Below are 69,828 nucleotides of genomic sequence, written 5' to 3'. Positions count from 1 at the left end.
GTTTTTGACCTAAAAATGGAAGGGACATGCATTGGACATGCATATCCATAAAGCTATGATTTTTAGGGCTTGTTAAGAGTAAGAAACCCTTCTGGAAACTTTGGGTGAGCAACTATAGAGATTGGGTTCTTAATGAGTGTCTTGATTATTTTAGTCATCTTTAAGGAATTAAGGTTTGGGATATTGACTTGTTAGGGTGTCTTGATGGATAATGTTGGAAACTTTATCCATCAAGATCATGGGAATTGCCAGATCTGAGCTTTGGAGCTCTTGAAAGCGTAGGAAAATGGCTTAATGGATTAAGCTGTTCAAACCAGTCCTCACGGCATAGCCTTAGGTTGCCACGACGTGACAACTGGGTAGGAACCTATCTGCTTTGTCATTTAGCAACCATGGTGTGGCATTGGAAGTAGACTTTTGACTTTTGACCGTTGATCCTTAACTTTGACCAAGTTTGACTTTAGGTCATTTAGGGTATTTTGAGTAGTAGATTGAGTCTTGCTCTTTGTATGTTGTACAGGTGACCGTAGAGCCGGTATTTGGAGCAACATTCAATTCAACTATCTTTCAGACATTGAGGTGAGTTTTCATCATTGAACTCGTGGGTCGAATGCACCAATGTCGGCCACTTGGTTATGCAGCATGTTATATGGGATGATGATATGTTGATTATATATTAGTCTGGTAGATATGTATGATTAGTGTATTCTCTGTTAGTTATATGTTAGAGTGATAGATTTGTATGATTACCTATACTTGTTGGCTTTTGGTTATCATTACATATGTCGACATGTTACTGTTTTGTTGCGGTGAGGTGGTCTTACTTGGTACTGAAGCCCAAGATACTCGGGCGGTCCAGTTAACATTGTAGGCCCAAAGCAGCGGTCCATCCTTATGTTGTAGGCTCTGGAGCGGTCCAAACTATTGTAGGCCTTACGAGGTGGGCTGGTCGAATGTAGGCTTGGTAGAGCAGTCCAGGCACACTGTAGTCCTTGCGAGGCAGTCCAGACAAACTGTAGGCTTTTATATATGCATGCATTGTATATGGTTGAGTGTGGTCTATTTTGGGGGAAACTCACTTAGTTTTGGCTTACAGTTTGATTATAAGGTTTCAGGTCCTTTAGAGGACAATGGCAAGGCGAAGGTGTGATTGTACACATATTCCAGGATTTTATATGAGTTATGATTTTCAGATACTATGATTCATGTTTATACTTTTGAGAAACTATGTTTTGATGTAACTTATGGATTTTAGAATCGTTTAAAAATGAAATTTTACTTATGATTTTTGGGACATTACAAGATGTTATATCTCTTTAAAACATTTGACAATGTTTTGGTCATACCTTGCATTATTACATCCTTTCCCTCAACCTCGACCTCTCGTGTAATGTTGGCAACTTGAGTTAATGAATTTCTAAAATTGTATTTTTTAATAAAAGATTTAGGTAAACTTGAATTAATCTTAGGAGTTCAAGTAATTCATATTCCATAAAATGTTTGTTTGATAAAGAGAAATCATTGCTTAAAACTTCTACATGAATACATACATACACACACACACACACACACACACACACATATATATATATATATATATATATATATATATATATATATATATATAGAGAGAGAGAGAGAGAGAGAGAGTCAAGATCAAATAAGAAGGAAATTTTTTATAGGAAGTTAAGAAATTTTTTATATACATACTTTTTTAGGAAAAAAATGAAATGAATCATTAGATGATTCAAAAGTAAGATGATTCACAAGAAAAAAATCCGGAAAAAACACTTTTATGATTCATTTTTAGGTAAATCAAGAAAAAAATTCACTTTTATGACAATTTTAGTGAATATCAACAAAATCATCGTAAAAGTGAATCATCGAAATGTTTTTTCGGGATTTTTTTTTGTGAATCATGTTATTATTGATTCATCTAATGATTCATTTATTTTGTTCGCTAAAAAAATAAACCGAAAAAATTTTTTATTACCTTCCTATACTGTAGGACACTAGGATTGTATGTGCTTGTAGTCTTTGTGATTTGTGTTGTATGTATGTATGTGTACCTGTGTGTCTGTTTGCTATATGTATGTGGGTTGAAATTTACCTGGGTGAAATAGAGGGTTCCTTTTATGCTTTAGTCAATAACACCTTAGAAGGTCCAATGAAGATGATTTGGCAAGACTACTACATCCAAGGGAAGGGAAGAACGTGGTGGATTTCTACGTATGACAGTGACAACAACAAATCCACTCACCTGGAAAGGGAACAAAACTACAAAACAATGTTCTCTCTGGCTCACTTATGCAAAAAGAAGGATCTTCTGCTCATTTAGCCATACACAAGATTTGCATTACTAAAATGTAGTTTTGGTCGAGTGAAGCCGAGTCATGCCGTATGAATTTAACCGGATCCTGTTAAACTTTGGAATTATGTAACTATGAGATCTGTTTTTCAATAAAAAAAAATAGCTAACAAGCTAAGTTCAGAAAAGAAGTCAAAACTATACATATATTTGATACAAATATTGATCTATAGAAGATGTTACGTATAGTTGAATCCTATTTAACTTTATAAGAATAAGTCAAATTGTTAATTCTGCATCTCTATCTTGTGCATGTAATTCGGAAGATCTTGTTAAGATGCACCTCCATATCTGCATCTTTTTTTTGACATGTAAGTTTTCACGAATAATAAGAACCATCGACACCAGAAGAGCAAAAGCCATTGTCACACCACTGATAAGAAAGAGGCCCCGAAACCCATAAAGATTCAAGATTTTTGGTGAAGGGGAAGAAAAATCCTTTGAAATCACTGTAGACTGACGTTTTAACCATTTATCCTCTAATGCTTTCAATGTCCCATGTTCCCGCATCTTTGCTATCTCAGTCGACATCTCTCTGACCAAGGGTGAACCTTTCTGGAATGCCTGCAAACTTAGCTACATCAGCCACGTAAAGAGGATCCAAATAGAGTTATGGAAGAAGACAAAAATATTAAGACTCTTATATATATAGAGTACACTTACAAAGCCAAAACCATTGGTGGTGGATGCTGTTGAGATCAAGGAGAAGTCAGAATCCGGATACATTGAAAGGACTGTTTTGATGTAAAGGATCTCATCAACGATTGCATCAACACTTCCACTTGTTAATGCTTTCGCGTAGGCCTCAGGTGTGTATAGTTTCTCTATTTTGGTTCCCCCAAAGTTCAAGTTGTTAAAGACAACTCCTCCTACTGAAGAAAGACCCAAGAATCCAACAGAGGTCTCCTTCATTGCAATCTGTTGTACAGTTAAAAGTGAACTCAGTGTTGCAGTGTAACTTGATGTGAGCACAAGCACCACGAAAACCCAAACCGTGACCACAAATCTTGAAAGATTACTTTGCAACTTCTCCCCTGCAGTATAAAATCACCAAGTTTTTGTGGGTGTTTGCTAGAAATCCGAAGATTGATATTAATGCTCAAAAGATCAAATTTTTTAGTAAATTGAGATAAGAGAAAAGAGTTATGAAGCTTACTGTGAGCATAAACAAGGGTCGAAAAGGCAAACCAGAGGGTTATACCAATTTGCTGTTTTGCTGAACCTTGAAATTCTTTGTTTGTACGATGTTCGATAAACCAAATGACAAATCCCAAAAAGAGAAAGAAACAAGCACTTGTGATCCAAAGATCTGCACTAAGAGGATCTAAAAAGATCCATATGCTTTTCTTGGGGTTGTGGGCTATTGTGCCAATTCCCAGATCAGTGAAGGGCAATGTGAAGTCCACATAGACAGATCTATTTGCTGTGATTGTTATATCCCCAATAACAGCATCATATTCCTGATACAATCCGACATCACATTAGCAAAAAAACAATCTAACTTAATTTTCTACAAATAATGTGACAAAGTGTCCTTATTACTACAGTTTTTGCTCAAGAAAGACACAAACCTTGAAAGAGATTTTGTCGATTAGATCATTGTAACTACGGCCATCCTTATAAGGGTAAGGAACAATATCAATCCCTACTCCATAGTCTAAGGCATTAAACGCAGCATTGAAAACATCCCAACAAAATCCACTCACACCCGATTCATTTGTTCTTGGGTCAACAGTAAGTTGTACTAAATTCGGGAATGTGCTGAAATCTGGAACCAGAATTCTCAGTTTCTTGCTATTCGTTTGTAGAACCCTACGTTTTGAAAAGGTTGCAGTCCCACCTGGCCACATGATACTTTCCAAGTTGTGATTTGAAGAAGAATTTCGTTTTCCAATTTCTTTCACAAACTCACCATTCGTAGACATCATCATCCAGAACCCTACCCTCCTACCACCTTTACCAATCACATTTACAACTTCCATGGCTTTGGAGGTGCTCCTCCCATTCATAAGACTGAATTCACCACCTAAACCATGGAACTTGACTCTTAACATCTCATCCAAAAGTGATGCACGGATTGATGAAGACATGCCAATTAGGGTTGTATGTTCCTTCTCAATAGCCATGGCGAGTGCATAAACTGCATCATATGCCCATATACCATTAGGATCTACCTCCTTCAACTCCATAAAAGGGTTCAAAGAATAATGTTCCTTTCTCCATTTCGAAACAAATTCGTGAAGCTCCCTTGATGCAGGAAAATATGATCTGAAACCCACAGCCCCCTGCATCGATTCGATTGCTTCAGCATCCATGGAATCCAGGTGGTTGGTAGTCTTGCTTGTTACAATCCACATGTATCCTTCACCCATCATGCCCAGCTTTTTTGCCCTGGAGAAAAGATTGGATGCTAAAGAAGGGGTTGTATGCATGACATACACCATGGGTTGCATAGTTTGAAGCTTAAGAAGCTCTTCCATGATTTCTTCATGGCTGGCAGAGGTTGAAATTAGGCTTGTAAATGTCACGTGTATGTTTTTCTCTTGGAATGCACTAACCATATAATTAGCCATTTCTCTCCCGTTTGCAGTGTCCTCGCAGATAACTACCAAATTCTTTGCTTTAAATGATTCTACCATGGAAGCAATGCCTTTGAACTGAGTGGTTTCATCTTGTGCAATTCGAAGAAGATTAGGATTCTGATTCAAAAAGGGAGTTGTTGAAAATGAAAGAATCGGTACGTTAGCTTTGTCTCCCAGTTCCAAAACCTCCAAGGATCTTGCTTCGGCCTTTGATTCTGGACCTATTATCGCTTTCACTTCAGTGTTTTCTAAAAGATCCAGAGCTGAATGTCCATGATCGATATATTAACATTCAAAATTAAAAGTATTCTAAAAAAGAGTATTTTTTTTAAAAAAAAAGATAAAAAGATAGTACCAACAGACAAGGCACGCAGTGGTTCTCCTTTGGTATCCCTGGTTGTAAAAGCTATTCTTGTTGTGTAGTGAGGATTGGATGTGTAAAAGTCAGAAATAGCCATGGTGATGCAACGAGAAATGACCTTCCCTTCCCATGATTCCATGTCAAGAATCACTCCCACTTGTACTTCCTTGTAAGTTGGATCTTCATGTGCTGTTGAAAGGCTTTGAAAGCTAAGCAACATCAATATCAGAAATGGAAAGAACCTGCTACCCGCCATTTGCAACACAAAGTTTAAGTTTCCTGCAGCTAACTCTTGGTTTATCAGGAAGACATATTAAGTAACACTATTACAAGTGAAGAAAGATAATGGAGTATTGTCAAAACAAGAACCTAAACAAATATAAGGAATACATAATCATGCATGAGTGCATGACAGGTCATTAATTAGTTGACATTTAATTATGCCGCCATGAAAATACTGACATTGTCTACAGGAACAAGTTCCTGGTCAGAGTTGTTTAGTCTAAACCATTGACTGGTCAGAGCTATCAGCATCAAAGCAAACCTATACAAAAAGGATGGATCAGATACGGATAGACTGGGCAACGGGTCAAATGGCTAATTCAAAGCATGGATGAAAAAAAGGATTATAGATCTTTCTAACGTTTTTTTTTTTTTTTAATTGTATATTAATTTCTAACATTTTTTTTTTAATTGTATATTAATTTCTAACATTGTATATTAAATAATGTATAGATGCAAAACTGACCAAACATTACGGTTGATAATATGGGTTTATGACTTCTTAAGAATCAAGAATACAGAGTTCAAGTAAGGTCATCACTTTCGTTCTGTCGAATATTCATATAAATCTTCTTTCATTTGATATGCATGCCGACGTGGGACAAGATCATTTGCTGGGACCAAAAAGGGAGTCGCACAATCTAAAAGCGCAAAACAATATTATATACAGATAAATTATTGAATGAAAAAAGAATATCATCGATTTTTAAGGTCTTATATGTATTGTGGCTTTCCCATGAACCCACAAATCCGTAGGTATACAAAAATGATTTTTACGAACAGGGCCTTCGATCTGCTTAAACCGGACTGGACCTATCATAACTTTTGTCGGGCTTTTTTCTAAGCTAAAATTTATTTTTATCCTTTTCTTTCTGTTAGTTGGATTGAATATTAAAAATGTCGAATAATTAAGAATTTTAATTTCAAATCTTAATGAATAACATTAATATCGTGTTGACAAGTGACATTATATTAGAACTCCTTATTAAACTTATATGTCATTTATTATGTTATTTGTTAACATATTAATTATCCATTTCAAATTTAAAATTTAAAATTTACCACTCTAATTACATAAATTTTTAAATTTCAATTTTCAATTTTTTCACTTTAATTATATTGAATTAATAACATTAGATTAAAAAATAAAATAAAATAAATACAGATTATAATATGATATAACTTCATGTATTTATTTAAATCAACGATTATAACTTTATATAACTAAAAAATATATGCTAAGTAATAATTTATTTAAAATAATTTATTAATAATTTTGATTTTTAATAGAAAAATTTAATTAATTTTATAACCGTGGTTCGCACGGACTATAGACTAGTTAGATATTAATAAGCTTTGGATTAGATTAAAAAACTTGGCACAATTTATGAAAGATTATAGAAACCTTTTGAGCCGAGTGATTGGTATCTTCATTATCATTACTCATTAGTATCTAATATTTTGCTCATAGTAGGCATTTTTCTCATTGTCGTTTTTACGCATTTGTTTGCATAATGAACATGTTATGACTTGTAAGAACATTTGGCACTGTTTTTTTTTGTCAATTGCTACATCCTTGTCTTCAACCTCTCCCTCTCATTGAATGTTGGAAAATTGAGTATGATTTCCTGCAATATCATCTTTGTCGGTTGCACCTTGAGAACTACTGTACCCAATACCCATCATGAGTGCGTTTGAGCTATGAAAAACTACCCATATAAAGGTTTTGGGAAGAATTTGGAGAGATAATCAACTTTACTATGATTCTTCATGGCTACATACAAATGAAATCAAGCCAACTTAGAGCAGTTACTACAACCACTGATCCACAATTTCTAACCCTAACTATTTACACCAAAAAATAGGAAACATGATCAATAAAATACCAATCGATAGATAATTTGAATTATTATAGTAACAAGTATAATATATTAGAACTTAATGGGTATTAAATGCGTGATAGGTTACAATCGACTATTTAATATTATCACTGAATGTCATAAATTACAATCGACTATTTAATATTATCATTGAATGTCATAAATTAGAGCTCAATGGGGGCGCTAAGCCTTTGTGCACATATAGTCGATGGTCCCCAACATACAAAAATACACAAACATTTTCTATGCAATCTTGATCCCATCATCTAAAATTGGTTGCAGATCATCACACACCGGTTCTAGTTAGTTGTCGAAATTCCGCATCATAAAGACGTCACAATCAAGGAATGATTTCTTTTATGTCATGATGATTCAATAATATGGTATGGATCTATGCTTTATAGTATTTTGCTAACAACCGACTCTTAAAAATAAATAATAAATAGAACTATCATAGAATCTGGATTAAACCCAACATTAACAAGCCATTAGGAAAAGCAAAGGAAAAAAACAGGTTTATCAAATGTCGATAAATTAATACTCCAAATACCAAAAAAACTACACCAGAAAGTAGTTTGGTGAAATATCTAACAATGATCATATGAGTGTGATCCTAGAAAGGAAGGGGGTAACAAAGTGTAGTAGTCCAACAAATAAATAGTGACATAATGAATGGCATGGTTGTATTTGTTATTGGTATCATCTTCTTTCAACCACCAGTTTTAGGGTTGAGAATCCTCATTATGAATGCAAGCGTTCCTCCAGCCAGCATTGTGTAGGTGAAATGCAGTTTCTCATGAATAAAATAAAGCAAGAATATGAGAAGGGCCACAGCCATTGAAACCCCGCTTATAAGAAAAAGACCACGACACGCTTTTAGGTTTAGGATCTTCAGTACAGGCTCAAAATCCTTTGACTGTGGATCTGATTTCAACCACTTACTCTCCAACTTTGCTAAGGTCCCATCTTCTCGTAGTCTGGAAATCTGTCTTGATAACTCAGGGACCAAAGGTGAACCTCGCGGGAATGCCTGCGAATGAATTACAACTTAAATTAAGCTAGGAACAACAACATGAAGAGTTCATCTATAAATTCAAAAAAAATGGTAGATTAAATAAATTGTAGAGTGAAGACACTCACAAAGCCAAAACCATTAGTAGTCATTTTAGACACGACCATGGAGTAGCCAGATGGATACAGTGCAAGGAATTCCTTTAGGTAAGGAATTTCATCAACAATTGCATCAACACCATTGTTCTTGCTCCCACGAGACAAAGCTTTAGCATATTCTGATGTTGTAGAATATGGCCTCAAACTGGTATCTTTAAAATTCAAGTTACTAACAATGTATCCCTCCGCAAAGGGACCATCATGGTAACCAATTGAGTCTCCCTTTGATGCTAACCGAATTTGTTCAATGGTCAATAGTGAACTCAATGATGCAGTGTAGCTTGAAGCAAGTACCAGCACTACAAACAACCACACACTTACCACAAATCTTGACAAATTACTCTTCAACTTCTGCCCTGCAATTTCCACGACCAACTTAAAAATAGTTTAGCAAGATTAAGGAAAAATAAACATCAAATACAATAGACCAGAAATTCGTCAGTCTTAACTCACGACATCATAGCTTTAAAATCTCTCACTCTTGCTCTCAAAATCCTCATTTTCTCTACACTAACTTGACCGCCATAGCTTAGGGAGGGTTGCCATGGTTTATTCTGTTTGCCGAAGATATTGTGTGGATGGAAAACACAAAGGCTTAATTGGTTGAATTCTAGATTTGACATTTGAAGGAAAAATGTTGGAAGAAAAATGCTTAAATATTAGTATAGCTAAGACAAAATATATTTTGTGGAATTTAAGCAGGGTGTATAATAAAGGAAGAGGTTGAAGTCTGCATTGGCAAAAACTACTACACTCAAAGGAGAGTTTCAAGTAGTTGTAAATTGTGATATAAGGAAGGGGATGAAAATGACAATGTTGCCCACCATATAAGGGAGGGATGGTTAAATCGAAGGGCGGTGATTAGACTATTAAGTAATAAGGTCTGACTGAAACGAGTGGAAAATTCTAGAAAGTGGGAATTCGGCCAAATATGTTGTATGGATTAGATTGGAATGTTGGCCGATAAATAAGGTGTAGAATAGGAAGATGGAATTTGTAGAAATAGGGATGCTAAGGTGGACATATGGTAAAACAATGTAGGAGAATATACAAAATTCTCTAATTAGAAATATGTAGGATGTTGTCGGTCACCGAAATGGTGAAGCCTTAATGTTGGGAATATTACACGGATTTGGATATGTCAAAATGAAGCAACCGACAACTACGATATAGAGGCTAGAGACTTCCTCGGCCGACGGCGTGAGGAGGGAGAACGATCGATGAGGAAGTGGGAAGATAGTTTGAGTTTGACATGAAGGAGTTAACACATATTACGGGCATAACATTAGATAAAGGAGTTGGAACAATGACGTTGAGACATAATTAGGATAATGGAGTTGTATGGGAATTTAGTTACTTATTTTAATTTCATGTGCACTTTGCAAGGTATAAAACTAAAGTGACCAATATTTTGCCTTGGAAATATATAATATTAATCTAAACTTGATACATCTAAGTACTATATTCGAAGTTTCAAAAGAGAATATTCACCAACTAAATAATAAAATGATTATATTATGTGAATCATTAGAAAGTGAAACTTTGTTGGGAAGGGGGTCTGATTCCCCGCACCTGCTAGAGCTAGTGACAGGAATGGCCAACCCCATCCCATCCCTTGTTGGAAATAATCGAGGGATAATCAAGTGTGTTATTTTCCTTGCTCCCACATAGCGGGGAAAAAACATAAAGCGAGCTTACAAGGTTTTTCTCTTTGTAAGTCTTCAAAGGCTTTAATGAAGACAAGAGATCTGCCAAACCCCCACATACGCATGTATCGACTGTGGATGTGAGTTCACTCAATGGCATGATTTAGGCGTACTATTCACTTTGCATGCCACATCGAGAGATAAGGAGCTTTTATTTTATTGGCAAGTTTGGTTCGAGTCAGTTGGATCGATCCAATCAACGTGTAAATAAGTCAACAGAACATTATGAAAGCCTCAAAACACTTGATAAAAACTCAAAGTTTTAATTGGATGAGACATCGAATAATGATGTCATCGAATTCGAATTCGAGTTACCACATGGTATGTTGACACCACTATGATTGCTTTTGTATTTTAGCACAATAATGTTGATTGATGTATTTATTCAAAATGTACACCCCAAATACATTATCATTATCTGTCTTTATGTTAACAATATGTTGATAATCCAGGAAGGTATTATTGACATGAAGAAATACTTATCCTCAAACTTTAAGATGAAAGATCTAGGAGAAGTAGATACTATTCTTGGTATCAAGGTGAAAATGATATGTTAGGGGTAAGCATTTGCACCTGTGGTGTGGACCAGACCGTACCTGTTTTGGACCCTCGGGTTGGTTCTCGGTTCTAGGATTTGAGCAAAATCGGTCCTATTTTTTTACCGATCCGGTCCGGTCGGTTCCCGGTAAAAACCGGTCCAAGACTAGCTTATTTTAAAAAAAATGGTATTCCGTGAAAATTATTTAAACAAACATATCTCATTTGTTCTAAGTCAGATTGATATGAGGTTTTTTCTAACGTATAATTCAGAGCTTGTAGATGATTTTATACTATAATTTTGTTGTTTTTGGTGTTTTGTTCAATGAGTTACAATCCTTCAAGGATGAGATATCAAAGTTGCATGTAACACCCATCTTGGCAGGTTAATCTCTTTGCTAGTTATTTCAGGTATTATCTTTGGTCTAAACATGAGTATGTTGGGCGTACACTTGGTATGCACGGCATACTCCTTTGCATACGCGAATCAGGGGTGACCCGGGTACACCCATGTATACGCAGGACGTACTCAAGCTAGAGGCAAACCCTAAGTTTTAGTGTTTGCACCCTATTTAAGCTCATTAAGTCCTTCAATTTCATCACCTTATCGGTCTCCTTTGCCTCTTGAGTAATATCTCGAAACCCAAATTCATTTTCCCTAAAGTTTGAGCTTGTGTGTGTGTTTTGGGTGTGTGAGATACTTAGAGAAGAAGAATAAGATTTGTGAAGAAGCATTGGATCAAAAAGAGCTTGTAGATCGAGAGGTTTCTCATCATTTCTAGCTTATTACAAATAAAAAGCTTCTACCTTGATGACTCCATGTGTTAGTTTTTAGTTTAGGACTTATTTCATCATAAAATGGTCCTTAAGGTATTTCTTGAGAGTATTAGCTACTCTAAAAGGTTATAATGTTAGATCCTAGTGTTTCTAATATCCCTAGAGCATAAAAACGAAGTCTTGATGGCTTAAGTTCAATCATGCAAGGATTAAAGGTGGTTTCATGAAGATAATGTGGTTAAAACCAAGATTTGCCCCATTAAGGCATGCAAAAGCATAAAGTTGGCAACTTTATGGCTTAATACACTTTAATAAGCCTAGATCTGAAATTGGACGTTGGGTCTTAACTGATTAAGACCTTAGAATTAGGTTTTGACCAGTTGCAGCGTACGTTGGGTGTACCTTAGGGTACGCTGCACATACGCATTTGAGGCCCCGACTAGGCGAAGGTCGTGAGTACGTCGGGCGTACCGATTGGTATGCTGAGCGCACTCTCCAGAGTGGACTTTGGGTTTTATTTCGGGCCATTTTTAGGACTTAGGAATTTTGGGCCCTTGTTGGGCCCTAAGTTTTTTTGTGGTGGGCCTTTAGGCTTGGGCCCATTTCGGACATAGATTATCTTTTGGGCTTCGTGGCTATTAACATTTGGGCCTTGATGGGTTAGGCCCAATAAGGCAATGAATAAGCAACTTTTTCCCTTAAGGTCAGGATTTAGGGTTTGGACTCACAGGTTGGATTATTGACCTAATTTATAATTAGTGTTTCTTTACTTGTGATTAAGTGGGGAATTCTGGTTCAGTAGCCCAATCATGTGTTTGATTGTCAGCACACTGAGGTGAGTTTGCTCGCGATACTGTAGGATACTAGGATATTTTATATGTTTGTAGTCTTTATGACTCTTGTTGTATGTGTTAAATGCATGTGTGCTTGTTTTCTATATGTATGTGGGGTGAAATAGACTCGGTACTAGCTTATGTTGACATATGATGTAACATCCCAAAAGAAATGACCCAAATTTTTTTTTTATAATTACTAAAAACACAATAATAAAATCATAAGGTAAAATCGTACGTCAATATCTCACATCAATAATAAAGTGTTATAAGTAAACTGAATCAAGAATGTATTAGTCACATCTATGAAAAACAAAACAACTCTCAGGACAAATGATGTTGTGGTGTGTGTGTACGATGCCATCAACTCGAGCTCTTCCCTTTGCTTAGTGAGCTCCCCCAAACTACCACATACCATATAATACATATAATCACATACTGGGCCTTGCCCACTGCATCGGACCGAAGTCCGGAAACTGCATCGGACCAAAGTTCGAAACTAACCAGGGCCTTACCCTCTGCATCGGATCGGGATCCGGAACTACTGAGGCCTTGCCTCCTGCATCGGACCAAAGTCCGGAACTACTGCATCGGACCGAAGTCCGGAACTAACTGCATCGGACAGAAGTCCGGAACATACTGAACATACCATCACATAAGCATATCAACTAACATGAGTACATGCATAGCATACTACATCGGGATGTGACCCGGAACACATAACACCAAATACTGTTCGAGCCACGAAGGCATCAAACATACTAAAATCTGCATCGAACCGAAGTCCGGATACTACTGCTAGCTAAACGGGCCGGTATTGTGGCCTTAGACCCGTTCCTACTGAAGGGAAACTCACCTCGTGATCTGGCTGCTGAGTGTGTGGCTCCGGGAACTATCTGCTACTGCTCCAGTATCTCCCCGGCTACAAATCCACAATTACACTCAATCAAATTATTAATAACTGTATTGGGGTAAATGACTCCTTTACCCCTGGCTAAAGTCAACTCTCCTGGTCAAAGTCAACTTTACAGTTGACCTGACTCGCCGAGTTGGGCCGCCAACTCGCCGAGTCCCTACTCTCATTACTCACCCTACTCGGGACATAGACTCGTCGAGTATGGCATCAACTCGACGAGTTCCCTTTCGAATCTAAAACCTCAGGCAATCTGCATCAGACTCGCCGAGCCGTATGAACAACTCGACGAGTTGTTCTTCGAGCTAAGAAGATTGCCTTGGACTCGCCGAGTAGTATGAAAAACTCGCCGAGTCCCTCCATTACCGAGTCTAACCACAACTCACTGAGTCCACTCCATCACTCACTGGTCTCACTCGGCAACACTCAAAAAGGGAAAAATCCGGGCTCGCGGCTCGACTCGCCGAGTTGTTCTTCCGACTCGCTGAGTCGCTTGCATGCAGCAACTCGAAACTTGATTCTGCTTGAATCCAGTGCATAAAACTTATAGATCTGGACTCCCTTAACTCGATTAGCACGTAAAGATTCTATCTTTACGTGCCCATATGCATTCATGAAGATAAAATAGCTCAAAAAGCATAATAAAGGCTAGATCTAGGGTTTCCATGCAAAGTATCTTCATGAAGGCAATAGATCTGGGCTCTGAAACTTCTCAATGAATAGATCTAAGGATATCTCGACTTATTAGGGCATTCATACAATCATAAGGCTTGGGAAAAGCATCAACTAGATCTAGAAGAGTTCTAATGGAGGTTTAAAGCATAAAACAAGAGGGAAATCCGAAGAATACCTCAAATAACTCTGATTTGCCCTTGGATCTTTGCACTACTCCTCTTCTCCTTGCTCCTTTCTTCTTCTCCTTCTTCAAGCCTTCACAAATCAACACAAGAACACTTAGATCACTCAAGGATGGATTAGGGTTTTCTCACAGCGTTCTGAGGGTGAAGGAGGCGAGAATGGGGGCTATAAGGTGGATTAAATAGTAAGCAACCCGAAGATTTAGGGTTTCAACCTGGCAGGCCGACTCGTCGAGTCTCGAATATGGACTCGCCGAGTCGCCGATCTATACGCTGATCAACAACGCGACCCTACTCGACGAGTCAGGACATAGACTCGCCGAGTTCCTCCATGAACTTCAAAAATAAATACTAAAAACCACATACTAGGGACGGGTCGTTACATATGAGTTGAAATAGACTCGAGGTGAAATAGACCCGAGGGTGAAATAAACCCAATACTGTTTGGGCCGACGCATGAGTTCAAATAGATTCGGGGTGAAATAGACCCGACACAACCTTGAGCTGGTAGATTATTATGGTATGCGGTATTTTAGGGAACTCACTAACTTCCTGCTTACAACTTTTAGTTTATGTTTAGGTACTTCCGGATCAAGGGGAAGGGCTCGGGATGATCGCATCGCACACACCATGTTGTTCCACGTTTTGTTGACTTGATGTATTTGGATGATTTCTGAAATACTCTGATTTTCTTTTATGGTTTTATGAAACGTTTTGGATGATGATTTTACTATTATAAAAATGAAATTTTTGGTCTTAGATTTTGGGACATTACAAGTTGGTATCAGAGCCTTGGTTTGAGGGATGCAGACATACTCTCGAGTGTGTCTGAACTCAAACTGAGGATTTGATAGATTTTTCAAAAAGGAAATGTATTCGTTTACGAGTTGTACCGTATTAAAGCCAAAAAAGTATTCATTTTAATGTATTGTAACGTATCAAATCCAACAACATATTTGTTTTAACGAGTTGTATCAAACCCAAAAACACGTTTAACAAGTTGTACAGTATTCATGTAAAGTTGTACCAGTCCAAACGGGTCCGAGAACCGAAAAACCAGACCTGGACCTGGACCCGATAAGTCTCATCCTGTCCGCTGCATCTACTGCACCATCCACGGGTACTCTCCGAAACCAGTTCGATCCAAGAGCAAGAAATAAATATTTATAGCTCACGTAATGATGAAAGAAAAATAGATCATACCTATGATTCTAACTCCACAAGTGGTTGAATTTATATTGTGGCTGGTGATGCTATTTCTTAAGAGAGCAAGAAATAGATATGTATAGCTCATGTAACGATGAAAGATAACCTTATTTCCTTAGCAACGACATGCAAAGAGACAGTAGATTAGAGATATACTCTTGGATACCTGACTGTGGGATATTCCACTGCCATCTATACATATATATTAAGACGGTGATGGCATACTATCTAAAGTATAGAATACGTTGTATAATGAGAAGTCAAGAAGCGTTGGTCTACGACACAATTTTGTGAAACAACTCTATGTCAAGACAAGTAAGAACATGGTAGATCCACTTACCAAACCTCTTATAAGAGATTTTGTTACAACTACCATGAGAGTCATGGGTCTGAAGCCACAATAGAATTATGTGATGGAAAACTAACTTGACAGTAGTGCTCATAATTCTCAAGTTTAAAGGGTAACAATTAAGTCACTAACAATACAAGGTACCCTCAATAATGACAAATCCATGTGAGGTAGGATAGTACATCATTGTCGAGAATGAGGTTTAGTTAGAACTATTAAAGAAGTATTAGAGACATCTAAGCAATGAAGATTATGTAAAAAAAAATTCCTATATGATCTAGATGTGGTGTCGCCTTAAATGAAGATTAGTGTTTATCTTCTAAATGGTCATGGAAAGGGTTTATAGTGTATGGCCATATTAGCGCTCAATGAGAATGCAAAGTCGGCACGTGATATGTAGGGGTAAATTGGAGATGTCACAAGGTTCTTGATTTAAATCATTAAGGATATCATTGAATTGGTCTCTTATTATTTATCACATTATGTTTGGGTTTAATCTTTATGACATCTAGGTGATGTCATTTATTTGAGTGAAAGGAAACCTTTGAACTTGGTGGGGGATTGTTGGAAACAATTGAGGAATAATCAAGTTGGCTATTTTCATTTTCCCGTATTGGTGGAGGAAGAACCATGAAGTGTGTTTATAAGACTTTTCTCTTGTTAAGCCTTTAAAGGATTTAGTGAAGACAAAAGATGGGCCAAGCCCACACAAGCATGCCTAACCGGGCCGTGGACATGAGTTCGTGAAATGGTTCGATTTAGACGCACTTTGCACTTTGACAAGTTAGGGTTGAGTCGGTTGGAACGACCCGCAGTCAACGTTTTGACCATCGTTGACTTCTTGATAAGCAGGCGAAACATTCCATAAGTATCCAGAAACACCGGATAACGACGGATTCGAATTCGAATCGCTGCCACACGAAAGCATTTAAGAGACCGGGTGTAGTCATCATATCCAATTTTTTTTTTTTTGGAGGGGGGGGGGGGGGGGGGGGGGATTTGATTTTTTCGTATTCAATATAAATAGGACTTCTCAGGTGGCATTTACTCCACACCAAAAATCACACAGCCTCCTCTGTTCTCTTCTATGGTCTGTTATTTGTTCTCTGTTCTCTCCCTTTGCAGTTTGCAACTTTCTTCCTGTTTCCGAGTAACTTTGCGTTTCTCGCTTCTTCCATAGTTCTTGGAATGAAGGATATTTTGCATCAAATCCTGGATTTTATGCCGCTTACAGCCTTAGATCGTTGTAAAAGCCTTTAAGGTTGTGTTTAGTTTTACTGTTTCGTCTTTTAATTCGTCTGACAACGGACGGTCTTCCTTCTACCTTTCTTATAATCAAATTTGAACGCAAACGATCAATTTGGCTTCTAGACGAAACTTGGTAATTAATAATAAATAATTTGAGTTATTATTCGCACCTAATCAACATATGATTCTCAATATTATTTGACTATTTGACTGCTTGTCTATCTACTCTATATCCAACATCACATCACTGACATGTTAATTTCCATAACTATATAGGATGATATTATGGGACTCATTAGAAAGTGGAACTTGGCTGTGTAAAAATTAAAGTAAAATGAGACGTGGGAGCTTACTATGAGCATAAACAAGGGTTGAAAAGGCAAACCATAAGGTTGTTCCAATCTGTTCTGATGGCGAGCCTTGAAACTCTTCATTCGTCCGATGTTCAAGGATCCAAATGACAAAACCGAGTAATATAAAGAAACAAGCAGACACAAGCCACAGATCTGAACTCAGCGGTTTCATAAAGATCCACATGCTTACATCATCATTTCGAGACAGCAGTCCAATGCCAAGATCCGTGAATGGTAATGTAAAGTCAACGTATCGAGACCTGTTAGCTGTGATTGTTATATCTCCAACTGCAGCATCAAATTCCTGATGCAAACAAACATAATGCAATAAAACAGATTAATTATCATGCTTTTCCTGAGCATCAAATCAAACAAAGAATATATATATATATATATATATATATATATATATATATATATATATATATATATATATATATATATATATATATATATATATATATATATATATATATATATATATATATATATATATATATATATATAGATATAGATATATACCAGGTTTAAAAAGATGCATACCCCAGTATAGACTTGATGTATAAGATTGTTGTAGTTTTGATATGCATCCTTAAATGGAATAAATTGAAGGGATACGTTGAGACCTAATGCACTGAAGGCAGTTTGGAACACGTCTGCACAAAACCCTGAAATGACTACTGAATTAGTTTCAGCATCATGCTTCACTTGAAAAACTCGATTTGATTCAAATTCCGGTGGAACGCCAATTCTGAGGTTTTTCTTATTCACTAATTGTAGTGGCATCCTCCTCCTATTATGCATTGGATTGGCTGTGACACTGACACCTCCTGGGATCTCCTTGTAGAGTGGATCCTCTTGTGCTTTTGTATCATGTACCTCAAAGCAAACCAACATCAACATTAAAAATGATAGGTGTCTTCTCTCCTTGCTATTTATCTTCATTATTGAATGGTAAAAAATGCTCATGTTGATGCAATAACAAAGATTATGTTACAGTCTGTTCTGTGTTCTCTATATTTCATTCGCCTTTGATGTCTCTCCTTTTATTGATTAGTCTCACGAGAAGACTTATGCCAATCAGTTGACCAAATATATACATATATATACTCCCGTATACATCATTCAAGTCTTGAAACAAAAGATTTCGCTGTCTGAATATTATATATCCTAAATTTAAAATAACAAACAGCAAACGTGCAATATTTTAGTGGATAAAGAAGGCTAATCAGTAGCTTGTCAAGAAGAATTCAAATGTCTCAACTACCTGGAAATTTCTTTGTTCCATTTAATTGTATCCTATCAACGTCAACATATGGTCAAGACAAAGAGATCATCAAGAATGTAATCAAATATATAAAAATAAATCAAAATGTCAACCACACATGGACCCCTTTTCAATTGCATCTTCAAATTAGTTAACATCAGCATAAGGTTTTTAAATACGCTTAGAATTTCTAGCAGTGTTCTTTCCGAAGACTGAGAAGCAATCTTTTGACAAGAAACCACTCATTTTCTCTGGTCTAGTACTATACTTTACATGTTCAGTGGAGCAACTTCATTTGAAGTCCATATTTTATATTTTATGAATTGCAGAACACATGAAGTGATAGGTGATAATTGATAAAGGTGAAAACCATGGCTTGTTTATACACTCTAAAATACGAAACATATTAAAACAATATTTGTTTTTCTAAGACAACTTTAACGGCAAAACTGAAAGATCTATATACCCAAGAGTCATTATAGAATGATATTGCTAGATAATAAATGAACCTAAAGGGTCACACTAACAACAACTTGAAGCAAATATATTATTTATAAGAATTTGATTCTTGATAAATAAATATATATCTTGTAATTAATTGGAAATTATTCATTTTGTTGAAATATTGATTTACAACGCTATGTATCAAAATATATCATAATATATCCTAAGGTATGATTTATTATGTCATGTACAACTTTTTAGACCAAAAGGGTTTTTTGTCTTATATGGATTTATATGTTTTATAAGTTATAAAATTAGAAAAGTTTTTATAGAAAAACTAGCTTCTTCCTTTTATAAAATATTCAAAGAGACCATCAAGGGAAAAGAAGATATGATTGCATTTATTTAATCATAAATCCATGTTCTTACACTTGTATCCTTTTGTTGCTAGATGCATGGTGTATTAAAGCATCAAGACTCAATGGGTAAGGACTTAGATTAAGATTATTAAAAGGCTTGCGTGTATCTCTTCTTTTACTAGCCCAAACCCATGAAATTTTGGCCTTACCATATCCATGTTCTTTCTATTTTATGCCTCTTAAAAGTGTTAAGATTAAAGTAGGAAGAAGCTGATACTTTACTTAAACTTTCCTTTAGAACAAAAGCTTTGTTTTGTTCTTAAAAGCTTAAGAGATTCTTTGATTACAAGATGAAGACTAACATCTTATCAAGTTGGCTAAATGTTGGTGGATACTTCTAAAGAGCTTCTTTCTTGGAGCTTAAAGTCATCTTCATCAACTTCTTGATTGTCAAAAGGAACCAAAGTCTTCGAAGGTTGTAACACTTTCTTTCTATGGTTGTTTTATATTTCTAAGTCTTGCAAAATGATCTTTTGGTAGGAATAAAAGTTGTTTTATTTTGTTCAAAATTAAAGTCTTTCGTTTCCATCTTTATGTTTTTGAAACAATTTTTGAATAAAAAAAACCCAACAAAAATATGCATGTAAACTTTTATCACAAAAAATAACAATTATAAAGTTGTCATAGAAAATATGTATGAACTCATTTTTAACAAAAAAACAAATTATCCATATTTTCCAAAACCTAAGATTATCCAAATAATCTAACCAAACTTGCAACATGGCTCCGATACCAATTGTTATGTTTATATTCAAAAATAGGTTCAAAAGCTATTATTTTGGCAAAAGAATAATTTTAAAATGAATATCATAAACTAATTATTTCCCATTAAGGATCAGCTAGCAACCAAAGGAAAGATAAAAACAACCATAGAAGGAAAAAGAACTACAAGATTTGAAGACCTAGAATCCTTTTGGGAATTCGGAAGTCGATAAATATGGCAAAAGACTCAAGGTAAAGCTTCTCTAGAAGTATCCATCAAGCAAATGATGGCTACCAAATATGCTAGTCTTTTCTTGTATTAAGCATTTCTTAAACCTCTAAAAACCAATAACAAATTAGTCTTAAAGGAAAAGAAAATAAAACACTCAAATCTACACAACACTTTGCTATAAATAAGAGAAGGAAAGAGATATTGAAGCTCACAGTTTTGAGAGTAAAAGAGATGAAAAAAAACTATCTTTTTCAAGTCAATGATCTCTTTTATACTTACAAGCATGAAGTAAAGACCATACCTTAATTAAATGCACAAGTATGGATATATAAGAAAGCATGGGGTGAAAGACTATGTCAAACAGGCAACCTTCCCATCCCTTAAGGGATCCACGGGATTATGAGAGAGGTTGAGAGAGTTGGCATGTCTTTTAATCAATCTTATAACTAATATATCCTAGTGACACTCAAATGAACTACAAAGTGTCCAAAATAAATATACACAACTTATATATTCATATCATATGAATATATCAAGTTATGCTCTCATTTATTATTATTTCCACGAAACAATAATTTCTCATTTTGTTGTTATTCTCTCTGCAAAATATTATTTTCATAAAATAATAATTTTTCAATTAGATACAAGATTTGATAATATTTATTAATAATCAAATTACTTAATAAATAATCAATAAGTTTCTACTTGCTATAAGATGTGACCTTATATTTTCATGTGTTATTAGCAATTATCATTCTTTAATGATTATTGAGTATATAGATATTTCCATACTTTAGTTCATCCACATTTAAATGAAAGAGAAGGTTTTTAGCCTCTCATGTTTTACAGAAAAACATAAAGAACAAATAAAAAGTATAGTAAACATTGCAAACCTAATACGTTCTTCAAGAATTCTTCAAGATATCACCTCTGCAACTCCTTTTGCCTTTAGGACGAAATAATGGGTTATTTCCGTACATACGAAGATTTCTTTTATGTACACTTTTCTGACATATGAAAATCTCGTATTTATAGGAAAAATAACTTAGCAACACATAATATTTTAATGTAATAATTACAATAATCCTCTCTAATAAATGAAGTTTTTTTTTTTTTGCCATTTGTCACATTCTTATTCAATTTGTTAAATGTCATTTTGTGGTTATTTTAAATTAATTTTTTTCCACATATCATTTTTTGAGTTTTTTTTTTATTTAATTCCACATAATATTTTAATGTCATAATTGCAATAATCCTCCCTAATAAACCCACTAGTAGAGTGTGCTTGACAGATGTAGTTCATTATGATTAGTGATTGAGATATTTATGTAGAACTAGATCTATTTTTGTAGTCATTACTATGATCGAATACATCTTTTAGCATCCAAATCACCATGTTCATTGTGTTCTTACAATTCTTCATGTCAAATCAAATGCTCATAATTCACTACATTTTGTATCATAGTGGGTCTTCGAAGATTGAAGTAAATTTTGAAGAAATGATTCTCGATTTGGCAAAAATCAACATAATACGAACAATTTTTGGTGAGTCTCTCGATGATCTCTCGAAATTGTGCTCTTATGATCAATTACTTGTTCATTTTAACTCTGATTGGATCCATTTCATTTTCTAACCCATTGTTGGTCCAATCATTTTTGTTAGTTCAATCAAAAGATTAGCCTAAACTGTTTTTTATCCAACCTAATCAACTTTGATCCATTACTGTTCATTGTTCTTCTAATCTTGAGCCCAAATTATATGATCTTTTACTGTTCATAGATCTGTTTGCTGGAATCCAAGTTTCATTCCATTTGATTAATCGGATACTTTGATTCGTTTTTGTATCTCAATTCATTCTTGTATCTCGATTTGTTCTTGTATTTCGATTCACTTCATCTAATTGAATTTATGTTCAAGTCTTATCTCGATTGATGCTCTATTTAGAAAGGTAAGAAAGAATTAAAACCACATCATCTATTTACAGCCATGTCATTTATATTACAGTTTGCTTAGGGCTAACCGGTTACAAAGAATGATAACAAGAAAAGTAAGAAAGATTAATGGTTAAAGTTAGGGCTGACAAATATGTACCACGGAAAACAAACCAACATGTTACTGGCCGAACCAAGAATATCGGTAACCAATATGTTTGTTAACCAACATGTTTGGTTGGTAGTACTATACCAATTGTGAAATCATGGTACGGTAGTGGTACAAAGTTTTCAATACCACGGTAATATCATACCAACCAATTTAGTGTGTGTGTGTGTATGTGTGTGTGTGTGTGTATATATATATATATATATTATATATATATATATATATATATATATATATATATATATATATATATATATAATTTTAGTATGTTTGGGGTTTATGATTTTCGATCTTTGATATTAGCATTTACTGAATTAGTAAAGATTAAAGTTTTAAACTTAAGTTAGCGTGTCCAATATTCCTCCACCGCTTTAACTTATAAACACATGATATAAATTAATAAAGTCATTTTGGATTGATTTTTCAAAACCTTTACAAAACTTTTATTCACAAAACTCTCCATTGAAGTTTCACCATGCTCAAGAACATGAACATCGTCATTCACAAAACCCCCATACATGTTGGTATATACAATTACCAATATGTACCGAACTTATTGGTAGCTAAACAAGTTGGTACCAACTATACTTGGTACAATAGTGGTATACATTTTTTTCTACCAAGTATAATTGGTACGGTACACGGTTAAGTGAAAAAAATGAATTGGTACCTATCAATTCCACCCCTAGTTAAAGTGTATTAAAAAATAATATAAAGGTTTTTTAAGGACCGGTATGTAATAGGTAGTTTATTTATTTATTTATTTATTTATTTTGAGGTTTTCTCATCTAAAAATGAGTAAAAAGTAACAAATTAGAACACTATTTATTAATGTTTAAGTACTTTTTTAGACTAGGTTGTTTATATTATTAAGTGTTAGCATGATGACTTGAATTTATCATAAGTTACTTCAACAAGTGAGTTTTTTTTTTTTTTGAGTTGCGCACAAATTGTCATCTTTTGATGCATTGTGTTGAAGGGTATAAAAATCATTATAATCAAGTAATGACTTTTGAATATAAATTACTTTTGCTTACTATTTTTATTTCCAAATGTTAATTTAAAAAATCTACTCTAATAAATGAAGGTTTTTTGTCACATGTCCTTTTCTCCTTCATTTGGACATATGGCATTTTCTAAAAATTTTAAATTTTCTATTTTCCACTTATCATTTTATTGTATTTTCATTTTATTAAATTAAAATTCCACATTTAATATATAAGGTAATATATATGTAAGGTATTTATTAGAAAATAGTTTATATATGTAATGTATCAAATACATTAAAGTCTCATTAATTTTAATAATTCAAAAAATTTCTCATTTTTCTTATAAATTCAAACTTTTCATTTAAAATTTTATATTTAATTTTTTTTAAATAAACTCATGTAATACATGGGTCTCACACCTAGTGTTTAAGAGTTACGCCTTTATATTTAACTTTTGTTTTAATCAACATGTGTACCCTTCATATTTAACTTTTGTTTTAATTAACCCGTGTAATATACGGTCTTACACCTTTTTATCGAATGAAAAAAGAAAATTATCCATTTTATTTAGGTCTTATATGTATTTTGCCATGAATTTTTTCACAAAGAGATGATTTTGCTCAAATCATAAGTAAAATACAACCGGTAGATAACAAGTAGATGTTCGTAGCAGCATTATTGCCTTTGTTACCTTGTTACAAAAACTATGATTGTAGATGTGCATAGATGAATCGGGCATTCGAATCCATTCGGCTTACTAATTCAATTTTTTAGACGAAGGAACATGCTTATATTTGGCTTTTTTTGGAGAAGTTTTATACTTTTATTTCTATCTTTGTATTTTGTTTTTCTATTACTTGGATTGAATACTAAAAATGTTGAATAATTTTAAATTAGATATTAATAAGCTTTGGACTACATTTAAAAACTTGAAAATTTTACAAAAGATTATGGAAACCTTTCAACCAGGTGATCTGTATCTTCATTATCATTACTCATTGGTATCTTACACATTGTAGGCATTTTTTTCATTGTTTTTTTTTACGTATTTGTTTGCATAATGAACATGTTATGACTTGTAAGAACATTTGACATATTTTTTTTGTCATATGCATCTCACATTGCTTTGAGTATGACTTTCCTGCACATTGAGAAAAAGACCATGACACTCTTTTAGGTTTAGGATCTTCAATACAGGCTCAGAATCCTTTGAGTGTGAATCTGATTTAAACCACTTATTGTCCAACATTTTTAAAGTCCCATCTTCTTGTAGTCTGGATATCTCTCTTGATAACTCAGGGACCAAATTAAGGCGATCCTCGTGGGAATGCCTGCGAATGATCGATTACATTAAACTAGGAACAACAGGTAGAGTAGCAGTTCATCTACAAATTATAAATTCAAATAACAAGACTAAATAAATGGTAGAGTGAGTGTAGTGAAGACACTCACAAAGCCAAAACCATTAGAGATCATTTCATACATGACCATGGAGTAGCCAGATGGATACCGCACAAGGAATTCATTTAGGTATGGAATTTCATCCAGAATTGCATCAACACCACCATGTGACAAAGCATTAGCATGATCCTCTCAAGTAGAATGTGGCAGAAAAGAGCCATTTTTGTTTCCAATTAAGTCTCCTTTTGATGCTAACCGAATTTGTTCAATGGTTAATAGTGAACTCAATGCTGCAGTGTAGCTTGAAGCAAGCAGCAGCACTACAAACAACCACACAGTCACTACAAATCTTGACAAATTACTCTTCAACTTCTGCCCTGCAATTTTCAATTTTCAACCACCAACTCAAATATAGTTTTTTAGTAAGATTAAAGAAAAATAAACATCGAGTACAATAGACCAAAAATTGTAAGTCTAAACTCACAACATCATTTCTTGAACAAAATATTGATCTTTTTTACGAGTTATATATATATATATATATATATATATATATATATATATATATATATTGGTAAAACGTCAACTCCCTCCCTAATCACATAAGGCAAAACCTTCCTTTTTCATCACCCATGATTATATATATCACTATGATTTTAGGTTTAAAAATTATCATTCTCAATCAATCTTACCATCACTGTTAAATTCCATCAAATATTACAGTTAAAGGAAATAAAACCATGCATTTTGATCACTATCGTATTTTAGTTTGAAGTTTTGGTTATCGTATTCATTCATAAATATTTGTTTCATAATATTTTAAAGAATGTATTACAGTTGTAGATATTGTATCAATTAGCCACATTTTATATTGTAATATTAGCCAAAATCTAGGAGATCAACCATAAGAGCAATCACAGACAGGAATCCTCCTTACTAAATTAGAGTCTTTGTACAACTATATATACATACATGTTATTCACTATTCATTAATGAAATCAACTTAAGTATTAAGTCTCTCACTATTACATGGTATAAAGAGAGGTTTAGGGTTGGAGACACTAGCACATCTAGCCCCTTTAAGTGGGGTGCATGGGCCCCACAATTTTTACTACTAAATAGCCCTCCAAAAATCCAAGTTTTACTAAAAATCCCCTCTTTGGCCCCCACTTTTATATTAAATACCCTCATTGACATTTTTTTTACTTCAAAAACCCAAAAATACATTATATTTTCATAATTTTATAATTTTTTGGACCCGGGTTAGATTTGGTTCTGGATCCGCCACTGGTTGGAGATGTTTTGGTGTTTGTCACTATTGCATCATTTTTTTGGAGTTCTCATTACAGAACCATGTTAGTGCGTTGTCTTTCCGGCATCAGATTTCTTTTGCTAACATCGCTTGGAGTTTCGGATAGAACATCAATATTTTCCTATGAAGAGATATGAGGTATCGCACACGATATATAGATGTACAAGAGGCGATGGGCCGGAAAGGGTCGAGAGCCCATACAAATACATATCCACTAATACACTAATATGCCCCCGCCGTTTGAGGGGGAGACTGTAGCACACTTAAACACTTAAACCAGAACAAAGCTCCGAAAAGGGCGGAAATAGTAACCCTTTCATAAAGATGTCGGCAAATGGATAGCATGAAGGAACATTGAGGACACGAACATGACCAATTACAACTTTTCCTAGAACAAAGTGTATATCAAGCTCAATATGTTTGGTTTGTTGGTGTTGGATAGGGTTGGCAAACATGTAGATTGCACTGATGTTATCGCAATACACAACAGTGGTTGAGCGTAGTGACATGTGTAGCTCTCGAAGTAGATTGTGTAGCCAAGCAACCTCGGCAACTGCAATGGCTACACCATGATACTCTATTTTCAGAGGTGGATCACGCTGTTGTGTGCTCCCGTTCGGCATGTGTTGCATTTGGATCACTAAAGAATCTCAAAGACATATTTCTTTTCAAGGCATGAGTATGAGTTTTAAGGATGGGAGACAAGCTCGATGTGTAGATTCAACATTTGGACTGGTTTTACAATGTCATAGGATGGGTGGGGAGGGTTGATGTGTGTCAATTTAGCATCTCGACATGTCACCTTTACATGTATGAAACCTATATATAAGGTAAGATCATTTTAACTTTAAAATCTCTCTCACTCTTGTTCTCTTGCTCTCAAATTCCTCATTTGCTCTACACTAACTTCACCATCGCTTTGGGAGGGTTGCCATGGTGTATGGTCTTTGTCAAAGACATATTATGGGTGGCAAAGACAAAGGCTTAATTAGTTGAATGCTAGGTTGGAAATGTGAAGGAAATTGTTGGAAGAAAATGGTTACATATTAGTATAACTAAGACATAATATCTTTGGTGAAATTTAAGCAGAGAGCATAATGAGGAAGTAGTTGAAGTCTGGTTCGGGAGACGACACTACACCTAAAGGAAAGCCTCAAGTAGTTGTAAGTTGTGATATACAAGGAAGCGGATATAAATGACAATGTTTCCCACCATATAAGGGAGGGGTGGTTAAATCGAAGGGCGACAACTAGAGTATTGAATAATAAGGTCCCATTGAAATTGAATGGAAAGTTCTAGAAGGTAGCAATTCAGCCAAGTATGTTTTATGGATTTAGATTGTAATGTTGGCCGATATAGAAGGTACGTAAAAGGAAGATTGAAGTTGAAAAAATTGGGGGTGGGCATGTATAAGCTAGATGTCATCTAATTAGAAATATGTAGGAAGTTGCGCACATCACCAAAATCTCAAGGTAATGAATGTTATATGTCAAAAAGAAGTAACATGTTAGCCTATATGTTGTTGGCCCTTTAGGCTTTAGCCCATTAGGGTTTGGTCTTAGTTAGTATTTATTCTCCCCTTGTTTCTTTGTAGCCTTAACGCTTTTCATTGAGAACCTTCTAATTTTTCTCTTTCAACAATCAGATGACAATATTATCATGGTATTAGAGAGTAGGTTTGATACGTTGTAAGAAGGTTTTGTAGCGGTCATCTGTGGGACGGATCAAAAATTTCTAGGGATACTATAGAAGTTTCATTTCCAACATGTTTGATGCTCCTTCGTCGTTGATGTTCTTTTGCTTGTTGGTATTCGTTTGATGTTGTTGTTAGTTTGTTTTTGTTCGATCTTTTATTGTTCGATTGGTTGTTTCTGCTGGTTTGTTGTTCTTCTCATTCTCTGATTGCGTATCTATTGCTGTGATTATGATCCAGAGTAATAATGATTCAGCTTTGTTTGTTAGATGCTCGAGTGCAGGACGGATTATCGTCCTTATATGTGGATGACATGATTATTATTGGTGATGACCATGGTGGTATTGAGTCTTTGAAGCATGATCTAGCTTATCGATTTGCTATGAAGGATTTCGGCTTGTTGCGTTATTTCTTGGGTATTGAGGTAGCTTAGTCTAAGAAAGTGTATTTTTTTCAGACTAAATATATATCTAACTTGTTTACACGAGTGGGCCTCTCTGACAATCAGATTGTTGATACTCCTTTTGAAACCAATGCACGGTACTCTCCTACTGATGGTGTTCCTTTATCTGATCTGAATCTTTATCACACTGCTGTGGCAAGTTTGGTTTATCTCACAGTTACTTGTCCGGATATTGCTCATGTTATTCATGTTATCAATCAGTTTGTCACTGCTCCTACCTCTGTTCATTGGGGAGATGTATTGTGTATTCTGAGATATCTTCTTGGCACTCAGTTTCAAACCCTCTTATTTCCTTCGACGTCTTCTCTTGAGCTACGTGCCTATAGTGATGCTGATTGAGATGGCGATCGTCATGATCGTAAATCCACCATCGGATTTTGTGTATTTTTTTGGAGTCTCTCATTTCATGGAAGAGCAAGAAACAAGATGTTGTCTCTAAATCTTCCATGCAGGTTGAGTATCGTGATATGGTTTTGACTACATGTGAGATTATCTGGTTACAGTGGCTTCTTGCCGATATGAGGGTTCACATTTCTTCACCTACTCCCTTGCATTGTGATAACAAAAGTGCGATACGAATTGTGAAGAATTATGTTTTCCATGAACGGGCGAAGCACATTGAGATTGATTATCACTTCATCCGTCATCACTTATAGTTCTGAACCAAATCGCTTATGTTTGTTTCATCAACCTTGCAGCTTGCTGATATTTTTACAAAGGCTCTATCGGCATCTCGGTTTCATTTCTTGTGTGACAAACTCTCAATGTTTATTATTATGGTATTGTGAGTTTGAGGGGAGATGTTAGCCTATATATTATTAGTCTATGTTTATGGGCCCTTTAGACTTTAACTCATTAGGGTTTTGGTCTTAGCTAGTATTTATTCTCCCTTTGCTTCTTTGTATCCTTAACGTTTTTCATTGAAAACCTTAAAATTTCTCTCTTTCAATAATCATATGACAATAGTATCATAACCGACAACTACAGTACAGAGGCTAGAGACTTTGTCGATCGATGGGATGAGGAGGGTAGAACAACAATGAGGAAGGGGGGAGATAGTTTGAGGTTAGACATGAAGGAGTTGGAACGTATTATGGACATAACATTAGATAATGGAGTCGAGGCATATAATTAGGGTAATGGAGTTATATAGGACTTTAGTTACTTATTTTAATTTCATGTGCATTTGAGTATTTATAAACGTATTTTTTCCTTATCTATTATGTTTCCGATTTTCTTGTATTAGTATTTCACACCCTCCCCCATTTCTTTCACCCGAACATTGCTCGCATTTATTCTCTATCAAATGTCTCTTATGGAAACAGTCTCTCTACCCTCTGCCAGATTGTCTACATCTAACATCCCCTTACCCCATGATCCTATGGGAATTGGGTGTAGTTGTTGTTGTTGTTGGGTAACTTGACCATTGTAGTCTTTGATACAACTAACCTTCCTTCATTTCAAGTGATACAATACTCGAAGATCCTGTTTTGATCCCTCAGATCTTCCCTCCGATCCAACATATCATCAGTGACCATATTGTAAAAAACTTGCAAGGTATAAAACCAAAGTGAACAAGATTTCGCCATGAAAACTTATACTAGTAATCAAAACTTGTTACATCCAAGTACCATATTTGAGGTTTCAAAAGAGAATATTCACCAACCAAATAACAATAGGTTTATATTACACCTAAGTCTATTAGTATGTTTACATCTAGGGTTGAGCATTTGGACCGCTGGAATAGACCTTTCAATAGGTCCAGTCTAAGGTCCACCATTTTCTGCAAAACAGGTCCAGTCCAAATGCTCACTTTTACATCCAAGAACCGAGAACGGGGACTTGGTAGGCCTCAACAGGTCCGATCCAAGGTCCACCAATTTTTGTAAAACCGGTCTGGTCCAAATGCTCACTTTTACGTCCAAGAACTGGAAACTAGGACTTGGTAAACCTCAACAGGTCCGGTCCAAGGTCCACCAATTTTTGTAAAACCGGTCCGGTCCAGGAGCCGTCCTGTCCGGTCCAAATGCTCACCCCTATTTGCATCTAGCGTTTAGATCCAAGGCCCATGGAGTTTTGGTTAGCCCAAGGCCCCTTATGTATTCATATTTTTATAAGGTTTAATTCTCACTATTCATCAAAAATCTATTATTATTACAGAATCATTAGAAAGTGAAACTTGGTTGGGGAGGGGATTCAACCCCTGCATTCACCACAGATGGGGACAAGGATGGCCAACCCCGTGGCATCCTTGACATGTCTCGGTCCCTATATAGGATGATATTATGGGACTCATTAGAAAGTGGAACTTGGTTGTGTAAAAATTAAAGTAAAATGAGACGTGGGAGCTTACTATGAGCATAAACAAGGGTTGAAAAGGCAAACCATAAGGTTGTTCCAATCTGTTCTGATGGCGAGCCTTGAAACTCTTCATTCGTCCGATGTTCAAGGATCCAAATGACAAAACCGAGTAATATAAAGAAACAAGCAGACACAAGCCACAGATCTGAACTCAGCGGTTTCATAAAGATCCACATGCTTACATCATCATTTCGAGACAGCGTTCCAATGCCAAGATCCGTGTATGGCAATGTAAAGTCCACGTATAGAGACCTGTTAGCGGTGATTGTTATATCTCCAACTGCAGCATCAAATTCCTGATGCAAACAAACATAATGCAATAAAACAGATTAATTATCATGCTTTTCCTGAGCATCAAACAAAGAAAAGAAATGAAAAAATATATATTGGGTTTAAAAAAGATGCATACCCCGGTATGGACTTGATGTATAAGATTGTTGTAGTTTTGATATGCATCCATAAATGGAATAAATTGAAGGGATACGTTGAGATCTAATGCAGCGAAGGCAGTTTGGAACACATCTTCCTATTGTGCAACATTCATCTTCCTATTGCTTAACATCTGATTCAGAAGTGTTGTATCCTTTTCAGTATTCGTCTCCAAATCTTTAATATTCAGTTCATCTCCTTGCTCTACAACTTGTATCCTCTCGACAGCCATTGCTAGAGCTGAAACTGCATCATACGCCCAAATATCATAAGTATTAATCTCCTTGAGCTTCACCATCACATGCTTCTTAGCATGATCATATTCTTTTCTCCATCTAGAAGTGAATTTGTGGATATCCCTTGATTTAAAGCCCACTGCCCCTTGCATAGACTCAATGACTTCATCATCCATTAAATTCAGAAAGTCCATAGTCTTACTGGTGATAACCCATTTGTATCCTTCATCCATCATTCCAAGATACTTTGCATTCACCAAAATGCGGGATGCAAGAGAAGGGGATGCATGCATGATGAATATTTTTGTTTGCATACTCAAAAGCTTGTGAACTTCATCCTGGAGTAGTTCATTGCTAGAAGAGGTTGAAATTAAGCTCCAATGTGTTGCAATTATACCCTTCTTTTGGAATGTATTGGTCATGAATGTAGTCATGTCTCTCCCATTCTCACTATCTTCACAGATAACAGTAACTTCCTTCCATCTAAAGGATTCAGCCATTGCAGCAATCCCTTCAAATTGACTGGTTTCATCTTGTGTAACTTGAAGGAAATAAGGATGCTTGTTGCAAGATAGACATGGTGAAAGTGAAAGAATAGGCACTCTAGCTTTGTCTCCCAAAACCGCCAGGAACTTTGCTTCAGCTGTTGACTCTGAACCTATGATTGCTTCCACTTTTGGCTTCTCCAAAAGATCAAGAGCTGATGGGTAAACAAAGAACATAAACAAATGAATTAAAAATATCCAAAGCAAACATCTAATGTGCATGTTGTGAAAGACATGAATTGACAAATTTGTATGACAACTACAGACCTTTCTCTTCATATGCTTTTTGGTATTTACTTTTGATCTTGTTACATGATGTGTTCCAAATGAAGTCTGAGATAGTTTATAGTTATACAATTGGTAAGACTTACCAGCAGAGAGAGCATGCAGTGGGTCTCCATGGGTATCCCTATGGTGAATAACTATCCTTGTTTGGAAGTGAGGGTTGACCATGTAAAACTCAGACACAGCCATGGTGATGCAGCTATGAACAGCCTTTCCAACCCCAGAATATGAATATGAATATGAATATGAATATGAATATGATGATCCCATATCTAGAATCACTCCCACTGGGATCTCCTTGTAGGCTGGATTTTCTTCTTGTGCTTTTGTATATATCTGCAAGCAGAGCAACATCAACATTAAAGATGAAAGGTGTCTTCTCTCCCTGCTACTTATCTTCATTATTCAATGGTAAAAAATGCTCATGTTGCTGCTGCAAATATGAAAAATAAGCTTTGCTCTTTTCTCCTTTTATTGATTAAAGTCATAAAAACAGATTCAGCCAATCAGTTGACCAATACACACTGGCTTACATCATTCAAGTGTTTAAACAAAAGATTTGCTGTTTAAAGATTATATCTCCTAAATTTAAATAATTACAACAGGGAAAGGTCTGCAATGTTCTAGTGGATGAAGAAGAAGGTTTTCAAATGTCACAAATACCTGGAAATTTCTTTGGTCCATTTAAGTATAAACAGTCAATGTCATCATATATATATATATATATATATATATATATATATATATATATATATATACACACACATCAAAATGTCAACCAGGCATGCATCCTTCAATATATGCATCTACATACTTAGCTAACATCAGCTTAAGGTTCGCTTGTTCAACAAGATTTTGTAGTTGTTTCTTTCTGAAATCTGAGAAGCAATCTTTCGACTGAACCGAAAAAGAACCAACTCATCTTCTCTGGGACTATGGTATACGTTACATGTCCAGTTGAACTAGGAGAACAAATTAAGATGAGTCATAAGCTGATCCAAGAAAGAAGAAACATAATCTCCTTCAGGCAATTCATCGAACACTTGATTTGCATCTCTGAATTTTGACATTTCCCATGTAAATCAGAACTTATAGAACCCATAGTTGACCTTAACGCTGAAGACTGACAAAATGCAATTTGCCTTAATCTGCTATTCGATGTGGAGCAAGACCTTTTGAAGACTTTGTCAGGAACAAAAGGACCAGAAAGGGGGTCACTAGCTAAAAGCCAGAACAGATTAGATCTTGTTAATAGATATACATGGAGATTGTTGAATGAAACAAGAAAATAAACTTCAGGTTTTTAATTTTAGAGGAACTAATTGAAAAAAAAATTCAGTTGTCTAGCAATGATTAGTACGAAGCGCCTTTCAGACATTTCATCAAACGGTTGCTTTGCGTCTCAAAAATGGAATAAAAAAAAGAATTATATTGTCTGTCAGACAACCATGTAGCCATGCCAAGACACATCAAGATGGACTGACAACGATCATCTACTGAGCCATGGCCGGAACCATGAGAAACTCTGTTAATCACGCTCTGGTTACATGGTCAGGGTTCATCAACCAGACATGGGTTTCTGTCTTCTTAGGAATCAAGAATACAGAGGTACGAGCCTATAGAACAGATCCTGTTCAAGTAAGGTCGTGATATTGTTTCTCTCCGCTTCTATTATATATTATGTTTCGTTTGCAGTAGCAACCGATACGGGATGCGTCTTTTCGATTCCGAGGGACTGATGGGAAAGAAGTCAAGAACGTTGAGGGAAACTTTCTTCATCGTAACTAAAATTATTATTATTATTTATTATTACTACTACTAGCATTAACAATAATTTTCATTTACTCTAATTTCGATCTTTTTTTGTTTTCTTAAAACGGTTTGATTTTTAGTTACATTGTTTTGTTTTTTTAAACAACTTGGTCTTTGGTTTTCATTCCTTTGTTAAAATTTTCTGAATTTTTTTTAAATGATTCGTTATTTCAATTTTCTTGGTTTTCGATTCTAGTTGTTTTGAACTATCATCACGTTTAACGTTTAGTTATATATTTAACTGTCATTTTATATCTCCTTTAACTTGATAAGAATTTTTATCAAACATTATTATTTTATTCAGCTATCTCAATAATGCAAATACTAATTTTCAGTTATTCTATCAAACACATGCTTGAATAAAACTTATCAAATTATAAACTTTTATTAAAAGTATAAACTTTTTCAAAAACATGTGATAAAAAAATACGAAAAGTAAAAAAGTAATTATATTGGTTTATTGTTTTTGAAGATTCTTTTACAGGTGAAAACTGAAATATTTGTAATTGTTTGCTATCCGCGTTAGTTCATTTAAATTGTTTGCTATTGGTATTGGTTCATTTTAAATTACGTGAGCAATTGAACAAATAAACGTTCAATTAAACGAACAAATTTTTTTATTTATGTTTATTCGTTTAACAATTTATCTTGCTCTTTCAAACTCATTTCACTTGATTTTCTTTTATATGTTCGTCTTCGATTTTCTTTTATATGTTGTCTTGTATGCCGATTGATTTGCTTGAGTTTTTGCTAGACAATCATACCTTTTACAAACTTTTGCTTCCGTGGAAATTTTTCTATAATTTGTTCCACAATCTTCACTAGCATGACACCACTTTCCGTTTTGCACTTTTTTCAGCATATCTACTTGGCGTTTTAAAATCTTCAAACTCTATGATGTTTCACAATTTGGATAATTTTATGATGTTCACAATTAGATACAGTAGGCATTCAACTCAGAATCAAAGAAACTTTTATGAAAATCTCCATAAAACTAAGGTTTGAAAAAAATAATTTGAATAATTAAGATTTATAGGGAAAAAATTTTCTAAATTTAAGAAGGTTAAGATAAAAAGAATTCAAAATATAGACGAAACATATGACCTTATCTTGTATTTTATCTAAGATTTAAACAATAAATAGGAATATCACATGTGGAAAGATAGCAATCTCAGCAAACCAATAATCTTGTGCAATAAGGAAGATGGAGCAAGGTGAAGGAAAGAGGCTTTTTTGCATCCAAATTTGTAATCCATTTTCTTGGAGTTTTTTTGTTTTCTACATTACAATAACCATAGCAATAAAGAGAGCAAGGTGAAGGAAAGAGGCTTTTTTGCCTTTCATATGTTCTTCGTCCAGAGTACAATGCATTCTTATTTGTTTCTCAAAATAATTTTCTTACTTTCTTTGTCATTTTTAACTTAATTGTAAAAAGAACATATGCTTTTGTTTTATAACACTTAAAACCAAAAACAAAGTTAAAAGTTTTTATAGATTATGTTATGCCAATACAGTGTCTACATCTTCACTTCTAAATGTGAAGATAAAAAGAAAGTAAATAAAACACTAACTTTTACCTTTTTTTCCAGACAAACACACACTATCTGAAGAATTAAAACCAAATAAGAGCACTAAACCATGAAAAAAAAAATACCAGAAAACCCTTATATTATGGCACAACATTACATTAAACACATCTTTTATCTTTTATCTTTTTATTGATTAAGCCTTGCTGTCTATGCTCATTGGTTCTTCTGCCTCCTTTGTCCCTGCTGCCTTCTGCACACAAGCATAATCAAATCACCATTCATTACACCCCTTCTTTTTATGATTTTTATTTTATAAACAGATACACATATTTTCAAAAGGCTCTCACATTGGAAGAGGGTTTTGTCATCTTGGCAAACATATTTCCATAAAATTTAGCATCCTTCTTATTGTATTCCTTTATCTTCTCCTTTAGCAATTTATATTCATGTTTCACATCCCTAATCATCATATCATCATCAAAACCATATTCATCCACTTGCTATAAGCTTCAAAAGTGTCAAAAAAAAAAAAAAAAAGGATTCCTACTTGTTATTAGGGTCGATTTCAAGGGCTTTTTTTACATCAATCTCTGCAAGATCCAGATCAGCTACATTGATGTAAGCTTGAGCCCTTCTGTACAAAGCCTTTACATTTGTACTTTCAAGTTCCAACACCTGTAAAGATCACGTTTCCAGACCCTTGTTAAAACCTTTTAAAACATCATAAAACTATTAAAAAAGAAAAAGCAAACTGTGAGTAGGATTATCTATTTGTATCTCTAACCTTAGTGCAAAGCTTTTCAGCCTGTTTGTAATCCTTGAGTTTCAACTGGCATGCTGCATTATTAAGATTGCAAGTAATCTTCAATGCTTTTGCTTGTTTCTTCTCATCTTCTTCAAAATTAGTATCATACTCAATAAACTTAGCAGCCTGGAAATGTTAAAAACAAAAAAAACAGATTTAGTCATAAACAATTACACAAACCACTGCTTTATTTAATCTTAATTAGTAGGTTTTGACAAGTCAAACTGAATCTTTACCTTTTCATATCGTTTTACTGCTTTCAAATATTTACCAGCTTTAAAGAATGCATTTCCTTCTTCCTTCTTTTTCCCAGCGGCCTCGATCTTCTCTTGAGTCGTGGTCATGTCCCATGATTCTTTGTCCTGAAAATAAAAATAAATAAACGTTGACATTAAATAAACAATATATATATATATATATATATATATATATATATATATATATGATCATAAAAAACTAAACTTTATGCACAGCTTACCTTAACAAAAGAAACAAGCTCAATTTCATATGTGACAGAGGAATTAGGGGGAACCACTGCTAATTCTTGCTTTGAATCAGTAGACCCAAAAGCATATTCTGGAGCAATTGTCAGAAGAGCTACTTCTCCTTTCTTCATTGTCATTACAGCTTTATCAAGTCCATCAATCACTTGCTCTGTTTATGCAAATAGCAAAGTGAGGATTAATGAAAATAAGATTACATAACATGAAACAATAAAAGATATAAAGAATTTCCAATGGTTTATATTACCTTCATCTGCCTTGAACTCAAAAGGCTCAGAATCATCATGACCTTTCTTGATGAACACTGTACCATCTTGTAGCTTACCAATCAACTTCACTGTTCATTATCAAAACAAGAAGAGATTTCAGACATAATGTTACAAAAAAATTTAAAGAATCAAGAGAAGAATCAAATTAAATAATCCAACTAACCCTGAACAACAGCTCCTTCATTCGGGCGTTCATACCCCTCCCCTTCTTTCAAGATTTTCTTGATGACTTTCTTGTCATCTGTAACATTTGTGACCACCTTCCATGACAAAAGTTCTAGTGTGATTTGTAGTGTAGCATTTGCAGGAATAGAGCCTTCAGGTTTCCCTTTTTCTCCAAATCCATCTACAACAAAAAAAATTGTAAGTGAACCGACCTTTGTAGCTATTGAGTGTTGAGCCAAGTGTTTTTACAAAGATAACAGTAAACTTACATTCTGGTTTGACTGTAAGGATGACTTTTTCCCCTTTCTTCATTGTTTTTACAGCCTTAGCCAGAGCAGGGCAGAAATGACCTGATCAAAAACAAATACGTCAGCAACAATCAAAAAAGAATGTAAAGCCAAAACAGAATACAGCTATGTGCTAAAGTTACCATCTTCTACTTTAAACTCGACTCCATCTGATTTTGCAACTACAGTCCCATCCTCAAGTTGAACTTCGTAATTGACTGCATTACAAAGATAACATAAGGACATGTTTAGAACATAATCAAAGAGCTACAGAAACAGAATCTTAAACATGAAAAGTGGATATAAAGAAAGTACCTAAAACTTCGTCGAGGTCCTTGGGGTTCTCCCACTTCTCTCCTTCCTTTACAATCTTTTTGAAAATCCCACCATCCTTGCAAATATCCTTTACACTAACCCATGAGAGCAGTTGTACATCAAACTGTAGAGTAGCACTGGGAGGGATTGTTGGAGGAGAACCAGCTTCACCATAAGCCAGATCTGCTGGTATGGTGAAAAGTGCATTTTCACCCTTCTTCATGGTCTTGATACCCAGATCCCATCCCTTGATCACTTGCCCTGTTGTCAGATAACACAAGAAAATAATGTTAATTATGTGATCCATAGCCTACTGTAACGTTATAATACTGTACAATGAGTGTTAATACACTCCTAGCAAGCAGAAGTGGAAGCACCAAAGGAGAAACCATTAACCACTACATGATACTTTGAATATAGAAACAACAATTTAAATATACACAATGCATGTTTAACATCAACAAATTAATGATCAATGTTAACAACAACGAGGAAATCCAAACAGTAGAATGACCAATAGGAATGCACGAATGTAATCAGTTTCATCATTGAGAAAAAATCTCACCTTGACCAAGAGTGAACTTAAACGGCGTTCCCCTATCACGACTTGAATCAAATTGAGTCCCGTCGAGCAACGTTCCAGTATAATGAACTGTCAAAAACTCAAATCCACAACGCGATCAATACAATCATACGATTTAGCTACGAAACAGTACAACTTTAAAACGTAAACCAACGAGTGTATACCTTCGACCTCATCCCCACTTTCAGGAGTGTCCCAACCTTCACCTTCCTTGAGCAGCTTCTTCTTCAAACCTTGATTACCGATTTCCTTCTCTTCTCCGACTTTCAACGTCACCGGAGCTTCAATATCATCCATAAATTCATCGTTCATCTCATCAGCTACCGGAATATCAAAGTCCTCATCCATATTCGCTGTAGCAAGATCAAGCACAAATTAATCCTCCAAAAACAAGCAAATTGAAGAGATAAATAGTTGAGCTAAGATCAACAAGTAGATTTAAGTTCGAATGGATTTTATATGAAGAAGCGGGTAAGTGGAAGTATGGAGAAAGTTAGGGATTCCAGAGAGTTCGAAAGGGTTTGTGAATGAAGAAGCGACGAAGGGTCAGGATGGTTCGAGAGAGATCACGTTGACGATAGTCTCGAGATCTTGTGAGAGCACGTGATCCGGTGTGTGGTGCGCGTGACCAATGACCAATGCTGTATTGCTGTTTCATTTCTATTTTCGTAATCCGACGGTCTGCGCTTGACTAACCATTTACCGGTCCGGTTTTTCTTATAGAATCTTTTAGAAATTCCGAGTATATATTATCTCATTTGGATTTCCTTTTCATAAATAAATAAAGAAAAAAAACAAATGAAGACAAAAAGAAAATAAAAGATGAGGTATGTTGTAATATATCTCGTAGGCAGCACGGTCCAGACGGTGGGCAACTCAGGCGACCCTTCAGGACCCACGACTGTAGGGGTCCAAAATTTATGGGCTATTTAGTTTATATATGTATATATAAATTTATTACCTAAATGATTTTTAAAACCTAAAGTTGGTTTAAACTCAAATTAACTCAAAAGATAAACAATTTAGTTTGCTTATTATTACTAACTGAACACATCTATATTGAAGAATAAATGATATTTTTTTGATTATATTTGTCTTTGAGGGACCTTTTTCCCCGGACCTCATATATGTTTGGACCGGCCCTATTTCGGAGTTGTTTATTTGTTTTTTTTATTTCTTTTACGCTGCAATTATCTTGTTTTTTAAAATTTGTAGTCATGGTTCTAAAAAGACTGTGGTGCTGTTTCATATTTTCAGGGTTCTGACGTCACTTTTTAAAAAAGCTTGAACTGATATTGTTGTCACACCAAATCTCTCGTTATTTATAATCTTAATAGTAGTTATGTTATTTCATTTAGAGATGGTTGAATGATTGGTCTTGTTTGATATCGTTAATTTCCTATTAGCAGCAAAGACGTTATATCTTGGGGATTGAAACGGGCCTTGATTTATACATTCTTCTAAAAGGCGATGAATGATTATTTATTCAAAGGTGTTATATGCAACCCTATGAAGACAGCAAAAACTATCAAACTTAGTTTTTGTATATATATTAAGTATAATCAAAGTTTAACTCGTTAAATTGGTCACGAAGGCTCCAAAATGCAATAATAGAGGTTATGATTTGCTCTGGAAGGTTGGAGGTTGATAAATGACGAAATCTTATAGGTTAAGCATTTAAATAGGGCCTAAATCCTAAGCACTATGCTTTTTCCCAACAAGAAGGACACACCATGCCTAGCATTTGGGTGCACCGCATCACATATGGCAAACCCACTTCGCGCTAGCCAAACATGATACACACCCCAAATTAACTAAAGATTACTTGAATCGCAATGCATATAAGAAACGGGTGTTACATTAGTGGTAAATCATATTTAAAATAATAATAATATAATAAAAATAAGTAAAGTGATCATATATCTACATGAAGCATAGTGTGTTACCATATCAAAGTCAATATCCCTTAACATATCAATATATAATGCCTGTTTGTAAATATAAACTACTAATTGTTTTTTTTTTTTTTTTTTTTAGAAAATGTAAAGCAAGTTCATAAGTTAGTTCCCAATAAAGTAATCCGACCGTGTATTCAAAGAATCATGACAGTATGTCAATATTTTGTGAAATAACTATTGTTTTAAAATGTGGTATGTTTTGGCAACACATGAACTTCTATCAACATAACTTCAAATCTTCCGAGGATCATAAGGATGTTGGAATATTTCCAAAACAATCTACAAGGCCTGATGCCATCAACCATCATATCTTCTGAAGTTAAAGCTTTCCCTAACATATTTGAAAGTATGCATCTTGCAACAAACATTAAAATAGAATAATACAATCTAAAACAAGAAAATTACAAAGAGAACTAAACTAGCAGTTTGGTTTATTTAGATAATTTAGTACCAAATTGATCTATCAATCGTTAAAAAAAATAGCATATCACGAAGTATGTTCAGAATTTCACAACACTATCTATATAGTCAAAAAGCTTTGGCTGATCCACCCTAGCATTTTGGTTTTTGGAATGCATTAATACTTATTTGCTTTGAGAAAAAGATCAAAATGGTGATAATTTTCATCTTTTTGTTTAGTTTTCTGAATCGCTTTAAAATATCAATTTTAAGTTTCTCTAACCTCATCACTTCAACCTAAGTGAAACAAGGAGTTAAAATGGTGTCCCAAATACTTGTACAAGACATATGTTTTGTTTTTGAAGATACTAGGGAACAAAATTAAAGTATCAAATCTAGAATTCTCTCCTCCTACTAAAAGGTCATGATCTGGATTCTTTTGATCATAGTGATCATAGCTCGTTGTTGTTATTGGTGTCTCCTCCATCTGATCCTTTATCATTGACAGCAACAAGCTCCGTATCAAATATAAGTGTAGCCCCACCTGTGTATCAGTAATTAATTTCTTCAATTTATTAATATCTTTCCCCATTAAATTAAAACACATTTTCCTTATAAAATAAATATGCTCATTACGTACCTGGGATAGTAGGTGGTGAACCCTGGTCTCCATAACCCAGCTTTGAAGGTATCTTCAACTTACGCTTCTCCCCAACACACATTCCCAATAGTCCCTGATCCCATCCTGGAATACACTATTTTTGTTAACTTCCATAATATATACTATAAGAATTGAATTTCACAACAATCAAATTGGGTCATATCATATGGTTTTATACCTTTTATCACCTGACCACTACCAAGTTCGAATTCAATTGGGTCACCCCTTTCAAAGCTGGAGTCGAAAACAGTTCCATCAGTAAGTTTCCCCTGCAAAACCAGAAATTAAACGAATGCTCAAAGATATACATACAAATACAATCATTCATTAAGTGATACAGAAAACTGAGATAATAACTCAGAGAAGAGGGGGGATGGGATGGGATGGAGAAAGAAAGGAAATAGCTATGTAGATGTATCTACTAACTCACCCGATAATGAACTTTCACCCTATCACCTTTGTGTGCTTGGATTTCACAAGATGCTGGTTTGAACTGCAACAACAACAGCAAAAATGGAGGTTCAGGACAGAAAAAAAAAAAAAAAAAAAAAAAAAGGTTAAAGGGTGGGTGGTCGATACTGTTCATGTAAATGATGGTCAGGACAACTGATGATAGCTCTTTAAAATCAATAAACATCAAGAAAGAATAAGAAATGGAAAGTATCAACATGAAAGTGAGAATCAAATTCAATAAGCCAACTGCATTACTCTCTCTATATACATGCTTTCACTGTGTAACCAATTATCAGATCAAATGCATTGCACATAAGACACCTCCTAATTGGGAAAGCTAAGACATTTTTACATACTATACTAACAGCAGATCAACTCAAACCCTCATTACAATTCCGTGAAGATATCTTAAGCATTTCTTTTTCTTTTTCTACCACAAAGAGAAGAGAAAGCAATAGAAGGAAGTAAGACACAGATCCTCCCAATTTTTACATAACAAGCACACTACACAACGATCGGGAAACAGAAGTGGATAATTCGCAGTGCAATCATAACTCCTTGTAAATAAATTAAATAATGCACAATTGTTAACTCACACACTTGAGCCAGATCAAGGGATTATAGGTGATAATAATAAGACTGGGCTACCGGAATTTTACCTTGACGCCGATCTGTAACTCCGTGACATCACCGGACTTCTTTGCCGAAACTGTGAGATATTACGAAGAAGATCAACTCGTCATTCAATTTACACAATCGAACCAGAACAAGTGATTTAAAATATGATAAATAAAGAACTAAACCATTTCGAAACAGCTTTCATTAGTCTTCACTGAAACTCACCAAGTGTGGCGGCAATTAGCAGAAGCAACACAGAGCATCCCTTCATTGCAGAGGTCAGACTCAAATTCGCCATTTTTGCGTTTTGAGTTTCGACCGAACCGCCCTACATTTTGTTGCTTCAGTGGGATTTGGGAAGCCTGATGACGCGGGTCATCCAATCATGTATTGCCACGTCATACGTGAGAACCTAAGGATTAGATTACTGGCAGAATTTCACCTTCAAGCTTCAGCAAAGAAAAAGATACCGATCTTGGACGTCCCTATATTTCACGTATTTAACAATTTGAGTCCTTCAGCTTCCATATTTCGTCTTGAAACATCCGTAGAGTTCCGCATCATTTCAAAATGGTAGTTTTGGATTTGGGTAAGCATGAACAACTTTTAGACTTAAGCATTTATACCCTCTAAGTCTTAAAACTAAAAATCTTGTTTCGATTTCGTTAAGCATATAGATACTAAAAGAGATTTACATGTATGGTTATGCAAGATGATGAATAAAAAACTTATATAAGGTAGAGTTTTCTTGAAACCTAAAAAATATAAATTCATGATGTTGACACAGTCGATTATTCTTACGTCTTTAATCTTTTTGGATACCAAAGCCACCAAGAAATTGACAAATTGTATGGCACATAACAAAATATTACGGTTCAAATACGGCAAGGTATCAATGATTCAATAGTTGTCTCATTGTTGTTAGCATTATGCATTTTAAAACCCTTGTTTATCATGTTGATCAATGAAAAAAAAAGTAAGCTAAACTCAAACCAAACTCACAATCAAATTAAAGAGGCTAAAATGCAGTGGCGGACCTTAGTAGTGCCCCAGGGGTCCCGGGCCACTGCTCCGACGCCGGCACGTAGTGTAATTTTTTTTTAATGTTCTTTCTATTGGGTGTACCGGCTTAAAACACGAGTGACACTACTAATATAGATTTATTTTGAAATTTTTTTTAGTGTCACCCTTACGAAAATGTTATGCGTCCGCCACTGCTAAAATCGACCTTAATAGAATAGTTTTATTGCTTTAATAGAATAGTTTTATTGCTTTAAATAGAAGTTGTACGATGGATGCTTATAAGAACTCAAATTACCATACAAATTAATTAAAGAGTTCTATACACACATGATGGCTTCCTAAATATTGCAAAATCAAGAAACTTAATGGACAATAATTTGAAAGGACACTTTCTAAAAAAAATCTATTTGTTATCTTCTTAGAAATATAAAGTGTATTATAAACTAGAAGCTAAGCTATCATTTCATTATGATAAGGTGGTAATTAACAAAAACAAAAAACAAACTACACAACATGCATACATTTAGGGTATGAGAAAGAAAACATAAAAATTTATGTTGCTCACAATACCATTAATTATGATTATGTTATGTGCACGACCAAATTAGGAATAGTTTATTGATAATATTGTCATGCTTTATTTTGAGTTTAAAAATGAATGGAAAGAAGAGTAATGGACACGGAAAAAATACATGTATTTTTGTTGTTTTCCTGAGTTAAAGGGAAATAGAAATAAAATTGTGTTCTTAAGTTGAAAGGAGAGGGAAGTAAATCAACATTTTTATATTTTTTCCCCTTCATTTCCCTCCCTTATCATCTTAATCTGCCCTCCTTTCCCCTTCCATTTTGTTCCCCCTTTTTTTTAAAAAAAAAACTCAATAACACAATTTCTCCTTAATTCTTTTCCTTCCTTTCTATTCTCCTCCTAAAATGAACTCAAGAACATGCCGTTAGGACTAGCGGACACATGTAATTTACACATATAGAGTTTTCGGACCTAAAAATGTATCTAGGTGAAACATGTGATTCTATTTGTTGTTCATGAGATAACTCTCTACCCGACACGGGGCGCCCCTTTACTTTGCCGACTATGTTGGGGTGCACCTTTATACGCCGTATCTTGTCTTTGATGTTTATGTATATCTGACAATCATCATATTACATAATTTAAAAGGTTTGTTGAAAATAATAAAATAAGTCAATCTTATATTTATTTGTATTCTCAAAAGGTTTTTTTGTGTTTAAGTGTTTTTGTTGTGGGCTTAGAATGTAAATGCAGGGACAACACGCGGATCTTTTGATATGGATCGGATATTCGGCTATGCTCCATATTTGTGTTACTGAGATATAAAAGAGAAGAGAGAGTGGAGATATTTTCAGATGAACTTCTTCAGTTAGCTCAATAGAGTTAGGGTTTTCTCTAGTTTTCAACCGTTCTTGTGTCTACTTCTCTCCGTTCTTATGTATGTTAACAAGTTATACTAATCGCTCAAACTATTGTTGATTGATCTGTAGTTCAGATGTTTTTCATTGAATAATCTGATTAGATTAGGGTTGAGTGAATGTATATATGAGAGTAGATTAGGTTTTTTTATAGTGAGGTTTCATATGTAAGTACATGAAAACCTTCTGTTTCTTTGTCCACAAATGATATAAGAAATGAAGATATTGAGAAATATGTATTGTGTGATTTTAACAAGGTTAGACAATTATATGAAAGAATTTCAATAATTCATTTGCAAAATACAGAAATATGTTTTTTTGGTATAAAAGCATTTACTTTTTGTTTTCAATTTAAAAAGCAAGGGAAGAAAAAGCAATGGGACAAAAGAAACGGGGAAAAAAGGAAAAAGAATGGAATGGAAAGGTAAGAATCCTTCTCATATAGACGGGTAGTTTCCTTACTCATAATTAAAAAAAAAACACTAAGAACATATTTTCTTTTCTTTGATTCTTTTTTTTTTTTTTAAATAACTTAGGTAGACATTTTATTTCCCTTTAGGCTGGATGGAGTGGTGTATAGCATGTTCACAATGTCGAAGTAGTTTTTTGGCAATCACATTAGTGACACATCAATTTTTATACAAGAGATGCATGATATATCATTTAAAATGAAAAGGTTGATCAAATTAATAAAATATAAAAGTAAAATAAAATAAAGAAAAAGAGGTCATGCATTAAAATATTATATTATATAAATTTATAAAACACAATCGTTATGCAGAACCAATCTATAAAGAAAATAACTTAAACCCTCAAACTTTCACTCCTTAAAAAAATAATAATAATAATAAGGGATAATGACTTAGGAGGGTAATAAGGTTTCCAGTTTGTCTGTATTAGGTCATTAAGGTTTTTTTTTTTGTGCGTATTAGACCAATATGGTTGTTATTACCGTTTAGAAATAGTCCTTTTACCGGTTTTAACGGGTAAAAATGACTATTTCTAAACGGTAATAACAACCATATTGGTCTAATATGCACAAAAAACCGTAGTGGCCTAATACGGACAAACGGGAAACCTTATTACCCTCCTAAGTCATTAACCCTAATTATTTAGAAAACATGTTTACTAATCAATGTGACTGATTTGTTTGACGGAAAATAGTTGCTTTCATTTAAACTTATCTCACAACCCTTCCGGAACTTCTAAGTCCAGAAACTTATATGATTGATGATCTTCATTACATAAATATGCAACATTTTATCAATAACTTCTTTTTTGTCATTTAAATGTTTACATGAACACATCCATATGTACAAAAACAAAATCTCACTTTGATACCTCCCATCAATGTCTACATTTGATAACGAATGGAAATGTAAAACCAATAGGGACTTGTATAGGATGTCTGTTATCAATTATTTTATAAAAAACAAAACCACAACATGAACTAAAAAACTGAAGTTGCAAAATGAATAAAAAAAATCAGCACATACACAAATACATACATACATACTATATACAACACATAAACGGAAGTTTATAAAGCATGAAACCTAATGACAGGAAAAGTAAAAAACTTAAAGGAGACGTTATAGAAAGAAAGATCACCCTTACTTGCAACAAATGGTTGAAGACATCAACAGGAAGATCAATCTGACCATAGAATCCACATGTTGTCTGATCATGACTTCAGTAGATGAACTACTGAAACGTAAGAATTGCAATTGAACTCTATTAGCATTTGAAAAAGGGAATTAGGGTTCCAGAAAAGACGACGAAGGGTTAAAAAAAGTTTTGGACCATTTCTCGATTTGTGTGTGTCATCTTTGCGCAGGGGCCATGCTAATCTTCTCTGTATAGTTCCAATTTTATCGGATGTCCCCAAAGGAACGACTATAGATGAAGAGTTTCGCCATATAGAGGAGTAGCAGGTTATATGGGACGACGCGAGTTCTAAATGAAGTAGTTTGCTGTTGATGGTCATATATTCTCAATGTCTTTAAAATTAGGGTTAATGACTTAGGAGGGTAATAAGGTTTCCAGTTTGTCCGTATTATATCACTAAGGTTTTTTTGTGCGTATTAGACCAATATAGTTGTTATTACCGTTTAGAAATAGTCCTTTTTACCCGTTAAAACCGGTAAAATGATTATTTCTAAACGGTAATAACAACCATATTGGTCTAATACGCAAAAAAAAAAAAAAAAAAAAAAAAAAAAAAAAAAAAAAAAAAAAAAACCTTAGTGACCTAATACGGACAAACTGAAAACTTTATTACCTTCTTAAATTACTATCCCTAATAAAACCCCCTAAGACTCTCTCTCCTCTCTCCTTTCTCTCGCCTCGGCAACACAATGCCATTTTATAAACTTTTTTATTTATTTTATTTATTTATTTATTTATTTTAAATATTTTAGTCCTTTCTAAATTCTGACTATATCATGGCGTGCTCTAACCATTTCTCTGTGTATGAATAGGCCTCCACCCTCTCCTATGAATATGCCTCACGCCGACTCTTTTCGAATCTACAGAGTTCAGACGTCGCTGCCTGAAATTGTTTAGTCAAATGCATGTTGATTTCTACAAGCAAACTTCGGAGTCTCTCCGTCAAACACAATCGAACGCTTTGCCATGTTTTTCAGTTCACCCAGAAACCCGCAAACAATGACAACCTTGATCAGATAGCAAATCTTTTGAAACAACCGAATTGGGAACATAACATATATCTTAAATCAATTGCTTCCCACATGAGTCCTGAATCAGCGTGTAAGGTCATCTCTCTTCACAACGAGAACGTCGCACTCTGCGTCCGATTTTTCAAATGGGTGTGTAAACAGTCAACTTATTGTTACAGTGTAGATAGTAGAATCCATCTTTCGAATTTGATTATGCGTGGTAATTATTTTGGGGTTTTACACAAGGTGGTCGTTGTCTTGATCAAAGATTGTAGTAATACTGTAAATGAGGCTCTGAGATTGATTAGCGTTCTTGATGATATGAGGAAATTTGGTTTCAGGATTAGTTACCCTTGTTATAGTACTCTTTTGATGTGTTTAAGTAAGCTACAAATGGCTTTACCAGCCTTTTCAGTTTATAAAAGAATGGTGAATGATGGGTTCATTTTAGGTTCGATAGATTACAACACACTGATAAACGCTTTGTGCAAGAATGGGTTTGTACGAGGTGCAGAAATGTTTGTTTCAAGAATTGTGAAACTTGGTTTCGATATAGATGTTCATATTTCAACTTCTTTAGTACTAGGCTATTGCAGGATCGGTGATCTTAAAGAGGCCTTCCAAGTGTTTGATGTAATGTCAAAAAGAGATGGTTGTGGGGCAAATGAGGTAACTTTCACGATACTGATTCATGGTCTATGTGAAACAGGTAAGCTCACAGAAGCATTTGCATTAAAGGGAAAAATGGTCATGAATGGATGCCATCCAACTACACGTACATATACTGTTCTCATTAAAGCAATTTGTGACTTAGGATCTACAGATAAAGCTATGTATTTACTCGATGAGATGCTCAAGAAAGGAAGCAACCCTAATGCTCATACTTACACAATATTGATCAATGGATTATGCATGGAAGGTAAAATTGAAGAGGCAAATTCAATGTTTAGAAAAATGATCAAAGATGGATTAATTCCAGGCACAATTACTTACAATGCACTCATCAATGGCTACTGTAAACAAGAAAGAGTTGTTTCTGCTTTTGAGCTTCTTTCCATGATGGAAAAAAGAAACAGTAGGCCAAATATTCGCACCTTTAATGAACTTATGGAAGGTTTATGTAGAATTGGTAAGCCTTACAAAGCCATGGCATTATTGAGAAAGATAGTTGAGAATGATTTAAGACCCGAGACACTAACTTATAACATATTAATTGATGGGTTTTGTAAAGAAGGCCAACTTGATATGGCTTTTAGAATTCTAAACTCCATGGATTCACTTCACCTTGAATCTGATGGATTTGCATATACAACACTCATAGATCAGCTTTCCAAAGAAGGAAAAGTGGATCAAGCAAATGGGATCTTGGGTTTAATGATGAAAAAGGGAGTAATTCTTGATGAAGTCACATTTACTGTTCTTATCGATGGGTATTGCAAGAATGGTAAAACAGAAAATGCAGTTATGATTTTCGATCGAATGGTCAAACATCTTACTTTGACCAGCCCTCACATTTTTAATTCACTGATTGATGCTTTCAATAAAGATACAAAGGTGGGCTATTCGAATGCAATTTTTGGGAAGATGTTGAAATGTGGTGTGACTCCTTCTGTGGTGACTTACACAATTCTAATTGATGGGTATTTAAGGGAATGTAATTTTGATCAATCTTTAAAAGTTTTTGAATCAATGAAACTTTGTAATTGTCCTCCAAATGTCTACACATTCACGATTTTCATCGATGCATTATGTCAAAATGGTAGAATGGATGAAGGATTGAAGCTTCTTGAAACTATGCGTGATGCGGGTGTATCTCCAAATGTTGTTACTTATACTATATTGATTAAAGCTTATGTTAAATCGGGTGATTTGGAACATGCATTTGGAATCTTGAATAATATGGTAAAAGATAAGTGTCCACCAAACTTTGAGACTTTTTCTTCGTTGCTTGAAGGATTAGTTATATCCAGCAATGGTAAAACTAAAAATAAAAATTCTTCTTTTATTGTTTTTAAAGAAATGAATGCTACTCATAGTGTTGAGTTTTTACAAAAGGCCAAGAAACATGGTGTTAAGGATTCGGATGTTAATAGTTTCTTGATCATGGGGTTGTATAAAGTGGGACGAATAGTTGAAGGCTATGAATTGGCTCAAGAAATGGTGAAAAATGGCTACTTTCCTGACATTACTGCATGTTCTCAGATTCTTGAACACTTGTGTCATGAAGGGAAATACGATGATTGTGTAGTGTGGATGAAGTTGATGTTTGATCATGGGCCTATGCCATCTTTTGAATCATGTTGTTGTTTATTTCATGGTCTTCGAAAGGAAGGAAAGATTCAGGAATTGCAAGATTTGATGTGTAATCTTTTGTGGAAAGCTGGTGTTGAGGAGAAAGATGGAGTTTTATCATACATGGAATCTTTGTTAAATTGTGATGAACATGATGAATGTCTTAAGCTTCTAAAAGTTGTTGAAGAACTTAACCATCAAGAGAGACCGATAATTTAACTAGATTGAAGAACATGGCCCACCTTATGTAATCGATAATATGAATAGACATTTTATTTGATTGCTTTATGCATTTATTTACATAATCTAAAAGCATAGAACATTATTTAGATGCATATAGATGAGGTTAAATTCAAACCATAAAGTCGTGCTATTGCTAAAGTGTCTTCAAATCCTTAACCAAATCTATAATATACTTCTTCTGTATCTCATCATTCTGCAAAAACCCCTTCCATTTTTTGTGATTTTCCCTTATCGATTTAGCGACTTCTGTTTCAGTCTCCATCATAACACTCTTCACAGCTTCAAACACATCTTCTTTCCCAAAATACCCATCTTCGTCTCTCCTATTTACCTCGACTCCTACCTTCCAATCCATCGCCATTAACTTAGAGTTCATGAACTGGTCGCCCTTCAATGGCAGCATCACCAACTGACAGTCGTTTACCAGAGCTTCGATCACAGAGCTGAAACCAGCATGACAGACATAACACCCAACACTTTCGTGAGCAAGAATATGTCGTTGTTGCACCCACCCTGAATGCACCACCCCTTTACCCTTCACCCTCTCCATGAACCCACGAGGTAGGGTTCTTTTCAGTTCTACAGAGCTGTCGAGATTCGCCGGAAAATTCAACACCAGGAAGAAAGGAAGACCGGTGAGTTCTAACCCTAGAGCTAATTCTGTTATCTGATCATCTGTTAGAAAAGTTTCACTGCCGAAAGAGCAGTAGATTACGGATCTAGCTGGGAAGTGGGTCAACCAGTTGGTCCACGTCTGGTCCAGTTCGCCGGAATATGGCTCGGGAACCACCGGACCGATTAGAAGAAGTGGTTTGTTGACCTGTTTGGTTATATAATCAAGGTAAGGTCCTTCCATTTCTGTACATGACTTCATGAGTATAGCGTCGCAGCCATTAAAGCATTTCATCAAACGGTCAAATACGCTTGGAGTACCATGGAAGCTCGTGAAGATGTAAAGAAAATCCGAAGCCTCAAAAGTTCTGAAACCGATGGTTCCCGGGAACCCCGGTGGAGGATTCGTGACTTCTTCTATAGTCGGTGGTATATTCCGGCCGATACAGGCGGTGACATACGCGATGGCGATCCCCAAAAAAACCGAGAAACAGACGGATTTGATGCCGAGCTCAGTCGCTATTGGTGGCAGCCACGATTGCGCAAAGTCGAAGATTACGATATGAGGTTTGAGATGTGTAAGTAAGTTCTTGATCTGGGGTTGCATGAGGTCTAAGGCGACTTTGAGGAGTTCAACGGTGGCTGGGGAGGTGTCGGCGGTGTTCTCCACCCCTTCAGGGAGGCCGTCGACATGAGGGAGAGTGAGAGGGATGATTTGAGTGGCGGCGGTGCGGTTGAGCATGGTTTCGATACGCCGGACATTGGCGGAAGCAGCCAAGAAGGAAATCCTGATACCAGAATACGAGGACAACTTATTGGAAAGCTGTACAAAGGGACTTATGTGACCAAAAGCCAGAAAAGGAAACATCACTAAGTGGAGCTCATTACTGTTTTCATCTGTTGACATCTTCCTTTGCATCAAGAAGTGGTTTTTGATCTGTTTGTTAAATCTGTAAAGGTTCCTTTAGAGCTTCGATACCTCTGCATGACTTTATGACTATATATATATATATATATATATATACATATAATCAACTCAACTGTATGAAAGAAGAAAGAAAGCCACGTCCTTGGGGAAGAGCATGAATGCGTTATCGTACCGCATTGTAACTCCGACACATCTCACTCGAGTCGAGGTGTCAAAATCATGGTTGTTAAAACTTCCTCTCTAATAAATACAAATACACTTGGATAGTCTTTAAAAGTTTTTAAGGGAAGGTTTAAAATCAAGAATTTTATGTGAAAAAAATATTAAAATGATTATTTTGCCTTTCTCATTTCTTTTTTGTATTTTTTATTTGTATTAATACCTTATTAATTAAAAAACAAACAAAATAAAAAAAAAATATATATATATGTCAGGCCCACCCCACCCACAGGCTCTCTTTCTCTCTCTTCTTTCACACACAAACAATATCGACCCACCACCGTCGACCATCACTCTCCGCCACCACCGTTTATGTTATCTTTACCTCTCTCTTATCTCTCATATATACACACCAAAGAAAACAAAAATATAAAAAAAAAAACTTTAAATCCATAAATCAACATCAAGCCACATTCAAGAAAAAAAAACTTTGGATCTAAATTTGGATCTAAAGTTGTGATGTGTTGCTGGTGGTGCTCATCGATTATGAGGAAGTTGGAGATACAACCACCATCCATCTTCCCACTTTGTTGTTGCCGCCATCACTTGAAACCCCAAACCATGACGGATCTGAAACCCTCGTTTGCAAACCATCGCTTGAAACCCTAAACGTCGTCGCCATCCGAGAGCTAGAACAAAATCGTTGGAGAAGAAGAGAAATGGGCGGCTCAACCATCGTCTTTTTCGAGTTGTAGATTGGAGAGATGGTTGTTTTAGAAATCAATTGTCGATCGAAATCCCAAATGGTTCCAGAAATCAATTCTTGATTGAAATCAGAGGAAGTAAGAAGTAGGGAGGCATAGTATGTGGGTGAATCACATGACGTCCTACGAGGGAGCTGATGAGGATGTTTCGATAAGGGTTACGGTGGATAAGGGTGGTCGGCGGTGAAGTTCATCGGTGAAACCGGTGTTGTTGGGTGGAGTATTCAACCACACACTTGCAAATCGATTATGGAGAGTGTATTGATCATCGATTGTGTTCGTATGTGGAGTGTACGTGTGGATTCTTTCTATAGAGAGAGAGAGAGAGTATCGGTAGGGGTGGGGGTGGGCCCAATTCTTTCATTTTTAATTTTTATTTAATAAATTATTAAAAAAATATAATAAAAATACAAAAAAATAAATAAAAGGGCAAAACGGTCTTTTCAAGTCCTCTAGGGACCAAAATCAAAGGAAATTCTTGATTTTGGATCTTCCATGCAAGTTGAAAACTTTTTGGATCCTATCCAAAGTTTTTTGAATACCACAGGGACCAATTTTACAGTTTTATCCTAATAAATACACATGCCTTCTTCGCGTTAATTTGGCATTTTCTAACATTTTTTAAATTTTTATTTTTCACTTATTATTGTATTGTATTTTTTATTTTATTAAATTAAATTTTCACATTTAATAGGTAAGGTAATATATATGTAAGATATTTATTAGAAATGATTTATACGTGTAATGTATTCAATGTATTAAAACCTCATTAATTTTAATAATTCAAAATGTTTCATATTTTTCTTATAAATTCAAACTTCTCAAATTGTTCAAAATTTTATATTTAATTTCTTTTTTAAATGAACCCAATGTAATACATGAGTCTCACACCTAGTTAAATTTTAAACACTAGGGTTGAGACCCATGTATTACATAGGTTTATTTTAAAAAAATTAAATATAAAATTTTAACAATTTGAAAAGTTCGAGTTTATATAAAAAATAAGAAAATTTTTTAATTATTAAAATTAATGAGACTTTGATATATTAAATATATTACATATATAAACTATTTCTAATAAATACCTTACATATATATTACCTTACATATTAAATGTGAAATTTTCATTTAATAAAATGAAAAATACAATAAAATGACAACTGGAAAATAGAAAATTTAAAAATTCTAGAAAATGTTATGTGTCCAAATGAAGGAAAAAATGACATGTGGCAAAAAAAACATTCATTTATTAGGCGGGTAGGTACGGGCAACGCGAGTACGCGTTATTCCGACGTGGCAAGCAAAAAACGTTTTTATAATGCGTCGAACACTGCGCCCACCTCGCGTTTTTAGGCATTACGATGGTAACGCTTGACAACAGGACATTTTTCTAAGCAAATTAACTCGGATATATTTTTGATTTTTCAACCATTGTAAAACGGTCAAAAAAGTAAAAAAGTAATAATAAAAAAAAATCCTTTTACAACTATATATATACATATACATCAACCTTTATCTTATAAAAACCTTTTTACTTTCAAATATTCAAAAAAAAAACTCTTTTCCTTACTATGGATCAAAACCCCAACACTCTTCCTCCAAACAGAAATACACCTCCGCCTGTTGGTTTTGCCCAATACGAAATGTACGCGAACATTCTCAACACACAAGACAACTTTTTCAATCCCGTCTCACCACCAACACAATTCACTACACACCTTCCACAAAACATTTTCAACCCATTTGCTACAATTCAACAAAATACCACACAACCACAACCCACCCAACAAACTGTACCCGAGACGCAAGCTAGTGGGGGGGGGGAGCGGAAAAAAAAACGGCCCAAAAAGGGAGATCACGAAGGAAATGGAAAGCATTTGCGGTGGAGCAATCGGAAGACGAACCTCCAACATGGTAGACCGCGGACGAGGAGTACGAATTGGCGGTGGCTTGGTGCGGGACATCAAAAAATCTAACGCAAGGAAACGACATGCGAAGAGTTGCCTTTTGGGAAGCCATGATCAGGAAATTTCGTAGCCTTTTGAATAAATATGAAAATTACCGCAATCACGACATGTTGAGTAGCAAATGGACTCAATTAAGCAGGAAGTGCACCAAGTTCAATTCCACCTACAACAAGCTTTCCTCGCACAAGCAAAGTGGTGTGATCGATTTTGACGTTTATAGAGCGGCAAGGGAGCAATATCATGTGGAGACCGGACATGTTTTTTAGCACAAAAAAATTTGGGAGATTGTGAAGGAAGACCCAAAGTGGAATAAAACCGACACATTTACGGAACAACAATCGAAGAGGTCGCGCGGCTCGGGTTCGGTCGATGTTTCAGACGCACGCACGAACATCGACCTCAATGCGGAGACGGATGAGATACCGGACGACTTGAACGACATTAAAGAGATCTCCCCTCCTCGACGACCAATAGGCCACGACAAAGCGAGGCGTGCTCAATGGCACGTGGATGAAACCGAAAGTTGACGACGAGAGCAAGGCGAAATGAAAAAAAATTTGACGAGCACAACGAAATCGCGCGTAAAAATATGATTTGCAACGGGAACATTTTGAGTTATTGCGTCGTGAAGCCGAGGACGATCGTATTGCGAAAGATTTGACGATTATTCAAACTAGCGAGGATAATTTGTCACCGAGACGGTTTGAGACACTTCGAAAAATGAAGGCGAAGATTTAGCAGAAATATTTTGACAAAGATTAGTGTTTTTTTCATTGTAATGTTTTTTTTGTTATTTTTTTTTCGGACTATTTTTTTTCGTTGGAATATCGTTTTATGTTTTTTTCGTTCGAATGTAGTTTTTAATTAGTATTTAATTTAATTATTTATTATTTAATTTATATGTTTTTTAAAAATTATTATGACATACATTTAAAAAAATAAAACAAAATAAAAAATGGGAATTACAAACATAAAAAAAATTAAAAAATAAAATAGAAAATAAATTGTGTTATTACATATTATTTGGTGTTGCTCATTTCCACCTTTGGTGTTATAACACCCACTTATTACTAGGATGATGACGTGATACCTTTTGGATGTAGTAACATGTAATAACATGTTACCCTCACCCAACAGCTTTAGAGTAGATATGTTTTTCTTAGACAATGCACTAGTATATTAATAAAAAACACAAACCACCTACGACTCGACAATGTACAGATACAATAAAGAGTGAATTAAAAGAACATCCAAAAAAAACTAATTAGTATAAGAAACTATGAGCCGACAATGTACTACAATAAAAAGTGAATTAAAAGAAGAACACCCAAAGAAATTAATTAATACAAGAACCACAAAAGCCAACTAAAACTATCAATAAATATAATATATATATATATATATATATATATATATATATATATATATATATATATATATATATATATATATATATATATATATATATATATATATATATATATATATATATATATAGAGTCAAGATCAAATAAGAAGGAAATTTTTGGTAGGAAGGTAAGAAGTTTTTTTTCTACATATTTTTTTGACAAACAAAATCAATGAATCACTAGATGATTAATTTCTAAGATGATTCACAAGAAAAAATTCTCAAAAAAACATCTTTATGATTCATTTATACAATGATTTTGTTGTTATTCACTAAAATTATCATAAAAATGAATTTTTTTCTTAATTTACTTAAAAATGAATCATAAAGATGTTTTTTTGAGAATTTTTTTTTGTGAATCATCTTAGAAATGAATCATCTAGTGATTCATTTATTTTGTTCGTCCAAAAAATATGTAGAAAAAAAACTTCTTACCTTCCTACCAAAAAAAATTTCTTACCGGATCTATATCCTATATATATATATATATATATATATATATATATATATATATATATATATATATATATATGTATGTATTTTTAAAGCAATTCTAATATAAATATTAACGTTTGATTATTCATATATTCATTAGAATATTATAGTTCTATATTATAAATTTATGTATGTATATTTTTATAATAAATTTTAATTTTAGTTTTAACATTTGATTATTTATTAATTCATTGTTGAATAATGACATAAAACTGTGGATACAAAGTTCATTATAGAATAATAACATAAAAATAATGTTTTTACGTTCTCACACTATTTGATGTTTTTATTTGAACTATATATATATATATATATATATATATATATATATATATATATATATATATATATATATATATACTTGGTTCCTTTTTGCAGGAATGACCCTCTGTTTATCTCAATATGTGATGTTTTGGGTTGGTTTGTATTCTAGATAATATTTGACATTTTGCTATTAGTTTCTGTCCATGTGTTAGCATTTTGTTTTCTTCATCATTATGGTAGCCAATTGCGATTGGATTGGTGTACTTCTTTTCTCACCACCCTTTTATCCTTTATCTCACCACCTTTCTTTACCAACAATATTATATCGCCGACCCAGCTCCTACCTTTTCATAAGACCCTACTACCTTTCTCCATCGCCTTATCTCATCTATTCGTTTTTCTCTCACCGCCTCCATTGCATTCAGGCTCAATGTTGTAACGGTGTTGGAGGGGAGTTGGTGTGAGCGGCGCAAAACCGTACCGCTGAGACCATCGTCACCCTATACGCCGTCACTTTGCCTTTCTTCAGAGACAATATCGGCTTTCACACCCGCGTTCTGACACCGACAACAAACAAACTGTCATTGCCTACTACTACTTTCTCTGCTTGAGACTGTCACGATGTCGAAACACATGGATATGATTCCCCGGAGAGTCGCACCTCATGCAGAAAAAATATGGGGGAAATTAGTTGTGAACGATCAGGTGAATACCTTCATCCAACCCATTGAACCCTAAATCAGCGTTATGTGCTTCCTTCTTCGTTAGACACGTTTAAAGTTTTTAAAAGTTGTTTTCTATTCAAATTGCCCCTGTTAAGGTATTACCAAAGATGATGAACCTAATTCAGGTACATTTGAGCCTAATTTTTTTCTAAATTGTGCTTTATTGTTTTTTATTTTCGGATTAATCCCTCATTGTGGGTTGCGAATTTCGTCAAGAAGCTTAAAGATGTCTGATTTATACAAACAATAAACTGAGAAGATTCTACAATATGGTGAAGTTTATCGTTTCTTTTGCTTAAATGAGGTAAGTTCCCTTGAACTTCAGAGATGTGTGTGTGTGTGTTATGGATGTGAATCTTGAACTTTGTCATATTTATTGATGTGCACTGCTGCCACAGAAAGAAACTTATCCTTTTCCAATCTGCAATCTTATTTTTCACTGTCTTCTTTCTTCATGTTTCAATAATGAACTGTAGAAGTCACAATTGGTAGATATTAATTAACATCTGTTTATGCAACCCCTAAAAATCAAGATACTAACACATGAATTTTGTGAATGGATTATCTTTGATTCAAATTATACTTCATGCCCTTTCTATATGGTGATATGTTGGTTTTTATCCTGTTAAACCTTTTAGGACCCTGAACAAAAGAAAGAAATTGCAAAGGAAAAACAACTACCTCCTGTATATATACGAGAAAAAGAGTTATCAAAAGGAACTCCATATACTTAGAGATTATATGTCCCTAAAGGAGTTTAAAAATTAACGACTTGTTTAGAGGAGAGGTAATTAATTTCTATACAAAAATTAATTTAATAACTTATTAGACATTAAATTTTAATATAGTTTAACGATGATGTGTAAATTTAGCTGGAATCTAGACAAACTTGGCGATTTTGTAACTATGAGAAGTAATGGACAAATTTTGTAACAATGAGAAGTAATGGACAACCCGTTTATAATTTTTGTGTCACAGTAGATGATGCCACCATGACAATAACACATGTTATAAGGTAATCACTAAATCTTTATATTATTATGTATTTAATAACCATGTACTACAACATTATTGTTATGATTATATTATATAATTTATGTTACAATGTATTAGACACTTGTGCTTCAGGGCAGAAGAACACTTACCTAATACAATAAGGCAATCATTGATATATAAGGTAGTTTTATTTTAATATTAATAAAATTTTCATATGATGAAATTTATAACTATTCCTGTTATTGTTTTTTTATCATAAGCTCTAGGTTTTCCAATGCCTTCTTTTGCACATGTATCATTGATTCTCGCCCCTGATCGAAGCAAACTATCGACCACCTTCATTTATTCCAAGTTCTTTTCTAAGTTTTGTCAGTGTTCCGATTAATTGTTACAAAATTGGTTTAGGTAACCAATAATTCATCTTCACTTTAGTTAAATACTTCTATTAATTTGTTAAAGTAAAAAAAACATAAATGAAGTCATTATTATCTTATCTACAGGATTTGGACGAGTTCAATACAATCCTAAAACCACTAAATGATGGAGCAAATTTGAAACACTCTTGATAGGCGTATCCGGTTGTAAGAGGAAGAAATCTGTAACCTTAGTGAAGATTCAAGCCAGTTTGGATATAAATATGTATGCTTATTACACAATCATAGATGTATGAAGCCTTCGTTGCGATCATTTTACAATTTACGTCCATATATGATAATAATTTCCTTTAAATTTTTGGATAATGTTTAATCTACTTATGCATCAGAGATCTGTTCTTTATTAATCATGGTTCCCAAATAGTAGGGACAAACACAAATTGTGTAAGTAGAAGTGATTCAAAATCTTTTAGTTATTTGTATTGCTTTTCAATCTCAAAATTTGTTGGTTGCTACCCTTTTTCTCCAGCAATTATTCCAACGGGATTTTTAGCAGTGGATGGGCCTTCTGTTGGATAACGTGTCTAAGTCCATAACTATATTTGGTATGTACTTGACCCGACCCGGCATGGTCCATTTGGGTTGCATGACATCATGCATTTAGATAGACTAAATAAGAGAAATAACACTTGTGGTCTATTAATATTACAAGTTCTAATATATTAATAGTATTATTTAATTAGTCTTGAACAAGAATTAATTTGGAATTAATTAAGTGATAGATGACTAATTAAATATATGGGTTGATTATGTAAATCACTCATACTTGTATAGTGGGCTTAAGGCTCCATGGATTGTCAAGTTGGGTTAGACCCATAGGATGCTCCATGGATGCTCCATGGGAGTTACAAACCCATGGGTCATGGAAATGAAGAGTCATGTCACATTAGGGTTTACATAGTGTAACCCTATATGTGACACACTATATAAGCTACATGTTCTCACCAAAAATCGGATACACTAAGATACAAGAGGGCTAGGCCGATTTTTAGAGTGTTACATATTCTCTGAAAGTCATTCCAAAGCATTTGGTGTTGTGTGAGCATTTGAGGCATCACACTTGGGGTGCTAGGCTCTCAAGGTTTTCAATGTAATTCTAGCCATCTTTTAGTTTAAAAGTTCCCCATGTATGCTAGATAGGATTATGAACCTTGGAAATCGTATTTTTCATGTATTTTAGACAAACATAGATCCAAGGTTTTCTAGGGTTGCATGTACACATAGGAGTGTTAGAATGCTCAAAACCCATCAGATCCTCACGTTTGGTGGCGATGCTACACCTCAATCAGGTATGTTAGCCTTCAATTTTCTGTTTAGGTTTCGTCTGCAATTTGGAGTTATGTCAATTGTTGGAGTTAGGAAAATATCAAACTGCTAGGATTCGACTAATACTTAAAGTCACATGATTGGATTTTCGGTCAAAGCATTTCTTTCAAGTTGATTGTCTCACTTTGTCTTATCAATATGAGAAAAAAACACAAAGAATTGTGTAGTAATAAAGATAATAAAACTATCTCTAATTTCTTCAGGGGTTTGTTATTGACATTTGTTGTGTGAAGTGTGTTCTCTTAGATTCACAAATTAAAGTCACTATATTTACTATTAATTTATTATGTGCTGGTATAGCCTACCAAGGGGAGTTGCGGTTGCATTTGAAGATGTTATCAGGGAACATGGCTATGCAGGCGAGATCAATCCCATTAGTACCTCATGCCTCTCGAATTTTCCCTATTTCTTGATTAATTACATGCTTTGTTACATGTTTTTGTCTATGCCTTCACTAATTTTAAGCAACCCATTTCAGAGGCGACCTGATTCATATTTATTTGCCTTTTCAGTGACTTTTGTTTAAGTGTTATGTAACGTTTGTACGTTTTCTATATATCATGATTTCAATGTGACATCCCCAAAATCACGGCCAGAAAAAGACCGGTTTCATTTATGCTTTTACAATAATTTCAGAGTAAATCCATTGATTTAAAAGAGTTGCGGAATTTGTTCCCAAAACACAATATGATAAAATAAGGTTTATCAAAGCATTTCTTAAATAAATATATTTTCATTATATAAGAAAACTCGAGATGTCATGTTCCGATATAGACCAAAAGTATAAACAGTACAACATGACCTTGCAACAGTTATTTACAACTACTGGTCTATAAACAAAAATATATTCACAAGTTGTTCAACTTATGCTCTCGCACCACTACCTATAATACAAAGAAATTGAGTGGGTCAGGCTTGGGAGCCTGGTGAGCATATAGGGTTTTCAACCCACAATAAATAATTATATTTAATTTTCACCAACCAACAATAACCTGATTACCCATTCCCATTATCCTCACTTTACGTCCCTAAAACAACAACAATCACAAGGGACCTAATCTACGATTTTCATCGGGACGGACATTACTGCAAAGGGGTTTCCTCAACAGTAGATGTGCTAAAGGCAACCATGAGGGGGATAGAGTACACCGGTGAACATATTGTTCACAACACCTACAATTTATGAATCTGCTAGCGTTCCACTGGACTGTCTAGAAAGAGTATGTGGTCGTCATCCATACTCTGCTAGATGACTAGATCAACAACAATATCAAGGCCTCTCATCATCTTATTTCATCACACATCCACTATCTACCCATGTTCTACCCAACATCTTTGTGTATATATATATATATATATATATATATATATATATATATATATATATATATATATACACAACATAAAACATGTATAAAACATTCAATCAATACTCATTTCAAATAACACATAACATATAAGCACATAACAGGTATTTTATAAAAATACTTCGTATTTATGTGTTAGAAGAAAGTAACTACACACTCACCTGATAAGAAGATGATCGGACAACACTACGTCTCTAAATGTAGTATTCTTCGGTGAAACTGGAAGATCTTCATACATCGGGCATCTTGCAAGCAGAGCTTCGGCTCGGAAACTATTTTCTTCTCGGGATATTTGGGCTTCGGGACTCGCTTCGGGTCTCGGGATGATACCGGGGCTTCGGGGGTACTTCTTTGCATGTAAATCGAGGTAAAGTGGGTGAGAGAAAAGTGAATTAGCAACCTTGGCCGACTGCCCCTTCAATTCTATTTATAAGGCTGATTTCTTGAAATTCACGTAGTGAACCCTTATTTCACGTCGTGAATTTGATCTTCATTGCATGCGTCATCGCAAGTTGGGTATGGCAGGCTCTGAAAGGCCAAATCACTGAGTTCACGTCGTGAACACTGACTCAGTGTCAAAAATCGTGTCCTGAACTTCAGAAATTAATATATTTCGCATACGAGCTCCATTTTTTACGTTCTTTATATCCACGCGTAGGTGAGATTACGCTATACAACTCTCGTTTAGACTCTGTCGGCTAATTTTGACTTTAATTTTTATTATATTTATTTTTAGTAGGCCGGGATAGAAAAACTCCGTTATAAACTCATAACTTATTCATCCAACATCCGTTTTCGTCTGTCTTTTTACCGTTGCACTACTATTGACGGGATCTTCGATTCTCATTTAGATTGTTTCGGTTAGAAATCACTCGATCTCATATTCGAACTTCGGGCTGCATACTGCTAAGCTGAAACTTAGAAAAATCATAACTTCCTCATACGAAGTCAGATTTGGACGTTCTTTTTATGCACGCTCTCGGTTTAATGTATTCTACGACTTTCGTTTAGATCACTAAGGCTAGATATCTCTTTATATTAAATTCATAATTTACATCATACAGCGTCGTGTAGGTTTTGTCGCGAATCTTCGACGGGTCATAACTTCTTTGTTATAACTCGGATTTTAGCATTCTTTATATATTCGGAAACCTCGTCACAACCACTAGTACATCCTTCATAGATATCGGGTTTATTTAACATTTCATTTTGACACTAATTTTTATCCTTAATTCATTTAAGTCACACAATTAAGCACAAAATACATAATACTCAAATAATACATTTTTATTATATCACAATGGTTTACAATCGTTAATCTAGACTATTACATCATCATTAATGACAAACCCGAAAACACAGGCGTTACAATTCTCTCCACCTTAGGATGATTCCGTTCCCGGAATTACACATCAACAAACAAATGCTGATAGCGACTCATCATGTCACCCTCCGTTTCCCAAGTGAGATTTGGCCCATTTGTATGTTTCCAATGGACAAACACTAATTCGACCATCTTGCATCGCAATTTCTTAGTTTTTCGGTCAACGATTGCCTTTGGTTCTTCAATTAACCTCTTGTTTTCATCAATTCTTAACTAAGAAATTGGAATCATGTCGAGAACTTCTCCCGTGAATTTCGTCAGATAACACACATGGAAGGTGTTATGAATATCATTTAATTCTTCTGGTAGTTTGAGCTTGTAAGCTTGGTTCTCAAGCCTATGAAGAACTTTAAACGGTCCAATAAACTGTAACGTCCCAAAATTCAAGGCCAAAATTTTCATTTTTAAATAAGTTATTACATAAAACAAAGCAGTATAAAAACCTTCATAATAATATCTCGTGTCAAACCAAAGTATCAGTAATCAAAACATATTATCATAAAACCATATCATAGTGTAATCCCAAAGATCTCATGTGCGGAAAACATAGTGTGATGCGCTGCGATCGAGCCCTCTCCTTTCCTTTGAAAACAAAGTACTTGAAACCAAAACTGAAAACCATAAGCACGAAGCTTAGTGAGTTCCTCCACCATACCACATACCATATAATCACATAACATACATATATTGTCAGACATATCTGGGTGTCCGACCTACCCTTTCGGTCCTCTCGACCAGATACTGGCTAGCATAACTAGGTGCCGGCCTCCCTTTCGGTCCTCTCGACCGAATACTGACTAGCATATATGGGTGCTGATCTCCCCTTCGGTCCTCTCGACCGGATACTGGGGACTATTTCACCCCTACTACTATCACATAACACATATCACATAATCTATCTAGCATGGCTGGGCATGACTACCCCTTCGGTCCTATCGACCAGTAATCTGGGGACTATCTCCCCTACTATCACTAGCACATATCAGCATATCATACTAGTACATAAACATATTAGGTACTAGCAAACCTAGATGAATATCACAGAGACAATCATCTAATCATACAACTCCTACTGATGGGTCGGCATTGTGGCCGTAGACCCACCGCTACTGGAAGGTAACTCACCTCACACTGCTGAAGTCCCGACGACACAATCCCACACTTGCTGAAGTCCTGCAGACTCAACCCCAGCTGCTGGCTGACAGATTCCCGAACTATCAACACCAAAATAACACCCAATTAATAATTGGGTCCCAATACATAACCATAAGTACATTCTTTGGGTAGTTACTACATTACCCTTAGCTTGGCTTATTCAAGCCCACGACCCAATCCATAGGCCCAAAGGTCAACTATGAGTCAAAGCCCAATATATGGCCCAATTTTCCAAATTGGGCCCAGGCCTATACATGGTCTCATTCTAAGGCCCAACATCATATAATCATTAAGGCCCAAACTAAGCCCATCTATGGCCCAATTTTCCAAATTGGGCCCAAGCCCCTTACATGGGCCTTACCCTAGGCCTATTAAATTATTTTAGTCTAATTGCATGATCTTGTATGGCCCAATTAATAACCCAATCATCAAGGCCCAATAGAAAGGCCCAATAATAAACCCAAGTGAAATTAGGGTTTCACACAAAATGATGATTAGGGTTAAGTTTCCTACTTAACCCATTAAGGACTTAATCCATTAAGAACTTAATTCATTAAGTCTAATGTTGACTTAGGTTGATTGCAAATGATTATTAATTAATATTCTAGGTTCATTAATTAATCCCGATGCGATCCCAATAAATCCCAAATTAAGGTTTCATGGCATTAGGGTTTTCCAAACCCTAATTAGGGTTTCCAACCCATCTTAGCCCAATAGGCCCATTAGCTAAGTCCTTGAATCCATTAGGGTCCATTAAGCCCATTTAACACATGTTAGGGCTTTTATGTCCATTAAGCCTCATTGGGCCCATTAGGGTTTTAGTCCCTTGATCAAACATCCCCAAACTAGCAATCCCAACACAACTAAGTGTTGGGTTTTGAGCAATCTAACACTTCCTAAGTGTGCATGCAACCCTAATAAACCTTGGATCTATGTTTGTCTAAATACATGCAAAATAATAATTTTCCAAGGTTTATAACCTATCTAACATGGCATGGGGAACATTTCAACATAAAAGAGTTAGAAGAGATTACATACCTTTTGGTGAGTTTGGTTCTAAGGAGTTTGAGGGCCAAGCACCAATAGTGTGAATGCCTCAAATGGAATCACAAACACCACAAACTCTTGGAAAAACTTTGAGAGAGTATACACCTTGTATAAAATCGGCCACACACATGCACACACACACACTAGTTCACTAGTTTTCTCTTAGGCTCCATTTCATGCTCCATAAGCATGCTTATATAGTGTGCATGGTTAGGGTGAAACCCTAATAACCCATGTCTTTTCCTTTTCCAAGGATCCATGGGTTAAAAGCTCCATGGATCATCCATGGACTTCCACATAAGCCTAGCCCATTAACAAATGAGTATTAGCCCACACTATATAAAACAAATAGCCCATAATTTAATTAGTATTCCTTTTAATCTCTAAATTAATTCATAATTAATTTAAGACTAAAACTAATTAAATAACGTAACTTCATATTAATATATTATAACTCATAATATATTAATAAACATATGTGTATAACTCTCATAAAATTATCCATAATAGTTTGGATGAGATGCAACCCAAATGGACCATGCCGGTCGGGTCAAGTATATACCAAATAAGTTATGGACTTAGACACCTTATCCAACAGACTCCCACTTGGATAAGTCTAATAACTATATTTGCCTATAACTTCAGGAGCCAACCAACAATCGTAGCTCTCGAAAACTCCCTCGAACAATGAAGACTATGTCGAACTATGAAGCGCCATTTTAGATAAGTGATCACATAATCCTCTGTTCTCATGATATCATCCGGACAAACACATGGAACTATGTCTTGCTTATTGTCTAGCAGTTGTTTCTCGATTTTCCGATTTGTTTGACGAAGAACTTCACTGAACACATCGGTTTAGTTCCGACCAGGCCTGGTACATGGGTCAACACAAAATCATCGAGGGGCCCAGATATCGCTTCTATTTCTAGAAGGAACAGATAAACTTCGACTGATATGCTTGTTCTACTACTTATTGAATTGTACACAAAGGCACGTTTTATAACATCAAGTTACTGATGCGTTTACGTGCAATCAATGCACAACCAACTCATAGGTAACAACTCATATCTCTAGGTTTAAAGATTTATATGATGTTATCGTCTCACGATCACTCGAGATAAATTCCATGAAGTGATACAAGTGAGCGTGGGTTTATACCAATACTCATAACTTATGAGTACTCATGAATGTTGCAGCAACCATTGCCATGTCTAAACACCTTTAAGGCATCTACAAACCCAATTCATGACAATCTTGATTCATACCTACTTCCGACGTATGATCGATTGTGGAGGTTTGAATAAATTAATTATTCTGGAAGTCAAAACATGCAAAACTGAAACAATACTAAATAATTAACAATGATAGTAACACTTTACTCATAAATAAATCACAAATTTTATTCATCATCAAACGTCGATTACATTTTACAAGTTTCAGGAAAACTATCTAATCTGTAAAACTAATATCGTCCCTCAGCCCGATGCGTCTCGCACGCTGAAAATGCTTAACCCCCGTCAGTCCCTTCGTAAGGGGATCTGCAGGATTCTCATCCGACGATATCCTCCTTGTCACAAGGAGTCCTTCTTCAATCTTGTGTCTTATGAAGTGATATTTTCTGTCAATGTGTCGGGATCTGCCATGATCTCTTGGTTCCTTGGCTAAGGTAACCGCACTATTGTTGTCACAGAAAATCTCTATAGGTTCCTTAATAGCTGGTACAACTCCAAGGTCTCCGATGAAGTTCTTTAGCCATATCGCCTCCTTCGCTGCTTCACTCGCTGCTATATACTCTGATTCACAAGTCAAATCAGCCACCGTCTCCTGCTTGGAACTCTTCCAAGAAATTTCCCCTCCATTTAAGGTAAAGATCCAGCCCGACTGAGAGCGGAAATTATCCCTATCAGTCTGAAAACCAGCATCACTATACCCTAATATTCTCAAGTCATCACTGCCACCAAGGGTAAGGATCCAATCCTTAGTCCTCCGCAGGTACTTGAGAATGTTCTTTACCGCGGTCCAATGAGCCTTGCCAGGGTTCCCCTGATACCTGCTGACCATGCTCAAAGCAAATGCCACATCAGGACGGGTACAAGTCATAGCATACATGATCGAGCCAACTGCGGAAGCATATGGTAATTGGCTCATCTCAACTATCTCTGCCTCTGTACTCGGACTCTGAGTCTTACTCAGTTTGGTATTGCTTTGGATCGGTAAATCTCCTTTCTTGGAATTCTCCATGTTGAACCTTTTCAACACCTTATCCAAGTAGATACTCTGACTAAGTCCAATTAGTCTTCTACTCCTTTCTCTTAATATCCTTATCCCTAGGATATAGGTAGCCTCCCCTAGGTTCTTCATAGAAAAGCACTTCCCAAGCCAAGACTTAACCTCCTGCAAGGTTGGGATGTCATTTCCTATGAGTAGTATGTCATCCACATACAGTACCAAGAAGCTAACTATACTCCCACTAGCTCTGACATACACGCAAGACTCATCTTCGCTTCTCAAGAAGCCAAACTCTTTTACCTTCTCATCAAAACAAAGATTCCAGCTACGAGATGCTTGTTTTAATCCATAAATGGATTTCTCAAGCTTGCATACTCTATTAGGGTACTCTGCATTGACAAAACCCTCTGGCTGATTCATGTACACATCCTCAGCCAACTTTCCATTAAGGAAAGCGGTTTTGACATCCATTTGCCATATTTCATAATCATGAAATGCTGCAATGGCTAACATAACCCTAATAGACTTAATCTTTGCTACCGGTGAAAAGGTTTCATCATAATCAACACCTTGAGTTTGAGTAAAACCCTTCGTAACCAGTCGAGCCTTATAAGTATGCACTTTTCCTTCCATGTCTGTCTTCTTCTTGAATATCCATTTGCACCCAACTGTTTTACGGTCTGGTACATTGTCAACCAAGTTCCAAACTTGATTGTCATACATGGACTGTATCTCGCTGTCCATAGCCTCCTTCCATTTAGCAGACTCCGGGCCTGCCACGGCTTCCTTAACACTGCTAGGTTCATCCAAATTTACTAGTGTACTATCACTAATAAACGTATCACCTTCCGTAGTAATATGAAAACCATAATAAAACGAAGGTGTGTTCCTAACCCGTGTGGAACACCTCGGAGGTACAGACTCGTCAGCTGGATCAACAGGAGTTTCCTCCTCAGGTTGATTGCTAGTGTCTGAGGTTCCTTCACCAATTGATTCTTGAATTTCTTCAAGATCAATCTGCCTCCCACTGTCTCCTTGGCTTATAAATTCTTTCTCGCGAAAGATCCCTCTTCGTGCTACAAAGACCACATTCTCACTGGGTCTGTAGAAGAGGTAACCGAAGGATTTCTGTGGGTAGCCGATGAAAATACACCTTTCACTTCGGGGTTCAAGCTTATCATGAGTTTCGCGCCTCACGAAGACTTCGCAACCCCAAATTTTGATGTGGTCCAAATTGGGAACCTTCCCAGTCCACATCTCATGAGGTGTTTTGGTAACCTTCTTTGTAGGGACTAGATTAAGGATATGGGCGGCAGTCTCTAAGGCATACCCCCAAAAAGAGATCGGTAACGAAACTCGACTCATCATAGAGCAAACCATGTCCAACAAGGTTCGATTATGCCTCTCAGCTACACCATTCAGCTGTGGTGTCCTGGGAGGAGTCAATTGTGAGACAATCCCACACTCCTTAAGGTAGTCAAGGAACTCGGTACTAAGATACTCACCACCTCGATCGGATCGAAGCATCTTAATGTTCCTGCCCAATTGATTTTCTACTTCCTGCTTGAATTCCTTAAACCTTTCAAAGGTTTCAGACTTATTTTTGATTAAGTAGACATACCCATATCTACTAAAATCATCAATAAAAGTCACATAATACCCATTAGCATCCCTTGTGGCAGTTTTGAATGGCCCACATACATCAGTATGTATTAGGTCCAACAAACCTTCACCCCTCTCACAAGTTCCAGTGAAGGGTGATTTTGTCATTTTTCCAAGTAGACAAGATTCACAACTATCATCTGATTTGAGGTCAAATGATTCCAAGACTCCACTCTTTTGGAGTTGGCCTATGTGTTTCTTGTTTACATGTCCAAGACGACAATGCCACAATGATGCTTTATCTAGGCTAGTAGAAGAATCAATATACAACACATTATTTCCTAAGTTGTCCACAATCGACACAGTTTCATACACACCATCACAAGGTAATGCTTTAAAATAAAACACATTATTAAAGAAAGCATTAATACCACCACATTTATTATCAAACGAAAAGGTAAAACCTTGCTTGTACAAAGCATGAAAAGAAATAATATTCCTCGCCATTTCAGACGAGTACACACATTTATTCAAATCTAATTTTAACCCATTATTAAGCAACAAAGTATAAACTCCAATCTTGGAAACAGGTGAAGCCTTCCTATTCCCCATGATTAAGTTTATCT

General features: G+C 35.1%; 7 protein-coding genes, 1 long non-coding RNA gene and 2 other non-coding genes across 20 annotated transcripts; 2 read left to right on the top strand and 8 right to left on the bottom strand.

Moving 5' to 3' along the window:
• Positions 1–2,472: 2,472 nt before the first annotated feature.
• Positions 2,473–5,648, bottom strand: LOC145015976 (glutamate receptor 1.2-like). Its single transcript, XM_078974431.1, has 5 exons — positions 5,306–5,648; positions 3,940–5,213; positions 3,525–3,828; positions 3,032–3,402; positions 2,473–2,932 (listed from the first exon to the last, which is right to left on the bottom strand). Exons 1-5 carry the CDS (start codon positions 5,565–5,567, stop codon positions 2,588–2,590), a joined length of 2,556 nt encoding a protein of 851 aa, XP_078830557.1. The 5' UTR covers positions 5,568–5,648; the 3' UTR covers positions 2,473–2,587.
• Positions 5,649–7,976: 2,328 nt separating this feature from the next.
• Positions 7,977–18,519, bottom strand: LOC145015280 (glutamate receptor 1.4-like). Its single transcript, XM_078973733.1, has 4 exons — positions 17,966–18,519; positions 17,423–17,726; positions 8,614–8,999; positions 7,977–8,503 (listed from the first exon to the last, which is right to left on the bottom strand). The coding sequence occupies exons 1-4, from the start codon at positions 18,389–18,391 to the stop codon at positions 8,183–8,185; spliced, it is 1,437 nt and encodes a 478-aa protein (XP_078829859.1). The 5' UTR covers positions 18,392–18,519; the 3' UTR covers positions 7,977–8,182.
• A 6,028-nt stretch (positions 18,520–24,547) lies between these two features.
• On the bottom strand, positions 24,548–34,075 carry LOC145015281 (glutamate receptor 2.6-like). Of its 5 annotated transcripts, none has more exons than XM_078973737.1 (6): positions 32,965–34,075; positions 32,388–32,637; positions 31,216–32,171; positions 30,799–31,102; positions 25,029–25,354; positions 24,548–24,907 (listed from the first exon to the last, which is right to left on the bottom strand). In XM_078973737.1, the coding sequence occupies exons 1-3, from the start codon at positions 32,983–32,985 to the stop codon at positions 31,333–31,335; spliced, it is 1,110 nt and encodes a 369-aa protein (XP_078829863.1). In that variant the 5' UTR covers positions 32,986–34,075; the 3' UTR covers positions 24,548–24,907; positions 25,029–25,354; positions 30,799–31,102; positions 31,216–31,332. The 5 variants fall into 5 exon arrangements, with proteins under 5 accessions (XP_078829863.1, XP_078829864.1, XP_078829860.1 ...); XM_078973738.1 differs by having other exon boundaries at positions 33,116–34,075; XM_078973734.1 differs by lacking the exon at positions 32,965–34,075 and having other exon boundaries at positions 32,388–32,939.
• Positions 33,734–33,949, bottom strand: LOC145018910 (small nucleolar RNA U3). Its single transcript, XR_013667270.1, has one exon. It is a non-coding gene; the product is annotated as a small nucleolar RNA U3 (small nucleolar RNA).
• A 1,498-nt stretch (positions 34,076–35,573) lies between the features above and the next one.
• Positions 35,574–39,160, bottom strand: LOC145015026 (peptidyl-prolyl cis-trans isomerase FKBP62-like). Of its 2 annotated transcripts, none has more exons than XM_078973482.1 (13): positions 38,734–39,160; positions 38,552–38,638; positions 37,987–38,247; positions 37,815–37,889; positions 37,654–37,734; positions 37,383–37,565; positions 37,198–37,287; positions 36,926–37,101; positions 36,684–36,809; positions 36,427–36,573; positions 36,190–36,317; positions 35,990–36,101; positions 35,574–35,889 (listed from the first exon to the last, which is right to left on the bottom strand). In XM_078973482.1, the coding sequence occupies exons 1-13, from the start codon at positions 38,915–38,917 to the stop codon at positions 35,836–35,838; spliced, it is 1,704 nt and encodes a 567-aa protein (XP_078829608.1). In that variant the 5' UTR covers positions 38,918–39,160; the 3' UTR covers positions 35,574–35,835. The 2 variants fall into 2 exon arrangements, with proteins under 2 accessions (XP_078829608.1, XP_078829607.1); XM_078973481.1 differs by having other exon boundaries at positions 35,574–35,892; positions 38,734–39,156.
• Positions 39,161–41,179: 2,019 nt separating this feature from the next.
• Positions 41,180–43,020, bottom strand: LOC145018582 (peptidyl-prolyl cis-trans isomerase FKBP15-1-like). The gene is made up of 6 exons (XM_078976460.1): positions 42,884–43,020; positions 42,700–42,749; positions 42,018–42,080; positions 41,766–41,856; positions 41,567–41,671; positions 41,180–41,470 (listed from the first exon to the last, which is right to left on the bottom strand). Exons 1-6 carry the CDS (start codon positions 42,954–42,956, stop codon positions 41,379–41,381), a joined length of 474 nt encoding a protein of 157 aa, XP_078832586.1. The 5' UTR covers positions 42,957–43,020; the 3' UTR covers positions 41,180–41,378.
• Positions 43,021–46,915: 3,895 nt separating this feature from the next.
• LOC145018983 (U6 spliceosomal RNA) lies at positions 46,916–47,018 on the bottom strand. The gene has a single exon (XR_013667303.1). It is a non-coding gene; the product is annotated as a U6 spliceosomal RNA (small nuclear RNA).
• Positions 47,019–47,611: 593 nt separating this feature from the next.
• Positions 47,612–50,432, top strand: LOC145015890 (Pentatricopeptide repeat (PPR) superfamily protein). Its single transcript, XM_078974363.1, has one exon. It carries the CDS (start codon positions 47,698–47,700, stop codon positions 50,311–50,313), a length of 2,616 nt encoding a protein of 871 aa, XP_078830489.1. The 5' UTR covers positions 47,612–47,697; the 3' UTR covers positions 50,314–50,432.
• Positions 50,336–51,962, bottom strand: LOC145015891 (UDP-glycosyltransferase 79A2-like). Its single transcript, XM_078974364.1, has one exon. The coding sequence runs from the start codon at positions 51,866–51,868 to the stop codon at positions 50,471–50,473; it is 1,398 nt and encodes a 465-aa protein (XP_078830490.1). The 5' UTR covers positions 51,869–51,962; the 3' UTR covers positions 50,336–50,470.
• A 5,314-nt stretch (positions 51,963–57,276) lies between these two features.
• Positions 57,277–59,469, top strand: LOC145017587 (uncharacterized). Of its 6 annotated transcripts, XR_013666585.1 has the most exons (4): positions 57,277–58,674; positions 58,788–58,836; positions 58,916–59,060; positions 59,156–59,469. It is a non-coding gene; the product is annotated as an uncharacterized LOC145017587 (long non-coding RNA). The 6 variants fall into 6 exon arrangements; XR_013666588.1 differs by having other exon boundaries at positions 57,277–57,639; positions 57,879–59,060; XR_013666586.1 differs by having other exon boundaries at positions 57,277–58,446; positions 58,532–59,060.
• The last annotated feature ends 10,359 nt before the right edge of the window (positions 59,470–69,828 follow it).

The sequence above is a fragment of the Lactuca saligna genome, chromosome 9 (assembly GCF_052625555.1).
Source record: "Lactuca saligna cultivar CGN05327 chromosome 9, ASM5262555v1, whole genome shotgun sequence".
Taxonomy (NCBI): domain Eukaryota; kingdom Viridiplantae; phylum Streptophyta; class Magnoliopsida; order Asterales; family Asteraceae; genus Lactuca; species Lactuca saligna.
The sequence above is the reverse complement of the archived record's forward strand: the minus strand, read 5'-3'. Positions and strand labels throughout refer to the sequence as shown.

What these genes read in the sequence shown, in the direction of transcription:
- LOC145015976 (XM_078974431.1), bottom strand. Translation starts at nt 5,567, where the DNA reads ATGGCGGGTAGCAGGTTCTTTCCATTTCTGATATTGATGTTGCTTAGC. An exon ending in GACCCTTGTTTATGCTCACA is followed by an intron (nt 3,403 to 3,524) that starts GTAAGCTTCATA and finishes TTTATACTGCAG; the next exon opens with GGGAGAAGTTGCAAAGTAAT. An exon ending in CCACCAATGGTTTTGGCTTT is followed by an intron (nt 2,933 to 3,031) that starts GTAAGTGTACTC and finishes CTAAGTTTGCAG; the next exon opens with GCATTCCAGAAAGGTTCACC.
- LOC145015280 (XM_078973733.1), bottom strand. Translation starts at nt 18,391, where the DNA reads ATGAGCATTTTTTACCATTCAATAATGAAGATAAATAGCAAGGAGAGA. An exon ending in AACCCTTGTTTATGCTCATA is followed by an intron (nt 9,000 to 17,422) that starts GTAAGCTCCCAC and finishes TGGAAATTGCAG; the next exon opens with GGCAGAAGTTGAAGAGTAAT. An exon ending in CTACTAATGGTTTTGGCTTT is followed by an intron (nt 8,504 to 8,613) that starts GTGAGTGTCTTC and finishes ATTCATTCGCAG; the next exon opens with GCATTCCCGCGAGGTTCACC.
- LOC145015281 (XM_078973734.1), bottom strand. Translation starts at nt 32,703, where the DNA reads ATGAAGATAAGTAGCAGGGAGAGAAGACACCTTTCATCTTTAATGTTG. An exon ending in ACTGCATGCTCTCTCTGCTG is followed by an intron (nt 32,172 to 32,387) that starts GTAAGTCTTACC and finishes TTTACCCATCAG; the next exon opens with CTCTTGATCTTTTGGAGAAG.
- LOC145015026 (XM_078973481.1), bottom strand. Translation starts at nt 38,917, where the DNA reads ATGGATGAGGACTTTGATATTCCGGTAGCTGATGAGATGAACGATGAA. An exon ending in TAAGTTCACTCTTGGTCAAG is followed by an intron (nt 38,248 to 38,551) that starts GTGAGATTTTTT and finishes ATCTGACAACAG; the next exon opens with GGCAAGTGATCAAGGGATGG. An exon ending in CAGTAAAACGATATGAAAAG is followed by an intron (nt 36,574 to 36,683) that starts GTAAAGATTCAG and finishes TAACATTTCCAG; the next exon opens with GCTGCTAAGTTTATTGAGTA.
- LOC145018582 (XM_078976460.1), bottom strand. Translation starts at nt 42,956, where the DNA reads ATGGCGAATTTGAGTCTGACCTCTGCAATGAAGGGATGCTCTGTGTTG. An exon ending in GGGTGAAAGTTCATTATCGG is followed by an intron (nt 41,857 to 42,017) that starts GTGAGTTAGTAG and finishes CTGGTTTTGCAG; the next exon opens with GGGAAACTTACTGATGGAAC. An exon ending in TAGTGGTCAGGTGATAAAAG is followed by an intron (nt 41,672 to 41,765) that starts GTATAAAACCAT and finishes AGTGTATTCCAG; the next exon opens with GATGGGATCAGGGACTATTG.
- LOC145015890 (XM_078974363.1), top strand. Translation starts at nt 47,698, where the DNA reads ATGTTGATTTCTACAAGCAAACTTCGGAGTCTCTCCGTCAAACACAAT.
- LOC145015891 (XM_078974364.1), bottom strand. Translation starts at nt 51,868, where the DNA reads ATGCAAAGGAAGATGTCAACAGATGAAAACAGTAATGAGCTCCACTTA.